We start from the raw sequence: 71,595 nt of genomic DNA on the forward strand, positions 1-71,595 counted from the left end.
CTCCCAGGCTACTTCCCACAAATGTAAACAGCCACTGGAAGCATCTCACATTGAGGACCAGCCTGTGGATATCTGGTCCAGGGAACCAGATAGAGGGATACCTTGGAGGGAGTGGCCTCAGCCAGCAGGACACTGAGATAGGCCTGCTGACATCACTCCTCAGTCTGGAAGAAGCAGCTGCCTTTGTTTGGCAGTAGTCCTCATGGTGACTGACTCCCCAGGCAACCTAGCATATGTCTAACAGAACCCCCGCCCCAACCCACAACAGATCTCATCTGTCACCATCAATACCATGGTCTGGGTGAAGGAGACTTGTCCTTCTGCCTGGAGATCTCCCCACTGGCCTTGCAGGCCCCTGCCAGGATCAGTCAGGATCCAACCAGAAGAGAAACCACTTCTAGCATCTGAAAAGCACACGACTGCAGGGATTTAGATACATACGTGGTGAAAGAGTGGAGGGGAGCCAAAGAGCCGCTGAGAGTAGGAAGTTATGGCTTCCTCACAGCTGGAGGGACAAGGGGGCAGGTGACGTCACTGGAGACCAGGGCCACGGCCACCTGCAGAAGCTGCAACCACAACTGGCCTGTCCCCTGGGGGCTGCGGAAGAGATGTGGCCACAACTTGGAAAAAACCCTGGTGCTGGGGAAGACTGAGGGCAGGAGGAGAAGGGGACAACAGAGGGTGAGATGATTGGATGGCATCCCTGACTCAATGGACACAAGTTTGAGCAAGCTCCGGGAGATAGTGAAGGGCAGGGAAGCCTAGCGTGCTGCAGTCCACGGGGTCACAAAGAGTCAGAAACAACTTAGTGACTGAACAACAAAGGCAGGGGGAGAGGAGAGCTCCATCCTCCCACCTCCACCTCCCACCACTGTGCCCCAAGCTTCTTCCTTTCACCTGTCCACTGGGCTCCAGACAGGGCCCTCCAGCTGCCCTGGGAGCCTAGGAAATGCAGACTGAATGGCTCATTGTCAGCCCCTGCCCCACCCCACCCCCTACATGGAAGATGAAGGGGAAGGAATAGATCTCAGGGCACAAAGGCCAAGACTAGCCCATGGCTTTTCCACCTTGGCATTCCAACAGCTCATCCAGTGCCTGGCACACACCCAGGCTTCATAAACATGTGAACAAATGACTGACCGTTGGGGCAGGAAGGCACAGTGCCCTACGTGAATGTTTTAAAAAGTGAGCGACAGTGAAAGTTGCTCAGTCATGTCTGACTCTTTGCGACGCCATGGACTGTATAGTCCATGGAATTCTCCAGGCCAGAATATTGGAGTGGGTAGCCGTTCCCTTCTCCAAGGGATCTTCCCAACCCAGGGATTGAACCCAGGTCTCCCGCATTGCAGGCGGATTCTTTACCAGCTGAGCCACAAGGGAAGCCCAGAACACCTGGTATAATCACTCGAAAAACTGGCAGTATCAACTAATATTGACTAACGCTGAACCGACTATGACCCAGCAATTGCACTCCTAAGTGTGTACTTCACATAAATGTGTACACACGTTCCCAGAAGACATTTACTAGTGGTAAATGTTCTTAGCGGTGCTTATGACAAAAGCCTTGTACTGGAAACCCCTCCAAAGCTCACAGACAGTGGTATGGACAAACACAATGGAATATCGTGCAGCCGCAGTAATGAGTGATCTATAACTACCCACATCAATACAGTTGGCTCTCATCAACAGGACGGCGAGGGAAAGCAGCCAGACACAGAGGCGTATGTGCTGCACAATTCCATTTGTATAAATAGAAAAACAGGCAACACTAATGTCTGCTTCTGAAGTCAGAGTCCTGGTTGAAGCTTAATCCTTTGGATGGATCTGATCCTATGATTCTGAACTGAAAATGCAGAGGCTACAAAAATGCCAGGCAGGGGGCAGCATCCACATGGAGATGCTGAAGTCTGTAGGAAGAAGTGGTCCCCGGAAAACGAAGGGCGAGGGTGACCTCTGGACTTTGAGCCTCTCTGAGACCTTTTCTGTTTGTACCTACCTAGATTAGCAGACATATTCTCCTTTCTTCCCCAAGAAGAAATGCCTCTCTCTGAGTCAGGTTTCCCAACCTCAACACTATTGATATTTTGATATAAATATTTGTTAGGGGAGCTTGTCCTGTGCCTTGAAGAGTGTTTAACAGAGCTCAGCAAGTCCCCCACATACAAACCTTCAAGTTGCGAACTTTCATGTCCAATCATGTGAGTTCATGTGTCTGACATACATTGTCATGTACATGTGTCCTCTACAAGTGTGGCTGTGCTGTGGCATACTTGACTGTCCTGTGTTTGTCTGTCTTTTACACATTGTTCAGATCAGTCATGTCCGACTCTTTGGCATCCCTACGGACTGTATCCCTCCACTTTATCCCTGAGGTTCTCTTGGCAAGAATCCTGGAGTGGGGTGTTATTTCCTCCTCCAGGGCCTTTTGACTGAGATCACAGACGGTAAAGCGTCTGTCTACAATGTGGGAGACTCGGGTTCTATCCCTGGGTTGGGGAGATTCCTTGGAGAAGGAAATGGCAATCCACTCCAGTACTATTGCCTGGAAAATCCCATGGACAGAGGAGCTTGGTAGGCTACAGTCCATGGGGTTGCAAAGAGTCAGACATGACTGAGCTACTTCACGTTCACGTAGGGGATCTTCCTGACACAGGAATCGAACTCTCATCTATTGCATTGACAGGTAGGTTCTTCACCACTAGCACCACCTGGGAAGCCCCTTTTTATGTATTCAGTTCAGTTCAGTTCAGTTGCTCAGACGTGTCTGACTCTTTGCGACCCCATGAATTGCAGCATGCCAGGCCTCCCTGTCCATCACCAACTCCCAGAGTTCACTCAGATTCATGTCCATCGAGTCGGTGATGCCATCCAGCCATCTCATCCTCTGTCGTCCCCTTCTCCTCCTGCTCCCAATCCCTCCCAGCATCAGAGTCTTTTCCAATGAGTCAACTCTTTGCATGAGGTGGCCAAAGTACTGGAGTTTCAGCTTTAGCATCATTCCTTCCAAAGAAATCCCAGGGCTGATCTCCTTCAGAATGGACTGGTTGGATCTCCTTGCAGTCCAAGGGACTCTCAAGAGTCTATTCTAACACCACAGTTCAAAATCATCAATTCTTTGGCGCTCAGCTTTCTTCACAGTCCAACTCTCACATCCATACATGACCACAGGAAAAACCATAGCCTTGACTAGACGGACCTTAGTCAGCAAAGTAATGTCTCTGCTTTTGAATATGCTATCTAGGTTGGTCATAACTTTTCTTCCAAGGAGTAAGCATCTTTTAATTTCATGGCTGCAGTCACCATCTGCAGTGATTTTGGAGCCCCCCAAAATAAAGTCTGACACTGTTTCCACTGTTTCCCCATCTATTTCATATGAAGTGATGGGACCAGTTGCCTTACTTGTGTATGAAGTATTAATATTATAAATCCATTATAGTACTGTATAGCCGATTGTGTTAGTTGGGTACCTAGGCTAAATTTGTTGGACTTATGAACACCCTCTCAGAATGGAGCTCATTCATATGTAGGGGAATTACTGTGGTGGGTGGAAAAGCATCCCTAAAAATTTATGTCCATCTGGAATCTCAGAATGTGACCTTGTTTGAAATAATGATCCTTGCATGTCCTTATACAAAGAGGAGAGGCCACACAAGACACAAGGAAGAAGGCCATGTGAAGAGGTAGGAAGAAACTGGAGCGACAGAGTTAAAGGGCAAGGAACGCCAGGGATTGCTGGGAAACATCAAAAGCTAGATAGGATTCTTCCCTAGAGCCTTCCAAGGGAGCCTGGCCTTGACAACCCCTTGATTTTGGACTCCTCACCTCCAATATTGTGAGGCAACACATTTCTGTCTGTGGCAATTTGTTATGGCAGCCTTGGGAAACTAATTGCAAGCACTATCTCTGACTTCTAAACTTTGGAAGTCAAAGGTACCCTTTTCAGTTATAACAAACAAAGATTTCTCCAGATACTGCAGAATGTCTCCTAGTGGGAACAGGGGATGCAAAACAGCTGCCCCTTGGCCCTTGTTAAGAACTGTTATGCTAAGGGGGCAGAAATGGTGAGAGGACCAAGCAGAGTGGTCCTGGTGAAAGTAATGGTGAATGGTGGAAGTCACTCAGTCATGTCCGAGTCTTTGTGACCCCATGGACTATACAGTCCATGGAATTCACCAAGCCAGAATACTGGAGTGGGTAGCCTTTCCCTTCTCCAGGAGATCTTCCCAACCCAGGGATGGAACTCAGGTCTCCCACATTGCAGGCGGATTCTTTAATAGCTGAGCCACAAGGGGAGCCCAAGAATATTGCAGTGGGTAAGCCTATCCCTTCTCCAGGGGATCTTCCCCACCCTGGAATTGAACCTGGGTCTCCCGCATTGCAGGTGGATTCTTTACCAACTGAGCTATCAGGAAAGCCCAGCCAACTTGTCTAAGCTACTATATTCCTCAGTTTCCGGATCTGTAAGAGGAAGAGAACAATACCAACTTCATAAGACTGTTCTGAGGATGAAATGAGTTAATGACTATAAAGTGGCGTGAGCCACAACACTGTCACCACCGTCACTTCAGGTTTCAACAGTTAGTTTAGGGGCTGTCTCCTCATTTAACCAGGAGTTCCTTGACGTACTGAATGGTCTGCTCCATACATTCCCCCCAAGATACTCAGGATCATATACTAATATGATCAATGCCTATTTAGAAACGTCTTAAGTTTATACCCATTTAATAATCAGCCAAGTTTTTCCCTTCCAGGAATGCAGATTATTGGTATCTGAGAGAAGCTGCAGTGAGTATGTATGAAGCTCCAGATGGTGAACAGAGTAGAGGCCTCACAGTGAGGTGGAAGAAGGAAGACACTCCTGCCAATTCAATGAACTTTCTGGGTCTCAATTTCTCCATTTGGAAATGGAGAATAGATGCTATTACAGGGTTGTTGCAAGGGTTTTTATAAACTATGCTCAACATGGTGTCAAGGGTATTAGTAACTGCTGAGCAAACAGCTTGTATTATCATCGTTTTAAGTATACTGTTGACAAAAAGTAAACAGCGAATGCACTTAGGTATCTAGTCCAAGGACAGCGATCTCTCTTTGGTCTGCCCTGGGCTGGCCGAAGCGCTGGACTGGGCCTCCGGAAGCCCCGCCCCTCCACTACCGCGTCGGGTTGCCCTGGCAACGCACTGCTTGGTCGCAGCCTGAGTGAAGCGGTCGCTGGTCCCCAGCGCTCTTGGCCACAACTCGGTATTGACCAGAGTAGCTTCGGCAGTGATGACGGACGACGACTCTGAGACTTCTGCCTCGGAGACACCGGGCCAGGAAGAGAGCGATCTGCCTGTTTTCCAGTTGTGTGGGCTGGTGGAAGAGCTCAGGTACCCACCGGCCGGATTCTGAGGGTGGTCCCTACTCAGCGTGTGGGCTCCGAGGTTGGTCCAGCATGGAGATACTCCAGGTCCACGCTGAACGCTGAGGAAACTGAGACCAGCCCCCCCCCCCCCCAAAAAAAAAAGTGATAAAGGCGCCTACCTTTGCTCTTTATTCTCATATCTCCACCTTCAGGGCACTAACAAGCCACTGGTGGAGACAGAGATGCGAAGCATAGAGGGTAATTGGTGAAGCTAGAGCTTCAGCCTAGTGGGTCTGTCTGGTACCATGCTGTGTGCTTAGCCACTTCTCTGTTGTGCAATGACAGCTTGGACCAGGTAACGTCTAAGTCCCTTTCCAATGCTAAGATTCTATAATAAAATTAAGGTGGAAGCAGATAGAAGGGAGGCTATTAAGATACTTTCATTATAAAGCAATATACCTAAACCAGAGTATAAGCATAGAAGCCGACAGCAAAGAAGGACTAGCCCAATTTTCTATATTTTTAGCGGTCTGTTTTAATATCTACTGAGAAACGCTTGGCTGGAAGAAGCACAAGCTGGAATCAAGACTGCCAGGAGAAATATCAATAACCTCAGATATGCAGATGATACCACCCTTATGGCAGAAAGTGAAGAGGAACTAAAAAGCCTCTTGATGAAAATGAAAGAGGAGAGTGAAAGAGGAGTGGCTTAAAGCTCAGCATTCAGAAAACGAAGATCATGGCATCTGGTCCCATCACTTCATGGGAAATAGATGGGAAACAGTGGAAACAGTGTCAGACTTTATTTTGGGGGGCTCCAAAATCACTGCAGATGGTGATTGCAGCCATGAAATTAAAAGATGCTTACTCCTTGGAAGAAAAGTTATGACCAAACTAGATAGCATATTGAAAAGCAGAGACATTACTTTGCCAACAAAGGTCCGTCTAGTCAAGGCTATGGTTTCTCCAGTAGTCATGTCTGGATGTGAGAGTTGGACTGTGAAGAAAGCTGAGCGCCGAAGAATTGATGCTTTTGAACTGTGGTGTTGGAGAAGACTGTTGAGAGTCCCTTGGACTGCAAGGAGATCCAACCAGTCCATTCTGAAGGAGGTCAGTCCTGGGTGTTCTTTGGAAGGAATGATGTTAGTACTTTGGAATGATTCAGTACTTTGGCCACCTCATGTGAAGAGTTGACTCAATGGAAAAGACTCTGATGCTGGGAGGGGTTGGGGACAGGAGGAGAAGGGGACGACAGAGGATGAGATGGCTGGATCGCATCACTGACTCGATGGACGTGAGTCTGAGTGAACTCCGGGAGTTGGTGATGGACAGGGAGGCCTGGCGTGCTGCAATTCATGGGGTTGCAAAGAGTCGGACACGACTGAGTGACTGAACTGAACTGAACTGATAGCAGGTAAATTGGATATCAAGATTCTATGAGATAATTGAGGTTAGTTGTACAACTTACTGGTTTCACATAGAACATCCTGGCCTGGCAGCTGAATAGCTGTTACTGCAAAATGTTTATAAATAGTTTAGGTCAGAATTGAGGTGTTATTACTAAAATAGCTGCAATCTTGAGTGCTTATTATGTGCCAAGTTTTTTGCACATATGAACTAATATAATAACAAAATAACCCTAGTAAGATGGTGTGGAAATAGACACAGAGGTTAAGTCACTTTCTTACAGTCACACAGCTAGTCAGTGGTAAAGCTAAAATTAAGACACAGATCGCACTGTTATATATAAACTACATAACTAATAAGAACCTACTATATAGCACAGAGAAATCTATTCAAGGCTCTGTAATTACCTATATGGGAATAGAATGAAAAAGATTGGATATATGTATATGTATAACTGAGTTTACTGTAAGCAGAAACTAACACAACTTTGTAAATCAACTATATTCCAATAAAAAATTAATTAAAAAAAGACTTTGGTGCAACTCCATAGCCTACACTGGGAACATGACATATGCTGAAAAAGAAAGATGCTTTGATGTATCAGGCTTTTCTGTTGAATCTTTCCCACTAATATTAAAATTCAGCCAAACAGGATTTTCAGCACAGTAAACAGATGTTCAGCTCAATACCATATGAAAATATCAAAGCTGTTCTCTCTCTTATATATACACTTACATACATACGTGTGTATTATACTGTTGCTGTTCAGTCTATAAGTTGTGTCCGGCTTCTTTTGTGACCCCATGGAACAGAAGGAACCTGGCGGGCTATAGCCCATGAGTGCATAGTAAGTCTCTTCAGTCGTGTCCGACCCTTTGCCACCCTACAGTCCATAGGGAATTTCTCAGGCAAGACTACTAGAGGGAGTTGCCATTTCCTTCCCCAGAGGATCCTCCCCACCCAGGAATTGAACTTACATTTCCTGCACTGGCATATGGGTTCTTTACCATTGATGGGTTCTTTACCATCGTGAAAGTGAAAGTTGCTCAGTGTGTCTGACTGTGCGACGCCATGGACTATATAGTCCATGGGATTCTCCAGGCCAGAATACTGGAGTGGGTAGCCTTTTCCTTCTCCAGGGCGTCTTCCCAATCCAGGGATCGAACCCAGGTCTCCCACATTACAGGCAAATTCTTTATCAGCTGAGCCATCAGGGAAGCCCTGTACACTCATGTAACATACAGGTATGTTAGATAAGTTGAAAGGGTCACACACAGTCTTGGGATATACAGGATAAACTAGCTTTGTCATCTCTAATGTTTAAAAACCATCTGTTCAAAGCGTTCCTACCTTTTATAATAGACTTCTAGAGAATAATACTTCATCCACTGGGTGGCTGGAAATAAAAGAACTGAGAAATATAAACCAAAGTAAACCTCTGAAGATTGTGGATGTGTGTAACTTCAAGAATTCTGTAGTGGACTTGCCTGGTGGTCCAGTGGTTAAGAATATGCCTGCCAATGCAGGGGACACAGTTTTGATCCCTGGTCTGGGAAGATTCTGCATGCCACGGAGCAATTAAACCTGTGCGCCACAACTACTGAGCCTGTGCTCAAGAGCCCGAAAGCCACAACTACTGTAGTCTGTGCACCTAGAGCCTGTGGTTTGCAACAAGAGAAGCCATGGTAGTCAGAAGCCCATGCACCGCAACTGGAGGGAAGCCCCTTGCTGCAACTAGGGAGAGCCTGTTTGCAGCAACAAAGACCCAGTGCGGCCAAAAGTAAAATTTAAAAATAAAATATTCAGTATTAATTCAGAAGGAATTTCACAGATAGGTTAGCAGATATTTGAAGATGAAACTTGTACCAATTTTCAGTATATAGGCATATCTCATTTTATTGCGTTTTGCTTTATTGTACCTTACAGACATTGTGTTTTTTACAAAACAAAGGTTTGTGGCAACTCTGCATTGAGCAAGCATATTGATGCTTTTTTTCCCAACAGCATTTGCTCATTTTGTGTCTGTGTCACATTTCCATGATTTTTGAAATATTTCAAGCTTTTTCTTTATATTATTATATTTGTTATGGTGATTTGTGGTCACTGATTTTTTGATGCTACTATTGCAAAGATTATGACCTGCTGAAGGCTCAGATGATGGTTACTGTTTTTATTTTTTATTTTTAGCAAGAAAGCATTGTTAATTAAAGTATGTACTTTTTTAGACATAATGGCATGCACACTTAGTAGACTACAGTATAATATAAACATAATTTTAATGCACCAAAAAACCAAAAAATTATGTGACTCACTTTATTGCACTATTTACTTGATTGCAGTTGTTTGAAACTGGATCCATTATATCCCCAATGTATGCCTGTAATCCTAGTGCTCTGCACTTTATGGCTCATTAGATGTATATTAAAAAAATATAGAGAGTATGTAAATAGCATTCACTGTGTGCCAGGCACTGTCCCAGAGCCTTTGCTTTCCTTATCACAACTCTCAAAGATAGGTGCTATTATTATTCCCATTTTACAGATGAGGAAAGAGAGGCACCGAAAGGTTAAGTATCTTACAAGGTCATACAAAGCTAGTAAGTGTTAAATAGTAGGTACTTGGGATTTAAACTCCAGTTGGTGGAACTTTTTCAAGGGCACTCTCTGTTTTGCAGCTATGGAAACTCTGCTCTCAAAACTGAGACAGAGATGTTTGAAAAATATTACAGTAAACTGGAGTCCAGGGACCAGCGACCTCCACGATTATCAGAAATCAAAATAGCAGGAGCAGAAATTGCACAGGTATGCAAGAGAGATCTAAGAATTCTTTAAAGCTCTTTGCCCCTTTAGAGGCAAGTAACATTTGTTATCTGCCTTTGCTGTGCCCTTCTTGGCCAAGTGGCATATGACTGTCTCCCTGTTCTAATTTTGGTTGTTTTCCCTCCACGGTTTCTCTTTAGATTAGGATTGACATATATATACTACCATGTGTAAACTAGATTGCTAGCAGGAACCTGCTGTATAGCGCAGGGAGCTCAGCTCAGCGCTCTGTGGTGAACTAGAGGGGTGGGGTAGAAAGGGTGAGAGGGAAGCCCAAGAGGGAGGGGATATATGTATACACATAACTGATTCACGTCATTGTACAGCAGAAACTAATACAACATTATAAAGCAAGTTATCCATTTAAAATAAAAAAGGGAAGCTGACTCAAAAAAAATAGTACGGAGTGGGGGTCTATCTTTTGAGGATCAAACAATGCCATCTTCAGGTCCACACACTTCCTGGGTCATCTGCTTTTGACCCTGGGCTTCATTGCCCCGTTGTTGCTGTTCAATCGATTAGTCATGTTCTACTCTTTGCGACCCCATGGACTGCAGCACGCCAGGCTTCCCTGTCCTTCACTATCGCCCAGAGTTTGCTCAAACTCGTCCATTGAGTTGACAATGTCATCCGACCATGTCAGTGCCTAGGAAATCCAACATTTGTGTCTGTTTTTTTTGCTGAAAACCTTGGCCCCCAGTGCATTTTCTCTTTTATATCCAGCTCAGGAAGCACTGAGCTCCAGGCTTTCCCTGACACTGATTTGATTGCTAGTCTGTAGCAATTTACTTTAGTTCAGGGTTTCCCCACACTCAAGACACTTCCCCTTACTTATTTTCAGTTCATTGTCAAGCAGAGACCTTTGAAATATTTTGTGCAGTACCTTAGGTTGACTTGTGAAATGAACATCACCTCGGGCCCAGTGTCCAGCATCATTTACCGTGGAGTTGGTTTGCTCTGGCCATCATTCAGAGTGATTTCTAGCATGTTCGAGGGGTCCTTTTGATACCCACCTTCGGTTGCTTTCTTACCACTTCCTACTTGACAATGGCTTTGTACTGCTTGTGTTACAGTTACGAAACAGGCGTAAATCCAAGTCCCGCATGGGCATGGAACGTGTGATGGGCCTCAGTGTGGACCAAAAACTGGAACTTGTGCAAAAGGAGCTGGAAGACACAAAGGATGAGATCAGGCACATGAGAGCGAATGCTGAGCGCGACCTACAGCATCACGAGGTAGGCCTTCCAGTGGGCCGTCCTCCCTGGGCTCCCCGCTTCTGCCTCAGCAAGAAGCATCTTTATTACGCTCATATGATTGTTGGTGCTTTGAGAGAAACACACTCGGATAAAATAAACTGAGGACCTGCCTTTAAGGAACTTACCACTTGCTTGAGGGGATATCAAATTTTAAACTTTTTGGTCTTCCCTGGTATTCCAGTGTTAAGAATCTGCGTTCCAATGCAAGGGACACAGGTTCGATCCCTAATCTGGGAAGATTCTGTGGGCCATGGGGCAGCTAAGCCCCTGCAACTACGACTACCGAAGCCCCACAACTATGGAAGCCCTAGGGCTCCAGAGCCTGTGCTCCACAACAAGAGAAGCCACCCCGTTAAGAAGCCTGTGTACTGCAACTAGAGAGAAGCCTCTGCTTGCCGCAACTAGGGAGAGCTCTCATGTAGCAACAAAGACCCAGCACAACTAAAAATAAATAAATAAAATTAAAAAAATTTTAAACTCTTTAAATGAAAAATTTCAAAATACACAAATGTAGAGAAGCTAGCGCAGTGAACCCTCATGCATTCAGTGCCCGCACATAGCAGTCACCAACATGTGGCTGCTCTTGTTCCCTCCGTATCCTTACCAACTTCCCCCTAGTAACTGGCCACTGGGCTATTTTAGGAAGGGGATCTTACAGATACAGTTTATCTGTAAATATTTCAATATATGTTTCTAAGATGTGGATTCTTTAAAAAAAAAACCCATAATCAATAACCATCAGTTCAGTTCAGTTCAGTTGCTCAGTCATGTCCGACTCTTTGCGACCCCATGAACCGCAGCACGCCAGGCCTCCTTGTCCATCACCAACTCCCGGAGTTTACCCAAACTCATGTCCATTGAGTCAGTGATGCCATCCAACCATAAATGCTCTTAAAAATTCAGCATAATTCCTTAATGATATATGGGGCTTGAGGTTTAAGTCAGTGAGTCGAGTGAAAAATCCCTCGTCACCCTCCATGGGCTGCATCCATGACGATAGTTCACGTCATATGGGAGACCAAGGTGGTCAGTTTTCCAACAGGAAGAAATATCACTGTTCATTTGATTGCCAATAGGATGAAGTTGCTGGCTTGCATTTCATAGCCATCTTGTATGAAAAAATAGATGTTTCTGTTCTATTTCTAAATTTTTTCCACTTCTAATGGAGGCATCATATTCATTTCCTTGAAAGGGACAGATAGTGAACTCATGTCCCCATTGATAGAACCATCTCTATGGCGTAAACCTCTCCTGCCCTTCCCCCGCTCTCCTCCTTTCTCTTTCCCAACACGCTGCATTGAATTCTAACATGTTAAAGGAGCTCAGGATGTGGTAGCATTGTCCTCACATGCTGAACTGTGTGATTAAACATCATGGTGTGGGTTAGAGTGGTCAGAGAAGACATGTTGGGGCGGTAGGGCTGGACATAGGACTTGACATGTGAAGAATGACAGCTGCTGTTGAAGGAATAGGAAAACAAGGGCCCCCTAAGTAAGGTGAATGACATGAACAAGGAAGTGGAGGTGGGAATGTTCACAGCAAGTTCATAACCCTGAGGAGGTTGGTGAGGTTAGAGGAGAAGGTGCTTTGGGGGCTGTATTAGGAAATCAGATTGAGTAGGCAGAGGGGTTTCTCTCTGATGTCTTAGAAAGCAGGACCCCAGTGAGGATAATTGAGCAGGAGAGTGATATATCAATTCATTTCAGTTGCTCAGTCATGTCTTACTCTGCGAGCCTAACTGCAGCATGCCAGGTTTCCCTGTCCATCACCAACTCCCAGAGCTTACTCAGACTCACGTCCATTGTGTCAGTGATGCCATCCAACCATCTCATCCTCTGTCATCCCCTTCTCCTCTCACCTTCAATCTTTCCCAGCATCAGGGTCTTTTCCATTGAGTCAGTTCTGTGCATCAGGTGGCCAAAGTTTTGGAGTTTCAGCTTCAACATCGGTCCTTCCAATGAGTATTCAGGACTGATTTCCTTTAGGATTGACAGGTTGGATCTCCTTGCTGTCCAAAGAAGTCTCAAAAGTCTTCTCCAACACCACAGTTCAAAAGCATCAATTCTTCAGTGCTCAGCTTTCTTTATAGTCCAACTCTCACATCCATACATGACTACTGGAAAGACCATAGATTTGACTAGATGGACCTTTGTGGGCAAAGTAATATCTCTGCTTTTTATATGCTGTCTAGGTTGGTCATAACTTTTCTTCTAAGGAGTAAGCATCTTTTAATTTCATGGCTGCAATCAGCATGTGCAGTGATTTTGGAGCCCCCCAAAATAAAGTCTGATACTGTTTCCACTGTTTCCCCATCTATTTCCCATAAAGTGATGGGACCAGATGCCATGATCTTTGTTTCCTGAATGTTGAGTTTTAAGCCAACTTTTTCACCCTCCTCTTTTTCACTTTCATCAAGAGACTCTATAGTTCTTCTTTGCTTTGCCCTAAGGAAGGTGTCATCTGCATATCTGAGATTATTGATATTTCTCCTGGCAATCTTGATTTCAGCTTGTGCTTCATCCAGTCTAGCATTTCTCATGATGTACTATGCATATAAGTTAAATAAGCAGGGTGACAATATACAGCCTTGGTATATTCCTTTCCCAATTTGGAACCAGTCTGTTGTTCCATGTCCAGTTCTAACTGTTGCTTCCTCACCTGCATACAGATTTCTCAGGAGGCAGGTCAGGTGGTCCGATATTCCTATCTCTTTCAGAATTTTCCACAGTTTATTGTGATCCACAATAGTCTTTGGCATAGTCAATAAAGCAGAAGTAGATGTTTTTCTGGAACTCTCTTGCTTTTTCAATGATCCAGCAGATGTTGGTGACTTGATCTCTGGCTGCTCTGCCTTTTCTAAATCCAGCTTGAACATCTGGAAGTTCATGGTTCATGTCCCAGTGAAGCCTGGCTTGGAGAATTTTGAGCATTACTTTGCTAGTGTGTGAGACGAATGCAATTATGCAGTAGTTTGAGCATTCTTTGGCATTGCCTTTCTTTGGGATTGGAATGAAAACTGACCTTTTCCAGTCCTCTGGCCACTGCTGAGTTTTCCAAATTTGCTGACATATTGAGTGCAGCCATTTCACACCATCATCTTTCAGGATTTGAAACAGCTCAGCTGGAATTTCATCACCTCCACTAGCTTTGTTTGTAGTGATGCTTCCTAAGGCCCACTTGACTTCACATTCCAGGATGTCTGGCTCTAGGTAAGTGATCACACCATCGTGATTATCCGGGTCGTGAAGATCTTTTTTGTGCAGTTCTTCTGTGTATTCTTGCCACCTCTTCTTAATATCTTCTGCTTCTGTTAGGTCCATACCATTTCTGTCCTTTATTGTGCCCATCTTTGCATGGAATATTCCCTCGGTATCTCTAATTCTTTTGAAGAGATCCCTAGTTTTTCCCATTCTATTGTTTTCCTCTGTTTCTTTGCATTGATCACTGAGGGAGACTTTCTTATTTCTCCTTGCTATTCTTTGGAACTCTGCATTCAAATGGGTTTATCTTTCCTTTTCTCCTTTGCCTTTTGCTTCTGTTCTTTTCTCAGCTATTTGTAATGCCTCTTCAGACAACCATTTTGCCTTTTTGCGTTTCTTTTTCTTGGGGATGGTCTTGCTTCCTGTCTCCTGTACAATGTCACAAACCTCATCCATGGTTCTTCAGGCGCCCTGTCTATCAGATCTAATCCCTTGAATCTAGTCACTTCTACTGTATAGTCGTAAGAGATTTGATTTAGGTCATACCTGAATGGTTTAGTGGTTTTCCCTGCTTTTTTCAATTTCAGTCTGAATTTGGCAATAAGGAGTTCCTAATCTGAGCCACAGTCAGCTCCCGGTCTTATTTTTGCTGACTGTATAGAGCTTCTCCATCTTTGGCTGCAAAGAATATAATCAATCTGATTTCAGTATTGACCATCTGGCGATGTCATGTCTAGAGTCTTCTCTTCTGTTGTTGGAAGAGGGTGTTTGCTATGACCAGTGCATTCTCTTGGCAAAACTCGTTAGCCTTTGCCCTGCTTCATTTAGTACTCCAAGGCCAAATTTGCCTGTTACTCCAGATATCTCTTGACTTCCTACTTTTGCATTCCAGTAATGTATAGAAAGTAGCATTTAAGGTGGATAGATGTTCTGGCCTGTGAAGTTTATGGGGAGGGAGGAGCCTATGGCCAGATGCTGGCCAGCAAAGGAAGATGCTTTTGTTCCTTGGTGCCCAGTGAAACAGCCTGATCAAAGATGATTTGCTCTGTGGCTACTCATTTTATTCTTAAAATAATATATGCATGTTTGCATTTTAAAATTTAAAGATAATCTCTGTTGTAGCAAAATTTAAACATGCAGGTAAGCTAAAAGAGAAATATTTGAAAACATCCACCTAGAGGTAATTACTGTTGGTTCCTGTATTTGTCTCCTAGAGTTTAGATTTCCTATGTATATATGAATGTCTTTATAAAAAGGTATCATATTATTTTGTGAACTGTATTTTTCACTTAATAGTGTCTTTTTGTATCAATACATAGATTCATTATAACTTTTTTTTTCAAATTATAAAAGTATATAGTAAGAGTACTTCTCTGCCTCCTTCCTAGTCCATCTTTCCAGATACAGCTGTGGTTATTGTTTTGGCATATAACCTCCCAGATATTATATATGTGTAATATATATATGATATGGTATATATATGATATATGATATACATATGTATGATATGGTGATATATGATAGATATTAGTGTTATAATTTTAATGATAAATAACATTTCAGATATGGAAATTCATATTTCTGGAGATACTCGAGGGCCTTTTTTGTTCTTCTCCTTATATATATAGATACTGTAACTTTTTTGAGGCATGCTTTTTAATAACAAGGTTCATATGGTCCCATTTGTATCTTCAGGATATCTTTCTAAGACTAAAAAGAAACGTTAGGCATTGGGACCCAAATAGGCCTGAGACCTTAGGTTTCCTTAGATGCATGTCTCCTTGAGAAGTTTTGCAAACTGTCTTCTCTTTGCACTGACTCCCCCAGGCCATCATCGAGGAAGCTGAAATTCGATGGACCGAAGTCGAGAGAGAAGTGCATGAGTTTGAAAAAGATATTCTAAAGACCATATCCAAGAAGAAAGGGAGTATTTTGGCCACTCAGAAAGTGATGAAGTACATTGAGGACATGAATCGTCGGAGAGTGAGTTGACAGGTGGTTAGAGCTTAGAGAGGGGAATACTTTCGTAGAACGATGACACAGAAGTGGTCCACGTGAGGCTGCCCCAGTCCATTTGGTCCACCATAACTGTTGCCCACATATGAACACTTTTTTGTGTCCCTCAAAGCGTGTGTGTCTTAAAATGCAAGTTTATCAAAGCCAAAATCAAACAGGCAGAATGGATATTCATAGTTATCTCAGATCAGCTTCTTCCTTTTAATTTTCTCGTTTGTTTCAAGACCTGCTGTCTTGTTGATAAAAGTGTGAGCCTGTTTAGTCAGGTGACTACATAGTGGAGAACAAGTAAACCTCAATTTCTCTGAGTTCCATTAGTGTAAGAATGAGACAAAATGTTCCTTTACTTTCAAAGATTTTGTAGCCTATCAAGCTTTGGATCCTGCAGGTAGGTAGTGGTACTAACCCTAACATGTTATATGTAATAAAAAATTATGTAAATTACCAAGAGGGTAATAGATCAAGGAATCATAAGATCATTTTGTCAGGAAAGGCCCCTATATCCAACAATATACTCAAGTTATCTTGAATTTAAAAGTAATAGAAAATTTGTATAGAGCAGACCCAGTTTCCTCTGCTGCTTGCTCACGAGCAAGGGTATCATAGCAACACCAGCTTGAGCAGACATCAAAGAGTTAAAAATAAGTGACTGCACATTAGGGCTCAAAGTTTAATTCTGCAGTCGCAGACCTGCTGATAGGGAAGAAGGAGGACAATGGATTAAAATTTGCTTTTATTTTTTAGGATAACATGAAGGATAAATTACGTTTGAAAAATGTTTCGCTCAAAGTCCAGAGGAAGAAGTTGCTTTTACAATTGAGGCAGGTATGTGGATTTGTCTTTCTTTCCTTTTTTTTTTAAGGTTACTGTAGTGGGTAGAACAACATCTTCCCCAAACTGTCCATGTCTCCAAATTCCAAAGATGTCCATGTCCTAAATCCTGGAGTCTGTGACTATGTTACTTTACACGGCATAAAGATTATGCGGGTGTGATGAAATCAAGAATGTTGAGATGGGGAGAATATCTTGGAGTATCTGAGTGGGTCCAACGTAGTCACAAGAGTCCTTAGGAGAGGGAGGCAGGAGGGTGAGACAGAGAAGATGTGGGAATAGAAGCAGAGATCAAAGCGAAGGAAGGGATCATGAATGAAGGATGCAGACTGCCTTAGAAGTTGGTAATGGCAAGGAAACAGATTCACCTCTAGAGCCTCCAGAAGGAATGCCACCCTGCCAACTCCTTGGTTTTAACGCAAAGAACTGTTTCAGACTTCTGACCTCATGAGCTGTAAGAGAATACACTTCTATTGTTTTAAACCTCTGCATTTGTGGTCATTTTTTACGGGAGCAAGAGGAAATTAATACAGTTTCCGTGCTGATAAATCTGTAATGGAGCTGGCTTGAATTTAAAAGACCTTCATGGGGCTTCCCTGGTGGCTCAGTGGTAAAGAATCCACCTGCCAATGCAAGAGACACAGGTTGATCCCCAGTCCAGTGACTAAGATTCCGTATGCTGCAGAACAACTAACTCACAACTACTGAGCCTGTGCTCTAGAGACCGGGAGCCACAACTGCTGAGCCCAGGTGCCACAACCACTGAAGGCTGTGTGGGAGCCCATGCTCCACAATAAGAGAAGCTGCTGCAATGAGAAGCCACCAACTGCAACTAGAGAGTAGCCCCTGCTCGCCTCAACTCGAGAAAAGCCCCCACAACAGCAAAGCCCCAGCACAGCCAAAAATAAAGAAAGAAAACTATATATAAAACACCCCTCGTGACATACTTGTTGACCCTTTTGGGGAATGTGGCCTGGGTGGCACAGTTCGGAGTATGCTTTGCCGAGTCTTTGAGCAGCTGATCCAAAAGGCTCCTGATTAAAGGTAGACATGGCACAAGGCCTCTGGAATGTGGCTACATGGTTCCCTCCTCTCTGAGCTCAGTATTTCTGTCATTAACTCAAATGCAGTCACTAATGGCATGTGAATCAGAGGTGGCCGCTGACAGTGACACAGAGTTGGGCAGGAGAATTAATATCTGGGGCCTGTGGATTGATTGACTTGGGATCCCAAAGGCTCAACAGGTTGGGGGCAACTTTAACACATGAGGTAACTAAGGACAAATGTGAGATCCTTCACTTTGATTCCCCCCAAATACCTGCACAGGTCCTGGGTGGCTTGGTCGTGGAGCAGCTGATACAGTCAGTTCAGTTGGGGGCCATGCTGTGGCCTAGGCTGCACTCCACAATGCCCCCCCACAAAGGGGTGGTCTCTCTGCCCTCTGTTCTGATGTTCTAAGTAACCCCACCTGGAGCACCGTGTCTCACGGAGAGCTCCACGCTTGAAGGAATCTGCAAACTAGAGTCCACGTAGGAGAGGGAACCGAGAACACATCAGGGGACCTGGGACTCATGGTGCCGTGGAGCAGGGGCCCATGAGGGCTGTAGCTGCTGCCTCCAAGTGCTCTGGCTGCTGTGGGAAAGGACCACGCCGCTTGGGAGGGTCCCCAGGCTGGAGCCGGGGTGGAGATGTCAGCGAAGGAGAGTTGAGTTCAGTGGAAGAAAGAATGTGGCCCCAGCACGTTTTCAAGAAGGTGCCTCCTAATACCGAGTTCCTGGTTCTCTGGGCTTCATGCAAGCTCAGGCATCCAGAAGCATGAGAGGGGAAGCAGATGGCTGACCTTGAACCTAAAAGCCATTGCTACCCAGAGATGACACTGACGGGGTCCTGTCCTCACAGCCTCACAGGGAGAGGTGATGGTGAGAAAAGGCGTAGATGCGTAACTGCTAGACGGAGACCACAGAAGCCGCAACCACAAAATCCAGAGACTGAGTGGAGGCACGGGTTGCCTTCTGGTGTGGAAGATGGGAACAGTTTGAGCTGGAGGATGGGTCAAGTTAGGGCTTAGGGAAATTGTTGTGTTATTCAGGGGGAAGGGAAGAAGATGTCTTTTAGGAGATATATAGCTTGAATAGCAAGTGGGTGTGGGGAGCAGTCCCGAGGTTGGTTTTTGTGACCACAGACGTGAGATGCCGTAGAGCTGGTGGGACAGGTAAGTGGGGTGAGGGCTAGGGAGGCAACCTAATGCACTAATACACCCCGAGTGCAGAAACATCATGTGATCAAAGGAAAGGCATTTATGAGCTGCTTATTCTGAGTTTTCCAGGTTAAAAACAACCTTTAATGGCCTCTTCCTTCACAGCCCTGTTTAGGCACCACCTCCTCGGGGAAGCCTCCCCTGACCCCGCCTTCCATACTCTCCTGGCCTGCCTGGAGGGGCTTCTGTTTGCATGCTGCCCCTGTGTGTCCCACAACACCATGCTGTGACCTGCCTGTGAACTGTCATTGAGTATGGGAGTATTGTATTTACTCAGATCTCTATCCCTAGGGCCTAAGGCCATGCCTGGCACCAAGCAGATCCCCAATCCAAGTTTGTAGAATGACTGAATGATGACTGACTTCCAAAAGCTCACCTGAAATTGAATGTATGGCGATACAGGAGTCACAACATCATTTCTTTTTCAGCCATGTTCTATTCTTTATTATTTTTTTTACTGGCATATAATTGCTTTACAAAGTTGAGTTAGTTTCTGCTGTACAATGAAGTGAATCAGCTATACGTGTACATACACCCCTCCAGGCCCTCTCACTGCATCCCACCCCTCTGGGTCATCACGGAGCACTGAGCTGAGCTGCCTTGCTATACTGCAGGTTCCCACTGGCCATCTGTTTTCCATACGGTAGCATATACATGGTGGGCTGCCGTCTCTGGGGTCGCACAGAGTCGGACACGACTGAAGCGACTTAGCAGCAGCAGCAGCAGCATGTACATGTCGTTCCCAGTCTCCCAGTTCATCCCACCTAGCCCTTCCCCCACTGGGTCCACGAGCCCATTCTCTGCATCTGCACCTCTATTCCTGCCCTGCACACAGGTTCCTCTGTATCATTTTTTTTAGATTTCACACTTACGCATTAATGTATGTTTGTTTTTGTCTTTCTGGCTTGCGTTACTCTTCTTTCTGAGCTGTAGAAGGAAGAGGTAGGCGAGGCCCTCCACGACGTTGACTTCCAGCAGCTGAAGATCGAGAATGCTCAGTTTTTAGAGACGATTGAAGCAAGGAATCAAGAGCTGATCCAGATGAAGCTGGCATCTGGAAACACCCTGCAGATCCTTAACTCGTACAAAGTAAGGTCCAAGCTCATGCCCCGGTGCCTGGGGTTTCCCGAATCACAGCAAGGTTCTGGGACATCACTGTGGCTTCACCGAGAGCCTAGGCATCCTACGCTCCCCTGTTGCTCTCTGATTTCTCCCAACAAAGCCATATCTCCTCCTGTTGCTGCTGCTACGTCGCTTCAGTCGTGTCCGACTCTTTGCGACCCCATGGACTGCAGCCTACCAGGCTCCTCCATCCATGGGATTTTCCAGGCAAGAGTACTGGAGTGGGTTGCCATTGCCTTCTCCAGCCATATCTCCTAAAATCCCCCAAATGTCTCTATGACCTTGACTATGTGTTAAAACCAGTTGAGGAGCCTTTTTTTTTTTTTTTTTTAAGATAGACACACTAGCTCAACCCCAACCAATTGAATTAGGGGGTGAGAGCCATACATTTTTTTAACTCCCCAGCTGATTTTTATGCACTGTGAGTTTTAAGAACCAGCCACAATTAGGGCTCTATTTAATTTAGTCTGTAATAAGCACCTCCCTGGGGCTTCCCTGGTGGCTCAGTGGTAAAGAACCCGCCTGCCAATGCAGGAGACTTGGGCTTGATCCCTGTCTTAACGGGGAAGATGCCCTGGAGAAGGAAATGGCAAAACCACTCCAGTATTCTTGCCTGGGAAATCCCATGGACAGAGGAGCCTGGTGGGCTACAATCCCTGGAATCGTAAGAGAGTTGACACGACTGAGCAACTAAACAACAATAAGTACTTCCCTGCTTAAAACTCTGCAAAGGAAATCATCTTAGCTATTAAAAAAAAAAAAAAAAACCTGCTAAATAATTCCTTATCTACACAGAACTGTCTTTGGCGAGAAAGAGGCAATACTGATAATTAAGCAGGGACTATGGGCATGAGCATGGCCTGTTCCTGGCAGACCAGGTGGTCTGGTCATTCTGCTGGCAACTGTCTGATACAGTGGCCCATCTATCCTGCCCACTGGCCTAGGAGACAAGGGTGGTTTTTACAGAAGAACATTTGCAACTGATTTTGATAGAGAACACTCTCTTTGATACCCAATTAAGTAAAATTGATTTCTCCCCTAGAAATTTCATTCCTCTCATTTGTAGACAGATATCCCAAAATATTATACTTAATTATTTCATTTTGAATTTTATCAATAAAACAATTGTGGCAGTTTTTTTCTCTTGTTAATATAATTATACAGTATCAATTTTGCCTCTTGGACTGCAAAGCCTGAAATATTTCCCATCTAACCTTTTACAGAACAAGGTTGCTGACCCTTGGCCTCGTGCCTTGGTGGCAACAGCAGCCACGGACTTGGGCAGGCCACACAGTGTCATTTAAAACCGTGAATTCGAATGTGTTTATATTAGGCTTATGTTTGTTCAATGTTTTCCTTTTACAAATGAAAAACCTGAGGCTGAAAGAGGGAGAGCAATTGCTGGATTCAAGCCACATGCTGTGACGGAGCTGGGGCTCCTAGTCCCGTGTGTGTCCCGCCTTACCCACTGCCTTCTGCTGGCAAAATGTGTGTAGGCAAGGTCATGCTCACATTCTGAAATTCTTGTGTCCAGCTGGAGAGCTGTGAGGTATGTGGTTACATCACACTGGACCTTGATCTGATCCTGAGGAATCAACTAAGTGGCCCAGGGCCAGTCTGGTCTTGCGGGGAAAAGTCAGGGCTTTGGAGTGGAGCTACTGTCTATAAAATATTAATAGGACAGCCAGGCCCGCGTCTTGAGCTCCAGAACGCGTAGTGCAGATTGAAGGTGAAACCCAAGCAGCTGGAACACAGGCCATGGTGGGCAGGATGGGAGCCATTCTGGTCAGAATCCCAGGGGCTAGGGTGCCTGTCAGCCTGCTGAGAATAACAGCAAGCAGATGGTGAAGCTGGGAGGAGACGCCTACAGGAGACCTAAGGCGACATAGCCTGAAGCTGAGAGAGATGCAGTTTGACTTTTCTGTGTCTCAGTTCTCAGGTCTCCTGTGGAAAGCAGGGCCCAGCATGGTGAGTTGTAGAGTCAGGCTTACCTGGGTTTGAATGGGGACTCTTCTGGGAACCATGGGCCGATGCGTCCCCTCTCAGAAGCAGATTTTTGTGACTGCCTACCAGGACAGAGCTTGACTGGTCAGTGATGTGTCCCTAGCACTGAGGACAATGGCAAAGCAGGTGCTCAGTCAGAACTGTCAAAAAACTGCTAAAAATCCAGAAGTATGTTTACGGATGGATGGGCAGCAGGTTGGATCATTTTCATTTTAATGTCAAACACCCAAGTGTGAGATGTCATTAAAAATATGTAGAATGGGACTTCCCTGGTGGTCTAGTAGCTAAGACTCCTTGCTCTCAATACAGGGACCTGGGATCGATCCCTGGTCAGAGAACTAGATCCCACATGCCGCCGCAGCTAAAGATGAAAGATCCTGAGTGCCACATCTAAGACTCAGCACAACCAAATAAATACATATTTCTAAAATAATAAAAAATATGAAGAATAATTTGCCTCTATTACTAAATATATGAGAACCTGTGGCACACTAGGCACAGGGCTAAGTGCTGAGGGTTTAGCCACGAAGGAGACAGACAACAGTGTCTTCTCTTCTGTGAGTTTTATGAGTGAGTCTCAGTCAAGGGAGCCCCTGGGGCATCCCTGGTGGCTCCATGGTAGAGAGTCTGCCTGCCGTTGCAGGAGACATGGGCTTGATTCCTGGTCTGGGAAGACCTCACTTGTGAGATCGCACATGCTCACAGTAGCATCCACCTCTTTGTCTGTCCAGATGACGGTGGTCTTATGCCACGTGCTCTCCATGTGCCAGGCACTGTGCTCAACACTTTACCAGGATCTGTCTCTGTTAAGCCTTTCCTGGTGGCTCAGACAGTAAAGGATCCACCTGCAATGCAGGAGACCCAGGTTTGATCCCTGGGTTGAGAAGATCCCCTGGAGAAGGAAATGGCAACCCGCTCCAGTATTCTTGCCTGGAGAATTCCATGGACAGAGGAGCCTGGAGGGCTATAGTCCATGGGATCTCAAAGAATCAGATACGACTGAGTGACTAAGCACCACAACCCTACAAAGCAGTCAGGCCAAGTCTAGAGAGGTTTTCTTAGTAACAGTGGGGTGGGATTTGGGTCCAGGTGTGTCTGGGCGCTTTGCAGGTGAGAAGTCTCCCGAGGTCCTCCCCTGCCTCTTAGGCACCAGGATTCTGAAAATCTGGAGTCATAAGAAGGACAGACCCAAGTTCCTGGATGGTCCTGCTATTCTGCTGAAGAAAGAGTTGTCTGCCTCTTTTTCCTATAGCGATCATCTTTGCTCAAGACTTCCTGTGTTGTTATATTGCAGAGCAAGCTACACCACGCCATGGAAATGTCCCTCAATCTGACCAAGGAGTTCTTGCTGAGAAAAGAGTTACTTGAAAAAGTTGAAAAAGAAACCCTACAAGCAGAGGAGGTAGGCGAGGGTAAAACATGCTCTTTCTTGTGCTTTTCTCCTCCTGTCAACTAGGAATCTGAGTCAGCCACCTTGGTTTCTGTCTAGAAGAGCCTTAGATCAGAAAAATCAAAATAGTTCTGGGCCATCAGAGGAGAAGGCTCCCAGTCCATGGTGTTGGCATTTTAATTACTGCTGGGTTAGAATCTAGAGTCAGAAATCATCTAGAAACCACAGAGTCCAAATCACCCTTGAGAATTCCTTAAGTGACTCACAAGGTACCAAATTCAAAGTATAATGTATTCAACCTGGCAAAAACATGTACAATGCGTGTAATAATGTAACCAATATAAGAAAAAGAATGCACAGCAAATGATAACATTCTATGCAAAGGAGAGAAAGCTTTTTAAATAAGGAGCTCTCACTTGGTATGATGGCTGCTCAGATGGTAGACTTGTGACCTCCGTCCCAGTGCCCTCCAGGGCCTGCGGTCACCACATGAACATCTGAGCTCCCTCCATCTGCACCAGGGTTGAGTGCTCTCAGTATTTGGCTGAGCACATAAAGTTGAATTCCCGCAACCTAAATGCACCTGGGATCCTCAAAAGGGACTTTGGGGGGAAGATGGGGGACAATGAGCCCTGGACTTGTATTCTGAAGGCCTGGCATCAGGTTTGGTGTTGCCAGTCTTTAGCCTTGAGTAAGCCTTTGAAGGAGACAGAACTCAGGTTCCGTATCCCGGCGAAAGATGTCACAGCCTTTGTCGCGGTGATCAGACAGGGTGCTTTGTTAACCTCTTACAACCATCCATCTGTTCAGTTAATACTGTCATTGTCTCAAATGAGTCTGAAGTGTCCCCTACACTGCCTGCAACAGTCCCGAAGCCACAGGATTACTACATCTGACTCAGTTTTGCCGTGGCGTCCACATCGTATTCTTGGTGGAGAGCCCGAATCCTTTGGAAAAAAAAAAAAAAAAAACCAGTCTCAGTACAGAGTGGCCTATAACAAAATCAAAGCAAAGATCTGTGTATTCTCTCTATGTGGAATTCCTGTGGTCTTTCTTTGTTTGGGTTGATACTTCTTAGATGACAAGTAAAATGTGAGATCAATCTTTAAAAGCCTGGCGTTAACTACTTAGTATATTTTCATTTTCTTAACTTTTAAAAAAACAGCTCAATTGGGATATAATTCATGTATGAAATAATGTATCAATTTAAAGTGTAGATTTGAGTGGCTTATAGTATATTCCCAGAGTTGTATAACCACCAGCTTGAGTATTTTTGAACATTTTCATCACCTCAGAAAGAAACCCTGGATCCATTAGACATCCTTTATTTTACCTCACCTCATTCCCATCCACCAACCATTCACTCACTCACTTTAGTCTCTCAGTCGTGTCTGACTCTTTGTGACTCCATGGACTGCAGCACGCCAGGCCTCCCTGTCCACCACCAACTCCCGGAGTCTACCCAAACTCACGTCCATTGAGTCAGTGATGCCATCCAACCATCTCATCCTCTGTAGTCCCCTTCTCTACCTGCCCTCAATCTTTCCCAGCATCAGGGTCTTTTAAAATGAGTCAGCTCTTTGCATGAGGTGGCCAAAGTATTGGAGTTTCAGCTTCAACATCAGTCCTTTCAATTAACACCCAGAACTGATCTCCTTTAGGATGGAATGGTTGGATCTTCTTGCAATCCAAGGGACTCTCAAGAGTCTTCTCCAACACCACAGTTCAAAAGCATCAGTTCTTTGGTGCTCAGCTTTCTTTATATCTATACAGTTTTCTCACGTCTCTACATGACTACCGGAAAAACCATAGCCTTGACTAGATGGACTTTTGTTGGCAAAGTAATGTCTCTGCTTTTTAATATATTGCCTAGGTTGGTCATCGAAGAAGGCAATGGCACCCTACTCCAGTACTCTTGCCTGGGAAATCCCATGGACGGAGGAGCCTGATAGGCTACCGTCCATGGGGTCGCAAAGAGTCAGACACGACTGAGCGACTTCACTTTCACTTTTCACTTTCATGCATTGGAGAAGGAAATGACAACCCACTCCAGTGTTCTTGCCTGGAGAATCCCAGGGACGGGGAGCCTGGTGGGCTGCCATCTATGGCGTCGCACAGAGTCGGACATGACTGATGTAACTTAGCAGCAGCAGCAGCAGCAGGTTGGTCATAACTTTTCTTCCAATGAGTAAGCATCTTTTAATTTCGTGGCCGCAGTCACCATCTGCAGTGATTTTGGAGCCCCCCAAAATAAAGTCTCCCTCTGTTTGCATTTTTTTCCCATCTGTTTGCCATGAAGTGACGGGACCAGATGCCGTGATCCTAGTTTCCTGAATGTTGAGTTTTAAGCCAACTGTTTCACTCTCCTCTTTCACTTTCATCAAGAGGCTCTTTAGCTTTTCTTCGCTTTCTGCCCTTAGGAAGGTGTCATCTGCATATATGAGGTTATTGATATTTCTCCTGGCAATCTTGATTCCAGCTTGTGTTTCATCCAGTCCAGCATTTCTCATGATGTACTCTGCATACAAGTTAAATAAGCAGGGTGACAATATACAGCCTTGACGTATTCCTTTCCCGATTTGGAACCAGTCTGTTGTTCCATGTCCAGTTCTAACGGTTGCTTCCTGACCTGCATATATATTTCTCAAGACACAGGTCAGGTGGTCTGGTATCCCCATCTCTTTCAGAATTTTCCACAGTTTATTGTGATCCACACAGTCAAAGGTTTTGGCATAGTCCATAAAGCAGAAATAAATGTTTTTCTGGAACTCTCTTACTTTTTCGGTGATCCAACGGATGTTGGCAATTTGATCTCTGGTTCCTCTGCCTTTTCTAAAACCAGCTTGAACATCTGGAAGTTCACGGTTCACATATTGCTGAAGCCTGGCTTGGAGAATTTTGAGCATTACTTTGCTAGGGTGTGCTGCTGCTGCTAAGTTGCTTCAGTTGTGTCCAGGTCTGTGCGACCCCATAGACGGCAGCCCACCAGGCTCCTCTGTCTCCGGGATTCTCCAGGCAAGAATACTGGAGTGGATTGCCATTTCCTTCTCCAGCTAGCATGTGAGATGAGTGCAATTGTGCAGTAGTTTGAGCATTCTTTGGCATTGCTTTTCTTGGGGATTGGGATGAAAACTGACCTTTTCCAATCCCATGGCCACTGCTGAGGCTTTCAAATTTGCTGGCATATTGAGTGCAGCACATTCACAGCATCATCTTTTAGGATTTGAAATAGCTCAACTGGAATTCCATCAGCTCCACTAGCTTTGTTTGTAGTGATGTTTCCTAAGGCCCACTTGACTTCACATTCCAGGATGTCTGGCTCTAGGGGAGTGATCACACCGTCATGATTATCTGGGTCGTGAAGATCTGTTTTGTACAGTTCTGTGTATTCTTGCCACCTCTTCTTTATGTCTTCTGCCTCTATTAGGTAACCACAGGTGACTACTAGTCAGCTTCGTGTCTCTGTGAATTGGCCTTTTCTCATAGGGTATTTCGGAGAAGGCAGTGAATGGCAAGCCACTCCAGTACTCTTGCCTAGAAAATCCCATGGACGGAGGAGCCTGGTAGGCTGCAGGCCATGGGGTCTCGAAGAGTCGGACACGACTGAAGTGACTTAGCAGCAGCAGCAGCATAGGGTCTTCCCAGGTGGCTCTAGTGGTAAACGACCTGCTTGCCAATCAGGAGACGTAAGAGGCTTGGGTTTGGTCCTTGGGTTGGGAAGATCCCCTGGTGGAGGGCATGACAACCGACTCCAGTATTCTTGCCTGGAGAATCCCATGGACAGAGGAGCTTGGTGAGTCCACTGGGTCACAAAGAGTCGGACCCAATTGGAGAGACTTAGCATGCCCACATGCTGCATTGCAGACATATTCTTTACCACTGAGCTACCAGGGAAGCCCTATATATATATATAGTACCTCTATGTTTAACATTTACAGAAACTGCCAAGCTGTTTTGCAAACCGGCTGCTCCATTTTACATTCCCATCGAAAATGTATGTGTGAGGGTTCCAATTTCTGTACATCTTCACCAACACTTGTTATTTTCAGGTGCTTTCTTCAATGCTTTGCAATAGGGGGGAAGTGGTATTGATTTGAATTTCTTTATGACTAACGACATTGAGCATCTTTTCATATGCTTTTTGGCTACATGTCTGTCTTTCCTGGAAAAATATCTATTCAAGACCTTCGCCCAATTTTTTTTTTTAGATTTATTTATTTAATTTATTTTTGGCTGCACTGGATCTTTGTTGCTGCATGGGCTTTCTCTGGTTGTGGCGAGCGTGGGTTACTCTTCAAGGATTTCTAGTTGCAATGGCTTCTCTTGTTACAGAGCACAGGCTCTAGGGGCATGAGCTTCAGTAGCTTCAGCATGTGGGCTCAGTAGTTGCTGAGTACGGACTCTAGAGCGCAGGCTCAGTAGTTGTGGTGCATAAGCGTAGCTGCCCCTCAGCACATGGAATCTTCCCGGACCAAGGATCAACCCCCTGTCCCCTCCACTGGCAGGAGGATTCTTATCCTCTGTACCACCAGGGAAGTTCCCTCCTTGAGTTTCTTTATCATCTTCATGATAGCTGCTTTGAAGACTTTGCCAAGCCCTTCTTCTGGATTCTCTGAAAAGCAGTTTAAGTTGCCTCTTTTTATCCCTGTGTGGATCACACGTCCTTGTTGCTTTCCTATCTCATAATTTTTCTTGCAAACTGGACATTTTAGATAATATCTTTTAGCAACAATATCTTGGTCTTATCGTTTTTGCTTCTTGCTTAGTGATTTGGCTGCACTATTCAGTAAAGTCTCCCTCTCCTGCTGTGAGTAGCCTCTGGTGTGGCTCCTCAGAGGGTACAGCCTTGCTCATGGAGTCTATCTCCCTACAACCAGGGTGATTTCAGCTGAGTTCTCTTTGACTCCTCCATCTTCCAGCTAAACCTCTCGATGGTCTGCCTCTATTGGTACCACACCTAGCTGTTAGCCTCCTTCATTACTAGCTGATGGCTCTACTGCCTTAACAACGTGAGACGTTAATTGCTCCACATTCTTGATCTAATTAACATCAGGCTCGATCACAGGGGCAAAGCATTGCCAGTCATTGAGGCTTGCTCTAACCACATATTTGTTGTTTCAACTCTTTGCGACCCCAAGGGCTGCAGCACGCCAAGCTTCCCTGTCCTTTACTATCTCCTGGAGTTTGCTCAAACTCATGTTCATTGAGTCAGTGATGCCATCCAACCATCTCATCCTCTGTCACCCCCTTCTCCTCCTGCTCTCAATCTTTCTCAGCATCAGGGTCTTTTCCAATGAGTCAGTTCTTCTCATCAGGTGGCCAAATTATTGGAACTTCAGCATCAGTCCTTCCAATGAGTATTCAGGGTTGATTCCTCTAGGAATGACAGACTTGATCTCCTTGAGTCCAAGAGACTCTCAGGAAGGCTCTTCTTAATTTTCTCTTTCTCTGGTTAAGTTAAAGATCTAACTGATCTACTTTTTGCTTGTTGCTACTTCTACTGGAACTATCAGATAGATCTTAACCACTCACCCCAAAGATCTCCACTGTTTTCCACAAAGTCCTTAGGCATGATATCCCCACACTGTTCCAAGTAAAGTTCATTTCTTAGGCCACATTCCGGAGCTCTTTGTTTCACACCCTCTCCCCTGCACCATTGCACCGGAGCTGGGCATGGGAACAATGGCCTGCCTTTCCCGTAGTTTCACCCTGCTCTTCAAGCAGGGTGCTGGATGAGATTGCAGTCCCTGCTCTTCTGAACATATCCCTCGTAGCTAGTGCTTAATGCTCTAGTTCTTACTTCATTATATTCATCTCAGGTATTCTCGAATCATCATCCTCACAAGAGTGTCCGCTGATGATTCTGAATATATCTTTAGGTCTCCCCACAGTTGTGTGTCATGCTAGACAGATAGTAGGTATGCACTGTATACCTCCTGACAAATTTTTACTGCATTCTGAAAACAAGTTAATAAAAAATTAATTTTATTAGGTTGTCTTAAACGGAATTAAAATAGCACTTCTCAAACCAGAAGAAGACAATCAATAACTGGGGAATCTTGTTACAAGCAGCTTCTGATTGGGTAGATGGCCTGAGAGTCTGCATTTTCACCCAGTTCCCAGGTGACGCCAGTGTCACAGGGTGGTGATTCTTTTGTGAAGCAAGGAATCAAAATAACACACTAGGTTAGGAAGAGTCAACATCATAAGAATGTTAGTTCTATTTAAGTTGATCTGTGAAATAACAGTATTCCAATGAAAATAACAAAAGTTTTTGGAAGGTTGAAATAAACTGACTCAAAAATTCTTTTGGAGAATGCATGTAAGAATTAAAGATTTTAAAATTTAAAAATAAAAACTAAAAAAAATTAAAAAAGAAACAAAAAACAAAAAACAAAAATTCTTTTGGAAAAATAGGAAAATTAAAATTCTTAATAAGGAGGAGACTAGCCCTACCAGATACTGAGACATGTCATGAGGTTACAGTATTTAAAACAAGGCCATTAAAAAAAAAAAGACCATGAATAGACTGGAAGATCAAAGAAAAAATATAAGCCAATTGATATAAGTACACATTAATACTGATGCATTTAATTTATGATAAAAGTGACATTGTAATAAAAGACAACAGATTATTCAGTTAGTAACAGTTAACTTGGAACTTATATGTAATGGTGAAATTAATCCAGTCATATCGTAAATTTAAATGTAAATAATAAAACCATTAAAGTCCTAAATTTATATAGTGGGAACATTTTTATTATGATCTTGGAATGGGGAAGACATTTAAAATGTAAAGCCCATAAACCATGAAATCAATAAAGTCAACTATATAAAAATAAAAAACTTTTCTGCATGACAAAAACCATCGTAAGTAAGGCCAAAAGATAAGTTACTGGGAAAATGTTGTATCTAACATCACAAGGAGCTAACTTTCTTAAAACATAAATGCATTTTAGAAATTAATAGGAAAATCTAACAAAAAGTAGGAAAAATAGGCCAAAGACTTAAACAGTTTACAAAAAAGCTAAAAGACCTCAAACATATTAAAAATGTTCCTCTTCACCCATAAGGGTCAGAAAAAGTAAAGCTACAATGAGGTACTATTTTTCCTCCATTAAACTAACAAAGGTGAAATAGTAAGATTGTGTTAAGAGAATAGGGAAAACAGGCAGTCTCAAACATTGCTGCAGAAGTATATTGGCTTGATCATTATAAGAGAAGGCAAGTCAGCACCGTAAATTGTGTACACTCACATGCTTAGGGCAGAGTTTCTCAACCTAGACACTACCGACATTTTGGGTCAGATAATTCTTTGTTGTGGGGTCTGTCCTGTGCATGGTAGGGTATTCAGTAGAATCCCTGACCTCAGCCTGCTAGATGCCAGTAGCACTCCCCTAACTATGACAAGCAAAAATGTCTCCAGGCATTGCCAAATGTCTCCTGCGGGGAAATAGCTTCTGGTTGAGAATCACTGCCTTAGAATAAGCAATTTCACTTTCAGTAGCTTATCCTACTGATATATTTGCATTTTTACAAAATAATGTATACCCCAAAGATTTGTAATCACAGCACTGTTTGTTGTAACAAGAGATGAAGAAGCTAAGTGACTGGGGTGGGGACTTGTTAAATTATGGTACATCCGTACAGTGGAAAATTATGCAGCTGTTGAAAAAGAGTAAATTCTTTATGTGCTGATACAGCAGATCCTTCAAGATTTATTGAGGGGGAGAAAAAAGTTGGATAAATAAAAGTGAATAAAGATCCCCATAAAGCAGCCTGTCAGGAGCGGTGTGCTCTGGAGTGGGTGCTCCTAGATCTCACTTGTTTAATCAAAGAGGAAAACCTTCCTTTGCTTTTGAAGTGAGTGCGTTCTCATTCTATTGGCTCCAACAACCCCAGGCAGGAGGACCCTTCTTGGGGCCCCACTCAAAAAGCTCAGCAAAGTGTCTAGCATAAGGAGCTGTCAGAACTTGAAGATCCAGCCCTCTTTCTTCCTGTCCTACAAAACCACCACTAAGGTTTTGGATTTTGGAATGGGTGATGGTGACTTCACGGCTTCTTCAGCTTCTCAAGTATGACAGGGCCGAAGATTATCTTGTACAGAGATTGTACCTCCCAGCTTCCCTACTTGGAGAGAAACAAGTGTGGAAATGGAGCAGCAGAAGTGCCTCTTCTATGATCTAGGAGAGATCTAAGCTGATGCTTCTGGAGAAATCTCTTAGAGATAAAAGCTGGCAGAGTTGAGACTGTATACTCAGCTAGAGACCAGCTTCATCCTAGATAAACTTCTTCACTGCAGAGTGTCTCCCCTGGAATGTTGCTGTTCATGGGGAGAAGATTTGAATCTATTTACCAACTACCTGGAGATTTGCTTGAGAAGCTTCTGCTGCTGCTGCTGCTAAGTCGCTTCAGTTGTGTCCGACTCTGTGCAACCCCATAGAAGGCAGCCCACCAGGCTCCCCCATCCCTGGGACTCTCCAGGCAAGAATACTGGAGTGGGTTGCCATTTCCTTCTCCAATGCATGAAAGTGAAAGGTGAAAGTGAAGTCGCTCAGTCGTGTCCGACTCTTAGCAACTCCATGGACTGCAGCCTACCAGGCTCCTCCATCCACGGGATTTTCCAGGCAAGAGTACTGGAGTGAGGAGAAGCTTCTGAGTCTCAGTTTTAAGATGGAGGAGAAAAGAAAAGGAGTAATCTTTAAGGAAGACTGATCAACAAGCACTAGTATTGCTGGGCTGTGCTTAGTCATTCAGTTGTGTCTGACTCTTTGTAATGCCATGGACTGTAGCCTGCCAGGCTCCTCTGTCCATGTGATTCTCCGGGCAAGAATACTGGAGTGGGTTGCCATGCCCTCCTCCAGGGGATTTTTCCATCCCAGGGGTCGAACCCAGGTCTCCCACATTGCAGGCGGATTCTTTACTGTCTGAGCCATCAGGGAAGCCTAAGGATACTGGAGTGGGTAGCCTATGCCTTCTTCTGGAGAACTTCCTGACACAGGAATCGAACCAGGATCTCCTGCATTGCGGATGGGTTCTTTTACCAGTTGAGCTACTGAGGAAGCCCAGAATATTATTGAAGCCAATAAATGCCTCCTTGGTGCCTAGGGCAGGTGAAACAGTGCCATCCACTGGCCGGTTCCCCACACCACAAGATGTCTCCAGGTGGCACATTTGCTGAGTTTATTATTTCAAAGTATCCAGTGATCCCAGATTTAATATGAGGCGCCCCCAGAGATGCCAGTTCCTTTTAGGAGAATTTTATATATTCTACTTTTGTTTTTCCCCACATTTCTACTTTATTGTACTAAAACCAAATTAGTTCCAAAAAGGGAACAGATTATTTGGCTCTTGCCTTACTCATCGGCTTGCAGACATGTTTATATTGCTGAAGGGGGGTATTGAATTGATACAACTTTGTATGATAATTATTCTTAAAATTTACTGAGAGCTACTGTGTACCATACCCTGTGCTAAGAGCTGACAGCCACTTAAGAGTTTCATTGGATTCTCATGACCACTATGCAGGTTATCTGATTAGTCTTGTTTTCTAGATGAGGAAACTAAGGCTCAAAGCAGATATTCACAACCATCTACTTTAACATTGAGAAAGTCTGGAATTTGGTAGCAGGTGTTTGAGAGTGATAAAATTTGTGAGATTTCTGTGCAAATCACTTAATATTTCCGAGTCTCAGATAGTGATTCCTTCCTACCTCCTGGGATCATTGAGAACTGAAAGGAGTTGTGTATGTGAAGGTGCTTGATAAACTGTAGACTTTATTATAGTTCTAAACAATGATTTATATCCCTTCATTAATAATCTTCCTGTTATTGTATTTTTAAAAAGGGAATATAATTGGCTACTCTTTGGGTCAAAAAAATAAATACAGAGATTTCTATCCATGCAAACGTATCAAGATTGCCAGGAGAAATATCAACAACCTCAGATATGCAGATAACACCACCCTTAAGGCAGAAAGCGAAGAAAAACTAAAGAGCCTCTTGATGAAAGTGAAAGAGGAGAGTGAAACAGTTGGCTTAAAACTCAACATTCAGAAAACTAAGATCATGGCATCCGGTCCCATCACTTCATGGCAAATAGGTGGGGAAACAGTGGAAACAGTGTCAGACTATTTTTTGTTAGTGGGGGGCTCCAAAATCACTGCAGATGGTGACTGCGGCCATGAAATTAAAAGATGCTTGCTCCTTGGGAGAAAAGCTATGACCAACATAGACAGCATATAAAAAGCAGAGATATTACTTTGCCAACAAAGGTCCATCTAGTCAAAGCTATGGTCTTTCCAGTAGTCATGTACGGATGTGAGAACTGGACCACAAAGAGAGCTGAGCACCGAAGAATCGATGCTTTTGAACTGTGGTGTTGGAGAAGACTCTAAAGAGTCCATTGGACTGCAAGGAGATCCAACCAGTCCATCCTAAAGGAGATCAGTTCTGGGTGTTCAACGGAAGGACTGATGTTGAAGCTGAAACTCCAATAGTTTGGCCACCTGATGTGAAGAACTGACTCATTGGAAAAGACCCTGATGCTGGGCAAGATTGAAGGCGGGAGGAGAAGAGGATGACAAAGGATGAGATGGTTGGATGGCATCACTGACTCAATGGACATGAGTTTGAGCGAGCTCTGGGAGTTGGTGATGGACAGGGAAGCCTGGCGTACTGCAGTCCATGGGGTTGCAAAGATTCGGACACTACTGAGCAACTGAGCTGAACTGAGAGATTTCTTGAAGGATCCAGGAAACCTAAAAGCAGTATATGCTTCTTGGAAGGGGACTTGTGCGGCTGGGGACAGGGGTAGGATGGGAGCTTGTCATTGTGTACTTTTATACCATTTGGATTGAATATGTTGCCTATTCAAAACAATTGCTAAAAGGACAATGCTAATTCAAAATCCACTCAAAAAAGGACTAGTTTTACTGTATAATAATTTAAAAAAATAAAATTTAAAAAGACAGATTCCTCAAAAAAACAGAATAACCATGTGATCCAGCAAGTTGTCTTCGAGGTATATACCCCAAATAATTTGGAAGCAGGAATTTGAACAACAGGTATTTGTATACCCAGGTTTGTAGTAGCATTATTTACAATAGCCGAAATGTAGAAGCAATTCAAATGTCCATTGACAGATGGGTGAATAACCAAAATGAGCTGTACATACATGTAACAGAATTTTATTCATCCTTAGAAAAGAAAAAATTTTGACATGTTACAAAATGGATGAACTCTGAAGACATTTACACTAAGTGAAATTAGACAGTCATGCAGGGGCAACTATTGTATAATTCCACTTATATCTGGAGTAGTCAGATTCATAGAGAATGGGGGAAGGAACCCCCTAGCAGTCCAAGGAACTAAGCTTACTTAAGCCACACAGTGAGACCAAAAAAAATTTTTTTTTAATTCATACAGACATAAAATAGGATGGTAGTTGTCAGGGCCAGTTAGGGAAGGGTATGGGAAGGTTAGTGTTTAATAGATACCGAGATTCAGTTGGGGAAAATGAAAAACTTCTGCAGACAGATTGTGATGAAGGCTGCAAACCAATTCGAGTATACTGAATGCCACAGAGCTGTACATTTTTAAATGGTTAAAACGGGCAATTTTATGTTATATATATTTTGCAAAAAAAAAAAAAAAAGCCCCTAAGCAATCAAAAGTAAAGCACATTCCTTAATAAAGGAAGGAAAGGAAAAAGGAAAAAAGGAAGGGAGGAAGAAAGACTGTGTAGACTGAATTTAGTGTTTCTGAACTGGACAAACATGTCAGGATCTGTAAAAAGTCAGAATCTTGTGATTTCACCCGCTCCTTTGAAAATGTAAACGTTATTTTTAGAACAACATTGAAAGTAGGGGGAGTTGCCAGGGCCAGTAAGTCCCAGGAGGCTGGAACTGCCAAGGGAGCCCCACAGTCTAATTGGTCCCTTCCCCCACCCAGGACCGGGCCAAGGCCCTGGCTCTGAACATGCAGCTCCGGAAGCAGCTGTCTGAGTTCCGAGCTCCACAGGTGATGATGTACATCCGGGAGAAGATCCGCAATGGGGACCTGGAGAAGACCATCAGGATGTGGGAGAGGAAAGTGGAGATCGCAGAGGTGAGCCCCAAGACCCCTCAATGTCTTATGCACTGCCCCCCATCTTTTGTTTAGGATTTTGTTTTCTGAGCTAAGAATGCAGGTGTTTGGATGTGTAATGTCTGAGAAATCTCAGTCATTGCTTCAATGCTTCAATGTTTACACCAAAATAAAAGATGACTTCTTGAAAAAAGTTTTTCCTTAAAGCTCCTTTTTCTTGTTAAAGACAGGGCCTTTTCAGGTTATCAGGAAGACACTCTGTAGCAATAGTGTTTTTACTTGCTTATTTTCTTATTGAATTCTGGAAGCTTCTGAGTCCCTCTCCCCACCGTGGATAATTAAGTGATTGCTATTTAATACATGGATAAGCCAGGTTTTTAAAAAATGAGATAATAATGGATTTTAATATCACTCAGAACCTGATTCCATGCATTTACAGTTGACATGGGTCTTTCCGTTGACTAAGTCCGCAGCCTTTTCATACGGTACAGTGTGCCCGGAAGCCCCTTTGCCCATTGTGAGCTGTGGAGAAGAAAAAGGAAAAGTGCAAATGAAACGCTGCCGTCTAAAAAAAAGACAAAAGGGAAGCACTGAGACTGCCACAGGCCAGGTTGCACACACGGGACACTAGAGACATCCTTAGAGCAGTGCAAAAACCCAGTCTTGGAAGCTCTGGCATGTAAACCCCAGGTGCATTTTCCAGGGTGCTTCTTTCTGCCTTTCCCGGGGTCACTTGGCAGCAGGATAATAAACTAGGGTCCAAACATGGGCCCATCACATCTGGGGCCAAGAAGTAGCAGAGAATCACAGCAGGAGCCTGCAACTTCCCACCTCACGGAACAGAAACAATGAAACTTCCGATGCCCCAAGGTGGCCGGTGGCCACCGCTGGCACGCAGACACTGCGCCCAACACAAGGTCATCCTTGCCACCACAGGGCTAGATGCGGGTACGATTGGTACAATCCGTTTGTCTCAAATGACCGTCTCTCCCCTCCCCCTTTCTCCTTTTGTAGATGTCCTTGAAAGGCTACCGCAAAGCTTGGAATAAGATGAAAAACACCAATGAGCAGTTGCAGGCAATTTCCGGCCCTGGGAAATAGCCAGGAGGAAGCTACCGCTGCCGACCAAAAAGTGATCCATTAAAGTTATTAGCTCCTGTCTAAGTCATGGGGTCCGCTCACTGTTCCCTGCGCTGGCTGGGGTCCCCAACTCTCCAGCCAGGCTGCCAGTCACCTCCCAGGCCACCTCAGCCCCCTAGGGAAGTGTTTTCACAGCCTGGCCCCGGGAACCCGTGAACACTGAAAGAACCACAGGGCACTCTAATGGTTTGACACTTGTTAGCCCACGTTTAGTTCACAAGCACACACGAAAGCGACCGTCCCGCTCGCGGGAGTGGGGCTAGAGGAGAGGGAGCCGGCCCAAGTCTGAGAGCGGGCCTGTCCACGGCCGCCCAGCTGCGCGACTCTCAAAAAGAGACACCGAAACAGCATGGTGAATGCCTGGCACTCAGCGTTCTGAGCTTCCTCTTCGGTTTGGAGGGCTAGCTCCTAGACGAACATCCCATTGCCAAAGAAAACGAGCGCAAAGAAAAAGTAAGGTAATTTCTTGGGGCTGATGTAACCTGGTCTGGCCTGAAGGGGGCGCATGCGCCATGAACTCCCCACCGTAGTAGTCATAGTACATGGGCTGGATGGCCATCTCAGAGCTGCCTGGCTCCCTCCGCCCCTTTTCCCCGAAGTCTAGACTCATTTGAGTGCCATTGTCTGGCAGTGAACGCGTGGAAAGCACGGTGGACCTTTCTTGTCCTTGGAAGGATAGTCGGGGCCACGCAAGCTGGCTCAGCCTAGCCTGTTTCCTCTGTGTCACGAGATCACGTGATGAGTATCTGGGTAAAGGGCTGGGGTTCTCCCAGTGATGGAAGGAAGACAGGGGAGAGCTGGTCTTCCTGGTTTTGGACGTGATCCAGTCGCTGTAGTCTTCCACCCTGATGTACAGGAACAGGCCCGGGCATTTCTCCCCTCCTTGGGACAGGATTCCTCTCAGCACCCACAGGCTCATTTCCTTCAGCTGGCACATCATTGGGTTTCCCGGGTCCCCCTGTGATAGAGGACAGAAGGCTTCAGGTCTTAGGAAACAAACTCGTTCTCTCTCTCTCTCTCTTTGTAAAAAATATGTCCTAGTGCTATTTACTCTCTGTTCTAGAAAAGTTTTACACTATTCTGGCCTGTTCTAGCTGGTTCTCACTAGAAATGAGGTAAATTATAAGATACTGTTTCTCATCTAGGCCACTGTCCCCACAAATTCCAACAAGATGACTTTTCCTTTTATCATACAAATTGAAGGCTCCTGCAGTTTGCCTGTAGCTTCCTGGTTCCCATTTCATTTTCTTGCCCCTTTCTAGGACTTTGAATAAACCCACCCTCTCTGTGGTTTCTCACTCCTCAGATGTTATTTTGTTCCTTTCTGGCCTGGAATGGGCCCATTTTCCCCCTTCTCTTCTCTGTTTTGTTTAGATTTAAGCTGCTCACACCCACCCGCAGTCCAGCCAGGGTCAGAGTCAGACTTGTGGGGGAGCATATGCCACCAGGCGGGACTCAGATTTATCAGCCTGGCAACTGTCAGCCAGGCACCCTGCCCCCGCCATCCCCATCCAAGACTCTAGAGAGCTGTCCTCCTGGCTTCGGGAGCTCTGCCCTGCAGACCTGATCTCCCTTCAGGTGAGTGGGCAGGAGCCTGACACACCTGGCTGGAGATGTAACCCTGGCAGGTTACCTAATTCTCTGAGCTAAACTGGGGACTCAGTCCACCTCTGTAACACCAGCAGAAGTCCTAGCACAGTGTCTGACCTACAGGATGCACTCAGTAAACAGTTAGCTGCTATTACCCTGGTGTCGAGAAAAAGCCATCGTTTTTACATGAAAAACTGAGAAATGTGGAAAAAGAAACAAGGCAGCAACTAGGAATAATTTATCTTAACTGTCCTCTCCCGCCCCCATCCCCCAAGCCTCCTCTTAAAGGAATACCTGCTCCCCAGCCCTGGCCATGGTCCATCTTGGTCCAGGCGGGAGTGGTTTTCTCATCCAAGGCTGGGCGATTACACTTCACTCTCACTATTTGGACTGAGGCATGGGGGAGGGGGCTTACAGTTGACAATGGCAAACAATCTGAACAGATTGAACCATGAGAGTCAGAGAGGCGCAAAAGTGGTCACGTCAGTCCCTGCCCATCCCCAGGCCTCGGTGCCTGAGCCTTCTTGTGTGTCTATACGTTTGCAGCCTCTTTCACCTGAACCCTCCTTTTTCTGAGGAAGCCATGCCAGAACAGAAATGAACAGGAGAAGGCAAGAGCCACTCCGCAAGCAGGACCAGGGGAGGCACGCTCGGCAAGGCTGCCATAATTCCCTGGTTGTCTCACGGCCACACACACGTGAGGATAACATTCTAGATTTCATTCTGTGCCTCTCATCAGATGGAACGGGGTGCTTGAGTGTGGAACTCTTCATTTTTCAGCTTTTCACACTCTACTGTTTTCATCCCTTGCTGCCAAACAGCAGAAGGTAGAAACTTCATCCCAGAGCTCTGGCCAGTCCTCCTGGGACTGGTGAACAGGCTGTTTCATCTGCACCCTGTTGTGTCTGCCTGGGGCACAGAGGGTATCTGGCCAAGCATGGAGTAATCACTGTGTTCACCAGACCCACTTCCAGTTTGTTTTAACTGTGCTTTTACAGCTTGAGGAAGAAAAGGAATGCAATTCAGGACAAATCGTTTGACAAATGATTATGTGGTCGCCATCCCTGGCTCTTGGGTGGTTTTGCAAGCTGCTGTTCCACTCAGGTGTAGAGTACGCTGCTTTTTCTCTTCTCCATAACCTGTAAGGCTGAGACCTCTGCAGCTCACGCAATGGAGACAAAAAGTACCAGCTGCTCCTCTGGAGCAGTCTCACCTCATCTCCTGGGGGAGCGACCCTTTCATTGGGCGATCCTCAACTCAACATTCAGCAAAAGCCCTAACAGTTTGGGAAGAAGGAGGGGTGAATTCAGAGTGATTCTGCTTTTGTTGGATCTCTGGGGACTCATTAGAGCAGACACTGAAAAGTGAAAGTGAAAGTCGCTCAATTGTGTCCCACTCTTTGAGACCCCATGGACTATACAGTCCATGGAGTTCTCCAGGCCAGAATACTGGAGTGGGTAGCCTTTCCCTTCTCCAGCAGATCTTCCCGACCCAGGAATTGAAGCGGGTCTCCTGCATTGCAGCTGGATTCTTTACCAACTGAGCTATCTGAGAAGCCCAGAGCAAACACTGAACCTGGGTGAATTATTCTACATGTGAGAAGTGTGGTTTTGAGGACCCCTCGACACTAGAACACAATTCCTGGGACTCTAGCTAGACAAGGCACTGTTTTTTTGTTTTTTGTTTTTTTTTCTGATGGTCTGAGACAGTTTGTAAGCATAATTCTAAAAAGCAAAGGACTGTCTACAGGTGTGCTTCCGTTAAAAACCAATCTGAATTTTGTGGGTGGTTTAAAGAAGTGATCATTTAAACTGTAAGTAGTTTGTGTGTGCTGTGTACTAAGTCATTTCAGTCGTGTCTGACTCTTTGCAATCCCATGGACTGTAGCCCACCAGGTTTCTCTGTCTGTGGGGATTCTCCAGGCAAGAATGCTGGAGTGGGTTGCCATGTCCTCCTCTAGGGGATCTTCTTGACCCAGGGATCAAACTGGAGTTTCCTGCATTACAGCGGATTGTTTACCGCAGAACCACTGGGGAAGCCTGAAAGAAGTTTACCATATTCCTATGCATCTAAGAGTCTCTTAAAACTCCCTATCTTTGAAATGGAATGTGTCTTTTAATCAGTTGATTCCAGAATTTCCATGCACTTTTCTTCCAGCATTTTTTCCTTCTCAATGTTACATAAAAAATAGTGTGCTCTACAACTGATAGCATCTAGATCTGATGAAGTGTGGCTCTAGATCGATGGAGTGGCTAATGGCAGGATTTTGTTAAGTAGCTACATCTTCTTCTGCATTTTAACACATTCTCTAAGAAGTTGCTACAATCCCGCATCTGACAGAGCTCAGTACAATGTTGGTTCAGTTGCTCAGTCGGGTCCGACTCTTTGTGACCCCATGGACTACATTGCAGTACAATGTAGAACACTCGATAAATGTTAAACCAGCTTTGGAAGGGCAAACTTATTGTCTGATGAAAGGCAGTCATGCTTTTGCAATGCTTTTTCATGCTTTTGCAATGAAATGACTTTGAGAAAGAATTGTCCACATCTAAGTATTTTTTCCCCTTTCTCTTAAAAAAACTTTCCCTTAGCCCTCTGAAAAAATTTTCCCACTGGGGAATCCTGAAGACTATTTTGAGAAAAGTGGTTGATGGAATAGAGGAGGGAAACTTTGTCGGGAAGTCTGGCAGACCTGGGTTCTCGTCTTTAATGTGTATTAACTGTGTGGCCCTGGTAAGCCACGCTTTTCCCAGGTACAGATACGAGGGCCATGGACAGGTGTTTGTGAATTCTGTGCATTTCCCTGAGGCAGTAGAACAGCCCACATCCAGGTAGAGGGCAGGTCTTCTTATCGGAAAAAAGAAACCCCGTGACTGATGAGCAATAGCATCAGTCTAGGTTCCAAAGGAGCCAAATAGAGTGAGCCTGTGCTGTAAGCACACTCAACACATATCCCCATGTGTGGCTGGGTCTCATTCTTTCAAACTTTTAGCTCATGAAAAATCATGTTACTTAGCCATGCTTAGTATTTCACACCGACAATGGTGACTGGTTAGTCCGTTCAGCAGATGGTTATTGAGCTTTTTATTATTATTTTATTTTTAATTCTGTATTTCTTCTTATTATTATGGAGTTATTGAGCTTATTTGCCAAGTGCTGCTCATCCTAGAGATATCTGTGAATCCCAAGTGACAGTCCCTGACCACACGCAGCTCACCATCCAGCCAGGGGGCATCCCCAACCCTCCCCATGAAGTAACCTCTGCTTACTCTCAGCTTCTGTTCCACCATGTTCTTACCAGGCAGACGGCGTCAGTCTCCATCTCTAGGTGGTTGCCACATCCTGTTTTCTGCCCTATGTGTAAGGGACACGAGTCAATGTCTTTCACGGAGATTTTCCTCAGGATACTCATTGTCATGTGATTTCCTGTCTGGACCATGCAACAGAGAGCGCAAGAATTATTAACAGGGAGACACCCCCCAGGCCAGCTCAACTAGAGCTCACATATCCAGATGGGAGTCAGCAAGGAATGTTCTCGTAAACCCCCTTTCCCTCACAGAAATCACAACCTGTGTCTGGCTTCCTACTGAAGACTACCTTTGCGAAAGCAAACGGCCTGAATGTGAAAGCAGGCAGAGAACGTTTACCCTTTCTTTGCTTTTCCTTGTTTGCTTCCCAAGAGTCAGAGAAAACAAGGATGGCTCAGAGAAGAGGACTGAAAGCTCTGGTCCAGGGAATGATGTCCCCTCGCCCCTCAGTAACCCTGCAGTCATTTCAGGCGTTCACTACCCATGTATGTCCAATTTTGGTGTAAGGATAAAAGAAAAAGGACCAAATGTAAAAAGTGACCTCAAAGAGGGCAAGCGCTGGGAATCCTGACTGGTTCAGTGGGGGTTGCAGCCCAACTCCAGAACCTCAGGCCACCTGAATTATAGAGCTAAGCCCTGGAATGGTTCATCCTGGTCACCCACACCGCTGGCACACACACAGCCTCCTCTAGGAGAAGGAAGCCATTAACTGCAGATGTGGGGTTCCATCCTGCCACCCAGCAGTTCAGCAGGAGTGGCGGCCTGTTCAGCTTTCTGCCGAGGAAGCAGATGGGTCGGACCAGGCTGTTGAACTGCATCGCCGTGTCTGTCTTCAGGAGGGCTATGTTGTTTCTCATTGTCTTATTGTCGAAGTCCTCATGGATGATTATGGTGTTGATAGGATACTCTTCATGAGCAATCAGTTTTGCATCCATCTTAGCTATACCAATTATAGCCACAGCATCCTTCCTGGAGAGAGAGAACAAGGAGGTCTTGAGAAGCTGAGGCACTGAGGAAGCTTCACACTTCCCTGTTTTCATGTTTATTGATTTTTTGGCTCCATCCAACTCCTCTTCCTAGGGCTATTTTTTACTCACCTTTTTGAACCATGTCCCCAGGAAATTTGTTTTTCATTTTATTGAAGTGTAGTTGATTTACAATGTTGTATTAGTTTCTGGTATACAGAAAAGTGATTCCATTTATATATATATTGTATATAATATTTTATATATTATATACATGAAATATATTTCATAGATTATATATGAAATACATGAAACATTCATAGATTATATATGAAATATATTTCATACATATAAATGTATTCCATATATTATATACAATATATTACAATAATATATTTTATTTTTCGTATTCTTTTCCATTATGACTTATCACAAGATATTGAATATAGTTCCCTACACTATACAGTAAGACCTTGTCATTTATCAATTTTATAATAGTTTGTCAGGAAATCATTTCTGAACCCCTATGCTTGTGCCATCATCCTTTGAAGATTCTTCTATCTTACAAGCATATAGCCTACCACCTGAAGATAATCTGGTATGTTATGGCTGATTATCTTTCTTCTGCTGCTGCTGCTAAGTCACTTCAGTCGTGTCCGACTCTGTGCGACCCCATAGACAGCAGCCCACCAAGCTCCCCCGTCCCTGGGATTCTCCAGGCAAGACCACTGGAGTGGGTTGCCATTTCCTTCTCCAATGCATGAAAGTGAAAAGTGAAAGTGAAGTCGTGTCCTACTCTTAGCGGCCTCATGGACTGCAGCCTACCAGTTTCCTCCGTCCATGAGATTTTCCAGGCAAGAGTACTGGAGTGGGGTGCCATTGCCTTCTCTGATCTTTCTTCTATGCTTATTTATTTATGGGTCTAAAATTAAAATGAAAGAAAAACTTTTAAAGCCATAGGTTGGAGTAATAATGTAAACCCTGGCAATAATCAAATGGTGTAACAAAAACTGAAAAGAAAGCAGGGGTGGGTTGTATAACCAATTTTCTCACCTTTCATGGGAGTCTAAACTGTTATTTATTTACAGCTAATATATGAAATAACAAAAGTGTGCAGACATTAAAGTACATAAATAACCTATTAACATTGAGTGGTTGTGAGGCGAGAAGGAAAGAGTGAAAAGATAGGAATTCTGGCATCAACCATGGGAGAGTTTTGAGAGGATGATCCAGAGAGAAACAGAAGACTTGGGTATTTTCCATGAAATTGTAACTCTAAGACGAACACATTTGTAAGAAAACAAATTCAAGCTTTCCAAATCTGTTAGAAGAGACCTATGAAACAAAGCCATATAACGAAAACAGAAAGCCAGAAAAACAGAAGACATAATCTAAAAACAAAAAGCAGGAGTCTTATTCTGAATATCAAAGCAGAAGAGCATGCAACAAGACAAAGAAAGGCTTCTCGTGGTGATAAGGAATTCGATCTACAATGAAGAATTTATTGCAACACGCGACACAATATTCGTGAATTAAATTCCAGGAAATAGAAGGAGAAAAAGCCAGGAGTTTGTAATTTGCCTTGGTCAGCCCAGGAAAGATCAAGTAGACTCCATGCTCCAATTTTATATATTAAATTATATTCCAAGGACAGAGGGGAACTTTTAGATTTACTTATGGAAAATAGTCACATGGACCACGTAGTAGACCACGAAGACAACATGAATGAATTCCTTAATAGATCACCTTGCCGTCTAACTCAAAATTAAATCATGCTGGAAAACAAAGCAAAGCATCCTATCGCCTGGATATTTTTAAATGGTCTTTAATAAAACCCAGAGTCAAAAAGGAAATCAACCGAACCAGCAGATCAGATAGAAAATAGCAGTAATGAATACACTACGTAGAAAACAACCTCTCTGGAGGGCAATATGTATAGCACATATAGTGGTTTTTTTTTTTTTAAATCTGGTTTAATAGAATGTCCATTTACCGTAAACCATTTGGAGAATACGGAGAAGTTCAAAGAAGAAAACAGGAATCACGGGTGCTCTGAGCATCCAGAGATGGGCACTCTTCAAGTGTTTGTGTATTTCCTTCAAGCCTTTTCTCTCTGTGCGTATATTTGTGGCAGTCTCATGGTTGGGAAGATTCCCTGGAGAAGGAAATGGCAACCCACTCCAGTACTCTTGCCTTGAAAATCCCATGGACAGAGAAGCTTGGTGCAGGCTACTGTCCTTGCGGTCGCAAAGAGTTGGGCATGACTGAGCGACTTCACTTTCTTTCTTTCACTTTCATGGTTAAGGTCTGAGGTTTAAGTGTTTTAAACTTATCCTAAGCTAGTGGAGGTGATAGAATTCCAGTTGAGCTATTTCAAATCCTGAAAGATGATGCTGTGAAAGTGCTACACTCAATATGCCAGCAAATTTGGAAAACTCAGCAGTGGCCACAGGACTGGAAAAGGTCAGTTTTCATTCCAATCCCCAAGAAAAGCAATGCCAAAGAATGCTCAAACTACTACACAATTGCACTCATCTCACATGTTAATAAAGCAATGCTCAAAATTCTCCAAGCCAGGCTTAAGCAGTACGTGATCTGTGAACTTCCAGATGTTCAAGCTGATTTTAGAAAAGGCAAAAGAACCAGAGATCAAATTGCCAACATCTGCTGGATCATGGAAAAAGCAAGAAAGTTCCAGAAAAAACATGTATTTCTGCTTTATTGACTATGCCAAAGCCTTTGACTGTGTGGATCACAATAAACTGTGGAAAATTCTGAAAGAGATGGGAATACCAGAGCACCTGACCTACCTCTTGAGAAACCTATATGCAGGTCAGGAAGCAACAGTTAGAACTGGACATGGAACAACAGAGTGGTTCCAAATAGGAAAAGGAGTATGTCAAGGATGTATATTGTCACCCTGATTATTTAACTTCTATGCAGAGTACATCATGAGAAACGCTGGGCTGGAAGAAACAGAAGCTGGAATCAAGATTGCCAGGAGAAATATCAATAACCTCAGATATGCAGATGACACCACCCTTATGGCAGAAAGTGAAGAGGAACTAAAAGCCTCTTGATGAAAGTGAAAGAAGAGAGTGAAAAAGTTGGCTTAAAGCTCAACATTCAGAACATGAAGATCATGGCATCTGGTCCCATCACTTTATGGGAAATCGATGGGGAAACAGTGGAAACAGTGTCAGACTTTATTTTTTGGGGCTCCACCACTGTAGATGGTGACTGCAGCCATGAAATTAAAAGACACTTACTCCTTGGAAGGAAAGTTATGACCAACCTAGATGGCGTATTCAAAAGCAGAGATATCACTTTGCCAACAAAGGTCCGTCTAGTCAAGGCTATGGTTTTTCCTGTGGTCATATATGGATGTGAGAGTTGGACTGTGAAGAAAGCTGAGCGCCGAAGAATTGATGCTTTTGAACTGTGGTGTTGGAGAAGACTCTTGAGAGTCCCTTGGACTGCAAGGAGATCCAACCAGTCCATCCTAAAGGAGATCAGTCCTGGGTGTTCTTGGAAGGAATGATGCTAAAGCTGAAACTCCAGTACTTTGGCCACCTCATGTGAAGAGTTGACTCATTGGAAAAGACTCTGATGCTGGGAGGGATTGGGGGCAGGAGGAGAAGGGGACGACAGAAGGTGAGATGGCTGGATGGCATCACTGACTTGATGGACATGAGTTTGAGTGAACTCCGGGAGTTGGTGATGGACAGGGAGGCCTGGCGTGCTGCGATTCATGGGATCGCAAAGAGTCGGACACGACTGAGCGGCTGAACTGAACTATCAGTTCCCTTAACAAGACTCCTTGTTAGGACTCTTATCAGTTCCCTTAACAAGATAAGCAGTAAGGACCTCTAGTGTCAAGAGTCAGTGCCTTTGTGATTGTAGTACATAAAGCGGGAGCCAATATCCTTCCTACAGAGGATGGCGAGTGCATCCTTTCATTCCACAGCGGTGCAGCTGTTAGTCCTTACCACAGAGAAGACACAGACTGCCCCGACCTTGGCAGCTGGTGGTTTTAGGACCCCCAAGCTCACGGCAAGCCCTGAGCTGGTAAAAAAAAAAAAAAGCCGTGTTGCCCTGACACCAGGAATCCACCTTCCAGGCTTCCCCAAGCAGAGTAGGAAGCAGAGTCCCCCGGGGCCCGCCCCGCCTCGGTGGGCTGTGTCAGCTCCAAAGCTGGGGTACTGGCCTGTTCTGAAAGGTGGACGCGATGCTGAGGATCCAGAACTCACTGAGGATGCTGCCGAAAGTCAGGTGGGTGTACTGGGAATCCTGCAGCGACACCACCCACGGGAACTCCTGCTCTTCGACCAAACCCTCCTCGGAAGTGACCGCAATGTTGCTTTTCTGGATGCCGCAACCTGGAGGGGGTGTGCAGGGGCCTGACTGCCGGGCAAGCAGCTGGAGGCCTGTGGCCGCCACTACCACTGCCACATCCGACCTCAGGACCTGCTTGCTCTCCTGCCATTTCCCCCACTTTTTCTGGCTCGCCATAACCATACTACCCTCGTTTATTTTCCTAGGAGTCTTCTTCCCCATCAAAGACCCTTGGTGACATCTTTGAATCTGAAAATGTTAGGCTAGCGATGATCACTCTCATCTATTGCAAGCTTAGCACTCGGCAGATTTGTTGTTTGTTTAGTTGTTAAGTTGGGGCCAACTCTTTGTGACCCCATGGACTGTAGCCCGCTAGGCTCCTCTATCCACGGGACTTTTCCAGGCAAGAATACTAGAATGGGTTGCCATTTCCTTCTCCAGGGGATCTTCCTGACCCAGGGATTGAACCTACATCTGCATTAGCAGGCAGATTCTTTACCACTGGGGGCTTCCAGGTGGCTCAGTGAAAAAGAATTCCCTTCCTTTTCCACCAGGGAAGTCCCACTTAGCTTATCCTAAGCTATTTATCTGAAATCTTTCATATATATCAGCAGTTCTTAAAGTGTAGTCTGGGATCTTTGGGAGTCCTCAAGACCCTTTCTGGGGTCTGCCAGATTAAAACTATTATCTGGACACTGTGTCCCAAGTCCAGTTGGCCCCTATGCATTGGGACTTGGGGAGAGCCACTCACCTCTCTGGGCTTCAGTTTCCTTTTACGAGAGGTGGGGTAACACACACCTCTCACAAGAGGAGAGGTGTGTCCCCATGACTGATAATGCTGAGCTCAATGGATGACGGCATTACCCACCCCCACTGCTCTGGTAGCCACTACGTGAGTACCCAGCGTGTGTTTCTAAGTTGGTGGTCCTGGGCCCTGGCATGTCACGTGGTGGGTAGCACCAGCTAACAAGTTCAGGTCATTGGTGGCTTCCTTTTCATCCATTCATCTAACTACACACGCAGCCCTGCCGAGTTAGGGACTGGGCTGACGGGACAGATTTCAGGGTCCTGTCCCTACCCCAGGGGAGGTCCCAATGCATGAGGGAGACAGACATGCTGAAGAGTGACAGTGTACAGAGAGATCTGTGACACAAGAGACTGTCCCCAGAGTACACAGAAGAGGGGACATGGACTTTGCCCAGACCATGAAGTCTGGGAGGGCTTCCTGCAGGAGGTGACCTTTGAGGTGAGCACCAGTGGCAGAGCCTTTCCAAACCGTGATGCTGGAGTTGACTGAATATTCAGTGCAGTCATTAAAGGACCACTCCATGCCAGGGCACCATGTGATCAGATTCACATTTCTGTGAGCTGACACTTGGAGACTTTGCTGGAACAGTGACAGAGCCGGTCGTTAGCAGGATGATGGCTGCAAGGCCATCAGGTGCTTCAGGGTCACCAGAGATAGGAATTCTGGTTTGTTTGTTTTTCCACAGGATATTGGCCATCTGTGGTGAGGAAGGCATAAACAACCCGTCCTCATGCAGCAAGAAGCTATATGTGTGTGATGACTTTTACCTTTTCAAAGTTCTAGTTGGCTGATTCATTCATTCATGACCTTATAAAATCCTTGAAAGGCCAGGATATAATGAGGAAATCTGTCCCAGAGATGAAATGTTGGCCCCAGGTCACTTGCTTGAGGCTTTTTAAGAGGGGCGGAGAGGTCCTTTCTGTGTTTTGCCTCCTGGCTTCCCTGGTGGCTGAGAGGTTAAAGCGCCTGCCTCCAATGCAGGAGACCTGGGTTCGAACCCTGGGTTGGGAAGATCCCCTGGAGAAGGAAATGGCAACCCACTCCAGTATTCTTGCCTGGAGAATCCCATGGACGGAGGAGCCTTTTAGGCTACAGTCCACGGGGTTGCAAAGAGTCGGACACAACTGAGCGACTTCACCTTCACCTCCTTGGCCTGCAAGGAGGTGGAGGAGGCCAGGAAGGTAAGTTGGTCTGCTTGGTGTGTGTGTACGTGTACACGGGGAGCTCTCTCATGTCTCCTATTTAACTCCAGGAAGACAGGAGAGAGCCAGCTGGGGTGGCAGGAGCTGGCACAGAGACTGCTTTCGTCAGGTGCCCCACCATCTACCCCGTTCCAGGCTGGAATCTATAACCTGGGGATCAGGGAGGTGACTGCAGCTGCCACTTATGCCAGGCAGCCTCTAAGGCACCTCCCTGCCCCTGGGCCCAGCCCTGCAGCTGGGGATCAGTTTAGAGGTAATGTTAAAAGTTTAAGGATAAAGGCCTTCATCTGAAGCTGAAATAGAAACACTTAGAAGGCCTGGTTCCCAAGTGCATAAGACACATCTTGCCCTCCCCTTACTCGCCCCCCAACTCTGGCTCAGGAAGGATGGAGCCTGGAGGATATGTCCTGGGGAGAGCAGGGGCAGGGGCGGTGAGTGGGAAGCCAGGAGCTTATGTCAACCCTCTCTGCCCCCCAGGAGGCCCTCTCTGTAGCCTAAACTTTATTTTCCTGACCAGACTGTCACCAAGGACTAGTCTTGACACCAGGCTGCTCAAGTCCAGTGTCCTACATCCACCCACCATGTTCCATTTCTTCCCCTGGTTCCCTCCACCAACTCATGCTGCCCAGAGCAAGGCGGTGTGACTCACCCGCCCCCGAGTCCCTCTCTGGACTTTAAAAGGACAGTTTCCTTTTCTGGGATGATTCCCCCTGCCACGTCACACGGTCAGCTAAAGTCGTGACGGAAGAGCAAAGAGTGCACACTCACTGGCAGATGCGTGGGAGACATAGAGCAGGAGCAGGAGCGCCCTTCTCATCGCTGCCATCCCCAGAGACGGCCGCGGCAGACACCATGGGCAGCTGTGAACACAGAAGTGCCGAGCGCCTGGCCTTTTCCTCTTCTCCCCAAGGTGGTGACGTCCCCCACTCCCACCCCCATATCGGAGTCCCTGTCCCTTGCCTTTCCACCCACAAAACTTCCGAGACACGGGAATCAGACCTGTCAGGTCCCTGTTCTTTGGTTCCGAGCAGTAAAGAGGCCAGGACCAGCTGCCCAGCCCCGATCTTCAGCCAGTGACTCGTAAGATGGCCCAAGGAGAGGAGGCAGCCACGCTGGTTGGTTTTCTGCACAACCCAGCCAGGGTCCCCTGGTTTTCCCACAGCGTCAGGTCTCAGAAAAAGGTTATTTTTTGACTCGTGGAATTCAACCCTTGCCTTAACTCTGTAGCCATAGGATGCTGCTGAAAAGCAAAAAGTGGGGGTTCCGTAAAAGCCCACCCTGGTTTTGCCCCTCCTATGGGCTTCCCTGGTGGCTCAGATGGTAAAGAATACACCTGCAATGCAGGAGACCTGAGTTCGATCCCTGGGTTGGGAGGATCCCCTGAAGAAGTGGAAAGGCTATCCACTCCAGTATTCCTGCCTGGAGAATTCCATGGACAGAGGAGCCTGGTGGGCTACAGACCACGGGGTCTCAAAGAGTCGGACACAACTGAGCAACTGAGCACATCAAACTCTGCTGGCTTAAGTAATGCTGGGTTTCTTTTCGCTGATGACTGTTCAGACTTTTACATAGTAACCGCCCCAGCAGTTCGCTCAGTTCATTCACACAGTAACCCTGTGAAGTGGACACCGTCGCCATCCCCATTGTGTGTGTGTGTGTGTGTGTGTGTGTGTGTGTGTGTGTGTAAAGTCGCTGAGTCATGTCTGACTCTTTGCAATCCCATGGATTGTGGCCTGCCAGGTTCCTCTGTCTGTGGGATTTTTCCAGGCAAGAATACTTCAGTGGGTTGCCATTTCCTTCTCCGAGGGATCTTCCCGACCCAGGGATTGAAGCCCTCATCCCCATTTTACAGATTCAAAAACTGATACTCAGAGACCATAAGAATCCCACCCAAGGTCAGCCAAGGCTGCCCGGTGGTGGAGCTGGAGCTCAAAGCCCAGGCGTGCTCCTCCGTCCCTGCACCACCAGGCCTACCCTCACCTCAGACAATGCACAAGGGCCCTAGGAACCCACACATGCTGTTCTCAGTCACCATGTTCCGCTCATGATGCCAGATGTTTCTTGCCGTCAGGATGGTTCTCAGAGTTCTTCCGTGAACTGCTCCTGCAAAAGGAGAAGTGAACTCACTCTGACCTTGTACCGCAGAGCTCAACTGAGGGATTCCTTCTAGCACCTTGGGAAGAATATTCCATTGTGGCATCATGGTTACCATGGAGCCACCAAGCAAACGTCTGGACACGGGGACATGGGAGGAGCGGGGATGAAAAGCCGGCCTGTTTCATGAACTTGGCAAGGCTAGTCTGGAAGCCTGCCTCTCCCCAAGTCTGGCTGAGACAACTTCCCTTTCGCCAGGTCAAAGCACCCTGTCCGGTCACGGCCATGCTCTGTCTGCTTCCTCGGCACCCGCCCTGTGTCTACATGAGTCTGTCCGACTGGAGGGAGGAAGCCCACGACTTGGGAGGGTTTGGTTTTTCCAACCCCGACAGCATTCTTATGCTCCTAGTGTGGTTTCCTGGAGGCTCAGCCCAGTTTTCTTTAACCCCCCAGCTTGTGGGTCCACGTGGAGCTACCAGAAGTGCCCTGCCAGACCACAATTGCTAGGTGGATCTGCACTCCAGCCGCTCTAAACAGCCCAGGCTTCAGCACAGGGCCAGGACTTCAGAAAAGTGTTGACAACGTTGTGGTCAGATGTAATTCCACAGACCCAGAGGGCTGCTGGCATTGACTAGACAGATGAAAGACTGATAGGTAAAGGATGGCTGGATAGAAAGCAGAGCCTGATGAGAGAGAAACCACTGCCTCCTTCCCTTCTTGGCTTCCCTGACATCCATCCCGTTTGCCTTGCCAGCCTGCATCACCTCCAACCCCAAGGAGGGAGAATGGAATTGGAAAGATTTTTGGCAGTGGAAGAAACCGGAGTTGCTGATCCTTCAATATGCTCCGCATACTGCAGATCTCAAAGAGTTTTCACAATTTCTCATTCAGGACTCACAATCACCCTTGCCAGGATGAGGGGATTACCCAAGCTTTCCAGATGGAAACACCATGCCTCAAGGTGGGACAGTCACTTCCCTAGAGCCGAACACCTGGGAAACATGGGCAAGATTCCAGCCGGATCCTTCCAACTCCAGGGTGGTCAACCAGCTCCAAGTCGGCATTTCTCAGCCTGGACCACATGCTTGATAGGGGATGGAAGTAGAAACAGTGATCGGGGCAAAGTTGGGGGCTGCTCTTGAAGAATGGGGATGCTGACGTTAGTACCCAAGATGTCAACTCCGTCCAGATTCCTTCTTAAATTTCTGCGTGAAAAGAAGCCATGTGCAAGCTGCCAGAAACACTCTGTCTCCTCGCAGGAGGGAGCTAGCATAACCCACAGTAAGAAAGACTTAGAAACCTACAGGTGTCCAGCAGACCTTACAGACGGGCACATGCGAGCTCAGTCCCTAAGTCATGTCCTACTCTTTTGCAACCCCATGGACTGTAGCCCGCCAAGCTCCTCTGTCCATGGGATTTCTCAGCCAAGAATACTGGAGCAGGTTGCCACTTCCTTCTCCAGGGGATCTTCCCGACTCAGGGATCAAACCCACGTCTCCTGCATTGGCAGGTGGATTCTTTACCACTGAGCCACCCGGGAAGCCCAACCTTATAGACAGTGGGCCTCAAATTTTCACCCTCTCTGGGCCACTTAATATAGACTGTCAACTTTAGGTAAATTTTTAAAAAATTCACCACAACATTTAAAATAGTTATTTGATTCTTTAAGGTTAATAATAATAAAATTTTTATTTTATATTAAGAGGAAATTCATTTGCAATCTTACACCAAGGGCTTCATGCTCAGGAGAGTGGCAGCATGAAACATTCAGTTTTTCAACCTGTCATTTTTTAACTTGTTTTCTTTATTTTCATTAAGTTAGAAAATCTTAACTCTCAGCTAAAGGGCATCTGAAATCACAGTATGTTCTGGAGTTTCCATCAGATATTCAGTTCAGCATATTCAGATTAAACATGGACTTCAAAATTACAGAGAGTTTTTTTTCAGTGGTGGCTGTTCTCACATGCTCAGGGGCCAGCCCATCAAGCTCAAAACCTGGGCTGAAATTTTCTTCTAGGAAACTGAAAGCTTCATCCTGGGAGATAGCAATGGTTGGATTACTAGTCCACTTAGTTGCTGTTCCCTCTGGAAAATATTTCTTCATGTCCCATTGCCGCTATGTTGAAAATGTTTTTTAAACATGCCAATAAGAGCTTTACTATACTTCAAAAATCTCTTGTGGAATTAACAGAATTAAAAAATCAAGCACTTCATTTTGTTGTTGTTTAGTCTCTAAGTCATGTCTGACTCTTTGTGACCCCATCGACTGCAGCAAGCCAGGCTCCTCTGTCCTCCACCATTTCCGGAAGTTTGCTCAAATTCCTGTCCATTGTGTCGGTGATGCCATCTAACCATCTCATCCCCTGTTGTCCCCTTCTCCTTTTGCCCTCATTCTTTCCCAGCATATGTGTCTTCCCCAGTGAGTCAACTCTTCCCATCTGGTGGCCAAAGTATAGGTGCTTCAGCTTCAGCTTCAGTCCTTCTACTGAATATTCAGGGTTGATTTCCTTTAGGATTAACAGCTTTGATCTCTTTGCAGTCTAAGGGACTCTCAAGAGTCTTCTCCAGCCCCACAATTCAAAAGCATCAATTCGGCAGTGTTCAGCCTTCTTTATGGTCCAGCTCTCACATCCTTACATGACTGCTTATTTATGTACCACCGATTTCCCCAGTGTTGCTTCCTACTCATCCCTTGTTCGTTAAATTGTTAAAGCAAAATATCTACTCGCCCAATATGTCATAGTTATTGCTCACTTGCATGGGGAGACTTTTCTACTGTCCTACAACATCTCTTGGACAGGAATTTTGTCGATAGTTCATGCTGCCTTCTCTTTGAGGTATTTTTCATTAATGATCATGTTCACTGAAAACTTCCCAGGCATGATATGATGTGTGCTATGAAGAGCAAAACTTTGAATTGGACTTTTGCCATTTAGATATCTTTTCTGCTTAGGAAAAAAAAAGCAACAGTTTTAAATTAAAGAAAGCATTATAATGACCACATTCTGGAAAAAAAACTCTAACTTATGTATCAAAGAGGTCATCGTGCTTGTTTGAAAATGACAAAAATGTTTCAGTGATGTCATGCCATGATTTGGAAATTTTATTTTCAGATATGTATGTTAGATTTGCAGGTTTTTCATGAAAGAGATTATCCATAGAATGTTTTAAATCTTCCTAGAAGGGTTTAACATAGAATATCAAGTTCATAACATAGACTATTCCCATGTTCTTAACCCTTAAAGAAGGAACTTGTATGCAAGAATTTTTCAATTTTTATCAAAATAAAGAGGATTTTATTAACCACTGGCCAGCTTGCCAGTGGGCTTAGTGGTAAAGAAGCCACCTGCCAGTGCAGGAGACGAGGGTTCAATCCTTGGGTCAAGAAGATCCCCTGGAGAAGGAAATGGCAGCCTGCTCCAGTATACTTGCCTGGAAAATCCCATGGACAGGGGAGCCTGGGGGCTACAGTTCATGAGGTCACCAAGAATCAGACATGACTGAGTGACTGAGAGCACACACACACACTCACACAAACCCGATAGTCAAATTACCCAATCAATCTTTGAGACTGGCTGATAGTGAATATTTGTATCACATGTAGCTGTATCAATGTAAATTTCCCTAATGAAAACTTTCAATTTGAAGTTTTAAGAAAGAACATCTCACAAATATATTTATTTAGTAAAAATAAATTTATAGTATAAAAATATATTTATAAATATATTAAGTCAAACCTACCATACAAGAGCTAGGACATTACCATTATCTTGTATCTGTCTATGTATTCCACCCTCTATCTTTTCTCTTACTCTTTGTTGAATAATAATCAGTTCATCCATTATGCATGCTTAAACTACATATTGAGTATATGGGCAAGAATTTCTCTAGGGTGTATATACTAGAAGCAGGGTTCCTAGGTCAGAGGATCTGTTTAGTTCCGTTCAGTTCAGTTCAGTCGCATCCGACACTTTGCGACCCCATGGACTGCAGCATGCCAGGCTTCCCTGTCCATCACCAACTCTGTGGAAAACCATAGCTTTGACTAGATGGACCTTTGTTGGCAAAGTAGTGTCTCTGCTTTTTAATATGCTGCCTAAGTTGGTCATAGCCTTTCTTCCAAGGAGCAAGCAACTTTTAATTTCATGGCTGCAGTCACCATCTGCAGTGATTTTGGAGCCCAAGAAAATAAAGTCTCTCACTATTTCCATTGTTTCTAAACCATCTATTTGCCATGAAGTGATGAGACTGGATGCCATGATCTTAGTCTTTTGAATGTTGAGTTTTAAGCCAGCTTTTTCACTCTCCTCTTTCACTTTCATCAAGAGGCTTTTGGTTCCTCTATGCTTTGTGCCATAAGGATGGTGTCATCTGCATATCTGAGGTTATTGATATTTCTCCCAGCAGTCTTGATTCCAGCTTGTGCTTCATCCAGCTCAGCATTTTGCATGATGTACTCTGCATATAAGTTAAATAAGCAGGGTGACAATATACAGCCTTGAAGTACTCCTTTCCCAATCTGTTTGGATATATCTATCTTTAGAAAATAAGGCTAAATTATTTTCCAAGGAGGTTGTAACAATTTGCACTCATACCAGCAGCATATATGGGTCCTGCTGATCTATGCCTTTCTAACCTTTGCTACTGTCAGCCTTAATTTTTGGCCAATCCAACAGTTATATGTGATATCTCATTGCTAATTTTCATTTCTCTAATTATTAATAAGGTCAAAGTTATTTCCCCACATGCTTATTCTCTCCAGAGTTAATGCCTGTGTCTTTTGCCCTTTTTTTCTGTTGCGTTCTTAATGGTATGTGATAATTCTTGATACATTCTGAATATTGTTCACTGTACATATTGTGAATATCTTCAACCAGTTGTGGCCTATGTTTTCCCTTTTGATTTCTTTATGGTGTTTTGATTAAACAGAGGATTGAATTTTGTCAAATAATTTTTTTGTATCAGTTGGAAGAAGAAATGGCAACCCACTCCAATATGCTTGTCCGGGAAATCCCATGGACAGAGGAGCCTTGCAGGTTAAAGTCCACAGGGTAGAAAAAGAGTCAGACATGACTGAACAACTACACAAGATAATCGTATGGTTGTTCTTGAAACTGTTAGTGTGGTTAATAAAATGGACAGAATTTCTCAAGCCACTCAAATTCAGGGATTAATATTTTATCTTTTTATACACTACTATTTGCCAATGTTTTATATAGCCTTTTTGGCATCTGTGTTCGTGGGTTAGACTGACTTGTAATTTTCCTCTCTCATTTTATCAGTTTTAAGGCCCTGTGGAATTTTTGGGAGATAGAAATGACATGTTCTCTGAAATTTTGCAGAATTCGATTGAAAACTGTCTACGTCTGCTGTTTGTGGGTGAATTTCTAAAGGCTGTTTAATTTTTTTAGTGCCTCTAAGGTAGCCTGGAAGGCTGCAGTCCATGGGGTCGCTAAGGGTCGGATACAACCGAGCGACTTCAGTTTGACTTTTCACTTTCATGCACTGGAGAAGGAAATGGCAACCCACTCCAGTGTTCTTGCCTGGAGAATCCCAGGGACGGGGGAGCCTGGTGGGCTGCCGTCTCTGGGGTCGCACAGAGTCGGACACGACTGAAGTGACTTAGCAGCAGCAGCAGCAGAACGATGCTGACTATTCATCTCGAGGCACTTCGGTTAGTTATGTTTTTCTAGGAACTTTTCCATTTTGTTTGCTTTTGAATTAAATCACTGACTTGATGGACGTGAGTCTGAGTGAACTCCGTGAGTTGGTGATGGACAGGGAGGCCTGGCGTGCTGCGATTCATGGGGTCGCAGAGTCAGACACGACTGAGCGACTGAACTGAAGAACACTCACTATGATTTAAAATCTGTATTATGAAAGTTAACACCCTTTTTCATTCCTAGTATTGTTTATTCATGCCTCTCGTCTACTCTTACCAGTTTCTCCAGAGTTCCAGTTTACCTGTGCTTTCAGAATAAATTTTTGTCTTTGTTGATCTTTATGTTTTTGGTTTTGAGTTTTATTTTTTAAAGAATTTTTTTGGTATCTTCGTACATTTGTTTTCTTTCTTATTACCAGTATCTGTTTTTAAAAAATACTAGTACTGGCTTATTACTCTGTATCTTGATATTCTGGTTTATTATTCTCTGCATTTAGATGTATTGTCTGTTTTCTTCTACCTTCATTGGGTTTATTTTGTCTTCTTTTTCTAAAATTTTAGGTTGGACATTCAGCTCATGGATATTCTTGCCCTCTTTTCTAAAATAAACATTTAAGACTTTGTATTTCCCTTTATCTTTTAAGTTTGATACATTGTGCTTGCCTTATGGTTCATTTCTAATATTTTAATGTTTTCATTATGATTATTTTTGACTCTTGAACTAGTTAGAAGTGTGTTTTTAAATTTCCAACTGTATAACTAGTTCTATTTAACTTTTTCTAGCTATTTCTAACACAACTGGGTTGAAGAATATCTGTGTGATACTGATTCTTCAAAATCTCTGAGGCTTGCTCTTGGCTTAATACATAATAAGAAACTTTTTAACTGTTCCATGTTTGCTTGAGGAAAATGCAAACTGTCTCTGCGCATCAGTTCACCTTCAGTTTGTCGACTGTCCTCTTCTGTATCTCTGATTTTCTGTCTGTTTGGCCTATCAATAGTTAAGAAAGGTGCTTCCTATCATGGTGACTTAATCAATTTCTTCCTAGCATCATAGCCAGTTTTGTTTTGTGTTTTGAAGCTATTTTACTAGACACACAAATTTTAAATGGTCGTATTTTCCTGGTGAATTGAACTACAGTTCTCTGTCATTATTCTCTGCAGCTGTATTCTATGAAGTTGTGATAAACACTGAATTAATGAATACTGAACCATTGCTCCTTGGGGAAATATTAGGCTAGGTTCACATAAGCCTCTCATTATAAAGTTTTCATCAATTAATCAATATGTAGTCTTGTTTCATGTGCGTTTCTGTCTCAAGGCACCTTATTTAGTACATATCGTTTATTTGTTAACATTGAACATGTGGCCAACAGCACTGTAACTCATGCCTGAATGAAGCTTCTCTAATCCATGCATTTTCTCAATAAGCATTCTTGTGCATAGGGATGCTAGACACCAGCACTATGCTTGGGGACCATTTTAAACAAGCAAAATCACCAACAAAAAGCACAGAAATACAAAAACTACAGCACTAAATAGCCAAACGGATGGTTGTTTCCAGTATGAGCTAAAACAGGAAGCTGTTCAACCTCAGCTGGAAACATGCTTGTTGAGTGACTCAAAATTTCATCACTCTGTGTCTACTTGAGAATGACTGCAAAGCACTGCAAGTGTTTATTTTAGGGTTAAAATAAAGTTCAATGAGTAGGCAAACTTGAAAATACAGAATTCATGATAATGTGTATTGACTATATTTATGATTTCTATCCCTAATAAGACCCTTAATCTTAAAAGCTTACTTTGTCTGACATGAGTATAACTATCGGAGAAGGCAATGGCACCCCACTCCAGTACTCTTGCCTGGAAAATCCCATGGACGGAGGACCCTGGTAGGCTGCAGCCCATGGGGTTGCTAAGAGTCGGATACGACTGAGCAACTTCACTTTCACTTTTCACTTTCATGCATTGGGGAAGGAAATGGCAGCCCACTCCAGGGTTCTTGCCTGGAGAATCCCAGGGACGGTGGAGCCTGGTGGGCTGCTGTCTATGGGGTCGCACAGAGTCGGACACCACTGAAGCGACTTAGCAGCAGCAGCAGCATGCCTACTTTGTATCTGTTGATGTTTCTTTTTCCATGCTTTTACCTTTTTTTTTTTTTTTTAGCTCAGGCAGATGCTGCTTCTTTTAAAATTTATTTATTATGTATTTTTGGCTGCCCTGGGTCTCTGTTGCTGCATGCAGGCTTTCTCTGCTTATGGGAGCAGGGGCTACTATCTGGTGCAGTGTGTGGGCTTCTTGCGGTGGCTTCTCTAGTTGCGGAGCTTGGGCTGTAGGACGCACAGGCTTCAGCAGCTGCAGCGCTCGGGCTCAACAGTTGCAGAGCTCAGGCTCAGTAGTTGCAGTGCTCGGGCTCAACAGTTGCAGCTCGTGGGCTTTAGAGAGGGGCTCAGTATTTGTGGCACACGGACTCTGTTGCCTTGCGGCGTGTGGGACCTTCCTGCACCAGGGATCAAACCTGAGTCCCTTGCATTGGCAGGCAAGTCTTTAACCACTGGACCACCAGGGAAGTCCATCCATGCTTTTACTTTTTCACTTTCAACCTTTCTGTAGTTTTATGCTTCAGATGTATCCCTTATGAATAGTACATTGTTGGATTTTTTTTTAAAAAAGAACTCCAGTCTGGCAATTTCTGTCTTTTTAACTGGCATGTATACTCTGTATTAATTGGGATTATTAGTATATTTGGAATTGTTTTACTATCTTCATTTAAAAAAAATTTTGTTCCGCTTTTTCTGAGCTTTCTCTCCTTCTTTCTTGCCTTTTTGGCTTATGTTTTGTTTTGCCTATTCCACACTTTCTTGCTCCTGGTTAAAAATTTTTACAGTCTATTTCTATTCTTTAGAAGGTACCACTCAAGCTATCTCCCCATGCACATTTAACTACATCACCTCTAATATTAATTTTTATATTAACTCCCCCATGATAATACTACCACCTTAGAAGGCTTCCATCTTAATCTCCCCTCATGATGTATACACTATTCTCATTCTATATTTTAGCTCTTTCTTTAACCCCATACATTATAGTTTTTAAGTTACTGTGATTACAATTGTGATTGTATTGTTTGCATTTAAACAGTATTTACCATGTTTTTTGCTCACTATATTTTGTATCTTAGACTTTATCTCTACATCTGTATCTCTTCTCCAATGAATCTTTTAGTTTTCTTTAGTACAGGTTTCTTTTATTTTTATTTTTTTAGTATAGATTTCTTAACGATAAAAATGTATCAGGATTTGCTAGTCTTTAAATGTCCCTTTGTGCCCTTCTTTTCTTGAGAGACCGTTTTGGTGGTACACAACTCTAGGTTAAGAGATACTTCGTTCAATCCTCAGAAGGCGTTTTTCCCCTTGTTTTCTGGATTCCACTGCTTTGAGAAGGATCCTGTCAACCTAACTGTTGTTTCTTTATAAATTATCTGTCCTTTCTCTCTGGCCGTTTTTAAGATCTTCTTGTTTTGGGTGTACTATGCTTTCATTAAGGTGAGTTGAAGCATGAATTTCTTTTTATTTGTGCTTTTTGGGGTATGCTATACTTTCTGGATTTGTGTTTTTATGTTTTCTTATAGATTCTGGAATGATCTCAGCTCTTTTCAAATATTGCCGCTTCAGGCTTTCTATTCTTCATATACTTTTCATATTTGTATCTTTTGGTCACCTGGACTGCATTCTAGGTGATCACTGTGGATATACATCCTAGTTTACTTAATTCTCTCTCTCTCTAATTTACTATCCAGCCATCCTCTGGAAGTGTTTTCAGCTCAACAAAGAAATGCCTTTATTTCCCGAATACCTATTTTCAAGGTCTCTCTGTGTCTGGTTGTATCTGTTTGGTCCTCACCTTTGTCATTGCATCCTTTATTTCTTTAACCATTTCATATATATCTGTTTTATATTTGGTATCTGACAGTTCAAAGATCTGCTAGTTGAGATGTGGAGGAACTCTAAATATGTTTTCTATATTATCTGTTAACTCTTAGAATGGCTTGCCTTCCCAAGTACCTTCCTAATAATGATGGAAGTGAGTTTCTTCTTCAGCTAGGAAGTCCTCCGGATCTAATCTGGGAACACATTTTTCCAGAGAGTTTGCTTATGCTTCTGGCCACTAGGCTTCCCTAGTAGCTCAGATGGAAAAGCATCTGCCCACAGTGCGGGAGACCCAGGTTCCACCCCTGGGTTGGGACGGTCCCCTGGAGAAGGAAATGGCAACCCATTCCAGTATTCTTGCCTGGAGAATTCCATGGACAGAGGAGCCTGGTGGGCTATAGTCCATGTAGTCGTAACTAGTTGGACACGACTGAATGACTAACACACACACTGGTCACCAGAGAGCATCACTACCAGGGGCTGTGGCTTGGCTTTCCACCCTACCTGCATGTTAAGTATTTTAACATGTGTGCCCCTTAGAGCACTTGCCCCTAAAGCCAGTGTGTTAACAGCTCAGGTCTCAGCTCATTTTTCTTGAAACCTTCTCCTAAAGCTTGTGGGAACAAAGGCCATCCCAGGGTGTGTCCTCTGCACCGTTTTGCAATAAGAGGGCTGCTCAGACCACCCAGTCTGCAGTGATGCTCAAAACCAAAAAGGCTTGAGCTATTCCGCAGACCACACATTAGAAACTGGACTCATGGGCTCCCAGTAGAGCAAAATGTAATTTCCAGGTAGTCACTGCGGTGCTTCCTATTTCACTGTTGGATTTCTTTGTTGCTGTTGTTTGGTTTGCCTCACCTAGATTTTTGGCTGCTTTCTCAAACTCATCATGCTCCCAGATTCATTTATATCAGAAGTGAATCACGCTTGGGTTCCAGCCACTCCTTTTCTGAATTACAGTATTCACGCTTCAATTTTTATCACTATTTTTAAACTTCATGGAAACTCTTTTAGCCATCCCCTCATTTTTGTGAATTGGGGCTATAACACGGCACAGGCCTGATATTCCCACAGGCCCCGGAGTGGACCTGTGACCCGAGGCAGGCTCATCAGATCCTCCCCTCCCTGGAATTCGAGTCTTGAGCCAAAGGGTAGAAAGACCAAAATAGCTGGAGCCACTGGGCCAGACCCATAGCAGGCCGTGCTAGCTCCGCTGCCTCACTGAGGTTCCTCTCTGACACTCGGATCTGCCATAAACAAGCTCAGATCCCACCAGCAAACTTCTATAGAGGACAGAAAAGTCCAAGGCAGGCATGGGTTTGTGTGCACAGAGGCATTAAAGATTTGTAGAGCAGAGGGAACTAGGAGGTTTGAACTTCATCTTTGAGTTTTGGACCTAAGGACCTCCCAGACCAGGGTCTCTGATGCAGCTTTGAGGGTCTAAGAGCAGAGGTACCGACCCAGGTCCCATACAGCGAAGGCATCGGCAGCCACTGAGGACTGGAGGGATGAAAACCAAATGTTCCAGGGCAACCAGCTCTTCTCTCATTGCTTAGGACTGGAGGCGCCTGTGAAATGTACATGTACACGCGTACAGATGTGTGCACATGTGCGTATACAGGCCTGCACATCTGTACACATGTGAAGAGCTCCCATTCCTTCTGTGCCCCCGCATCATGCGCACGGCCCCTTTGTCACTCAGAGATGACCAGCTGGCACTCCGCAGGTTGCAATTGGCTTATCTGAGAATTCAGTTTGGACCTCATGCTGCTGCTGCTAAGTCACTTCAGTCGTGTCCGACTCTGTGCGACCCCATAGATGGCAGCCCATCGGGCTCCCCTGTCCCTGGACCTCATAGTGGTGAATAAAACTGGATTTCCTACAATTAAAAAAAATCCAGGGCTTCCCAGATGGCTCAGTGGTAAAGAATCTGCCTGCCAAAGCAGGAGACACAGGTTCCAGCCCTGATCCAGAAAGATCCCACATGCCGTGGAGGGTCTAAGCCCAGGCGCCACAGCTGCTGAGCCTGTGCTCTGGAGCCTGGAGCCACAGCTATGAAGCCTGAGCACCTGGAGCCTATGCTCCACGACATGAAAAGCCACCGCAATGAGAAGCCCACACATGGTAAATAGAGAGTAACCCCCTCTCACCACAGCTAGAGAGAGGAGAGCCCATGCAGCAGCAAAGACCTGGCACAGTCAAAATAAAGTTATTTTTTAATAATCGAAGTATTTCCCATAAAATAATGGATTTCTGACTTCTCGCAAAAGGAAGAAAGAAAATCAACCCCAAATACCTGAAAACATTGGGCCCACATTCCAGTATGGCAACTTAGAGCTCAGAGGTAGCTGCATACCAGCAGTGTTTTCAGACTGCCACAGACCCCACCATTCCCTATTACCTTGCACCAGCCCACCTGTGGGCGGAGCTTGGAGCTTGGAGTAATCGGAGAACTGGAAGAGACGATGGGGTGGTGGTGGGGAGGGGGAGGCTGGAAGCAGGAGAGGAATAGGAGAGAAGAGTAAAACAGGATGCATGCTTCAGTCTCACAGGAGGATACAAAGTGATTGAAAACGTCTTCCATCTGCCAGCCATCATTGTGACTGATGAAATCATGATCCCCATTTGTTGGACAGCAGGGCTATACATATTTTCTGGGGGTTACGTTTATTATTTTACTTCTTGCAGTACTTCTGCCAGGTGAATTTTATGATCTTCATTTGATACATGAGGCAACAGACTCAGGAGATAAGTATGTTGAGCCCAAACTTTAACCCAGACTTCAAGACTTCCTACCACCTTTTTTCACTTAAAAAATATTGAAAATAAAAGCACAAAGGATAATACAGCAAACACTCATGAGCAAAAGTTCATTTTTTTCATATTTCTTAAAAAAAATTAATATACAATCAACAGAGTGAAAAAGCAACCTATGGAAGGGGAGAAAATGTTAGCAAATCATATACCTTATAAGGAGTTAATGTCCAGGACATACAAAGAGCTCCTACAACTCAACAACAAAAAAAATCAAATAACCTTATTTTTAAATGGACAAAAACTGCATAGACACTTCTGCAGAGATAATATACAAATTGCCAATAAGCACATGAAAAGATGCTCAATATTACTAATAATTAGGGAAAGGAAAATCAAAACCACAATGAAGTATCATGCCATAGTCATCACAAACATAGTAAGGTAACAGAAACTAAATGTTGGCAAAGATGTGGAAAAATTGGAACCCTTGTGCACTATTGTTGGGAAGGTAAAACGGTACAGCTGCTTTGGAAAACAGTACAGATGTTCCTCAAAAAAAAAAAAGAGGAACTATGATCCAGTGATCTCTTTTCTGAGTAAATATCCCAAAGAATTGAAAGCAAAGCTTCAGAGAGATATTTGCATACCCAGGTTCACAGAAGCACGATTCACAATATCCAAGAGGTAGAAGCAACCCAAATGCCCATTAACAGACAAATGGAAAAAGAAAATATGGTGTATATCCAGGATATGTATCCAGAATCCACAATGGAATATTCTTCAAACTTAAAAAGAAATCCTGTCACATGCTACCACATGGATGAAACTTGAGTACATTATGTTAAGTGAAATAAGCCAGTCACACATACACAAATTACTGTGTGATTCTACTCGTATGAGATACCTAGAGTAATCACATTATTCTAAGCAGAAAGTAGAGTAGTGACTGCCAGGAGCTGGATGGGGAGTCTCAGTCATGCAAAAGGAAAAAGTTCTGGAGGCCTGAGTTACAGCATTGGGAATATACGTAACACTACTGAGCTGTATACTTAGATTTGGTGAAGATGGTAAACTTCATTTTTTCCCCTACAATAAAAAAAAAAGACATTGACATTACAGGGACCAGGGATGTGGCCCAACTGGGTATTCTCTTCCCCTCCATCCCAAGGTCAGATGACTCCCTTTCCAAGGTCATCACTGCCATGTTGCTACCAATCCATAAACACGAGGCAGCCTCTGTGTGTTTTTTAAACAATCTCACACCACATACCCTGCCGCTTGCTATTTCACTCCATGTTATTTTAAGATCTACTCCAGCCATGTTAATGTCAGTCAAGTATTCCAACTATAAATATATTTCAGTGTATGTATTCATTCTCATGCTGATGGGCATTTCCAATTTTTAAAATATTAACAATTCTGCAGAAAATTTTTTTGTACAGGTCTCCATATGGAAGCATACAGGAGTTTGTATGTAACCCTGTTACACTAAAGAAATATCATTGCTTGACTATGCTGAGTCAATGTAAAAATTAGTTTTCCTGGAAGGAACTTTTCCTGGACATATAAAATGCATCAGCTTGTCACTGTATTTCTCAATGTCAATGGCCAATGCCCTGAAGGAAATGGAAAATGTGACCTATATATGTTTTGCTGGGGCTCTGGATCCCCTATGGCAACAATCTGATCTAGCAGCAAACCCCACACGTCTTGCCTCCTCCTTCTACTCACTGTAGGGCTGATGATTGCCCGGTTCCATCTGGGACCCTCTTGCTGTCTTGAAGGTTTAGAGTTTCTGAAGCCATGACATCCAGCCACAGGCCACCACTGTTCAAGGGACAAAAGCTGCCCATTTCCCAAGGATCCCCTTGCAGATTGCATCTGAGGCCTTGAGATCTTTTCCTAGTTAAGATGGCCTTGCTTGAGGCTACTACTGCCTTTAAGAACAAAGCCTGCATGGACAGGACTCTTCAGTCCTGTCCATAGAAGGAGGTGCTGCTCCGTACCAGGACCTCCAGAAGGCCTAGGTCATCTGTTATTGAAGGAGAAAAGCAAGCTGTAAAACAGGATATGGACTGTGAGTTCATCTCTGGCTTTTTTTTTTTTTTCAAGTATAACAAAAAGATAAGACATTGAAAACATCTGACAGGCCACATTCATACTCCCGAGGAATCGATTAAGACTGTGGCGGGGGTGGTGGGGGTGGGCGGGGAGAGGTAGGGATCTTTTGCTTTGGCCTTCCTGTCTCTGTGTACTTCCTCTTAAGTACCCACTACTGTTTCATAGGAAAGAACGTTTACCAGACGCAGGCTGAAATCCTAGTACTTCTATGGAGATCAAAGGCACAGAGTTAATTTAGAAAATATTCTGTTATAGGGACTTCCCTGGTGGTCCAGTGGTTAAGACTCCATGCTTCCAAAGCAGTGGGCTTGGGTTCAATCCCTGGTCAAGGAACTACAATCCCACATGCTGTGTGGCTGGGCCAAAAGATTTTTTTTTTTAAAGCATTTTGTTATAAATAATTATTGGGGCTTCCCTGGTCGCTCTGACAGTAAAGGATCTGTCTGCAATGCAGGAGAGCTGGTCAGGAAGATCCCCTGGAGTAGTATTCTTGCCTGGAGAATTCTACGGACAGAGGAGCCTGGTGGGCCACTGTCCATGGGGTCGCAAAGAGTCAGATACAACTGAGTGACTCACACTTTCACTTTCACAAATACTTAACAAAGATTATCGTACTTCAACAAATACATCATATCTCTAACATTTATCGCTCAAGAAACAGTTGCTGAGCAAGGGTTAGAATGAGAAGATCTTTTTTTGGAATAAAATGTGATGTGTCTAAGTTCAGTTTAGTTCAGTCGCTCAGTCGTGTCTGACTCTTTGTGACCCCATGAATCACAGCACGCCAGGCCTCCCTGTCCATTACCAACTCCTAGAGCTTACCCAAACTCATGTGCATCGAGTCGGTGATGCCATCCAGCCATCTCATCCTCTGTCATCCCTTTCTCCTCCTGCCCCCAATCCCTTCCAGCATCAGGGTCTTTTCCAATGAGTCAACTCTTCGCATGAGGTGGCCAAAGTATTGGAGTTTCAGCTTCAGCATCAGTCCTTCCAATGAACACCCAGGACTGATCTCCTATAATGGACTGGTTGGATCTCCTTGCAGTCCAAGGGACTCTCAAGAGTCTTCTCCAACACCACAGTTCAAAAGCATCAATTCTTTGGCGCTCAGCTTTCTTCACAGTCCAACTCTCACATCCATACATGACCACCGGAAAAACCATAGCCTTGACTAGATGGATCTTTGTTGGCAAAGTAATGTCTCTGCTTTTTAATACGCTATCTAGGTTGGTCATTCTTGCCTGGAGAATCCCAGGGACAGGGGAGCCTGGTGGGCTGCCGTCTGTGGGGTCACACAGAGTCAGAAAGGACTGAAGTGACTTAGCAGCAGCAGCAGCGGGTTGGTGATTAACTTTCCTTCCAAGGAGTAAGCGTCTTTTAATTACATGGCTGCAATCACCATCTGCAGTGATTTTGAGCCCCCCAAAATAAAGTCTGACCCTGTTTCCACTGTTTCCTCATCTATTTCCCATGAAGTGATGGGACCAGATGCCATGATCTTCGTTTTCTGAATGTTGAGCTTTAAGCCAACTTTTTCACTCTCCTCTAAACCCGCCAGCTATTTAAGGAAGGACTCGGTGTCCCTCACTATAAAATAGGACACTTGAAGAGACTGGTGACCCATATCTTGCAGTTAAGATACTCAGACTCACTGCAGAAATAGACATCCTAGATTCATCCACATCAGCTTACCGAGACAGAGAAATTTGGGGCAAAAAATACCTCGACTGACCATTGCATGAGATGGGGAAAAAGGAAGAAGAGTGTCATGATGGTGCGTGCCCCAAGTCCTCAGCATGGCTCTTGATGTCCTCCCCAATACAGGCTCTTCCCTGGCGTCCATGTCTGCTTCTCACCTCTGCCCCAGCCCTTCCACTACCTCCTGTGGGTCCTGTCCCCTCACTGTTCTCCCCGCCTCCAACCCACCCTCCACCCTGCTGCCAGTCACCTTCCTCCAGGCAGCTTTATCTAGATCTCTTCTCCCGCAGAAAAGAAGCCCCAGCATAGCCACAGACACACCTGATTCCTGCCAACCCCTGAGCCTCATCCCTTCACCTCTTCTAGAGCACCCAGCTCACCAAATCTCACCACATCAGTTAGCAGTGCCCAGGCATGGTCCCACGTACCCTCTTCTGGAAGTCTCCCGAGTTCCCTGGTGGCCCAGTTGGTAATGAGTCTGCCTGCAATGCAGGAGACCTGAGTTCAATCCCTGGGTCGGGAAGATTCCCTGGAGAAAGTAATGGCAACCCACTCCAGTATTCCCGCCTGGAGAATTCCATGGACAGAGGAGCCTGGTGGGCTACAATCCATGGGGATCATAAAGAGTTGCACACAACTGAGTGACTTTTAACTTTTTACCCTCTTCCTGGAAATCTCCCTACCCCTGCCCCCAGCCTCTCTCCTTGACTCTGATAAACTCTGCACTATATATATATATATATATATATATATATATATATATATATATATGTATATATATATATATAAACAGCTGCTATTAATATGTGAGGTGTGTTTACTATATTATTTGCTTATTTAATGCTCACAACAAACTTGAGGGTAGTAATATTATTGCTGTCTTACAGGGAGGAAACTGAGACTCAGAGAGCTTAAGACTGAGGCTCTGAACCCAGGTCTCTGTCACTCCAAGTCCTGGCTCTTATCCACTGAAGCATGAGAATTGTTTGTGGACACTGTGTGTTGTCTCTGTGGAAACATGAGATCTTCAAAATATGTGTCATTTGCCTCTACAGTCCTAGATATGAGCTTAGACTGGTTTCTCACTATCATACATTCACGGGGGGAAAAACATTTTCACTTAATAACATCTTTGAAGAAGTCATTCAAGTCAGTAATTATATTAAACCATGACTTTAGAGTACATGCTTTTTAAATTCTCTGCATAATGAAGCAGGAAGTAAGCATAAAATGTTTCTTTGGCGAACTGAAGGATGATGGTTACCTCAAGGAGAAGCATTTTGTGATTGAGTTGCCAGTCAAACAAGCCCCCTTCATTATGGAACATTGTTTTTACTCAAAAGTATGGCTTACAAACTATGGTCATTCAAACTTGAGTATTTGACAGACATTTTCTTAAAAATAAATGAAGTGAAACTGTCATTTCAATGAAAATAACTGAAATATTTATTGGGAATGATGAAATTTGAGCTTGCAAGTGAAAATTACCATTTGGAAAAATTGCATTGACCGCTGTGAACTTGGCAGCTTTCCAGCACTTTCCTGGTGGGATTGTTGGTGATATTAAAAAGCATGATTTTAAAATTCTACATAATGAAAACATGGAAAATCTACACAACTCAATGAACCAATTTTTTTTTTTTCTAAATCCATTCATGGGTAAGAGATCCACTCAAAAGCTGGGAACATTTTGTCAAAACTTCCCTCCCTACCCCAAGCCACAGATCAGAAATAGGTACTCAAAGCACCCTCCCAGCACCTGATACCAGAGGGGGGTGTAGTGTGACTTCTGAGAGTATTCACTTTGTCTTCAGTCTTCGCCACCTAAAGTAGCTCCACGAAGCTATTTCCTTGTCGTTTTCATTCACTGCTGGCTCCTCAGTTTCTAGGACATTTGTCCAAAGAAGGAATGAGTGAAGATGTGTGTTCAGCAGTGTGGGACCAGCAGAAGCTGTGGGCTGCGGGCTTTGCAGCCGTGCACGTGGGTCTGTGTCGTGGAAGCATAGATGATACTTTGCATGATTTGTGAGGATACTTTTATTTAAATCAAACCACAGTGAGTTTCATTAGAGAATTTATTTTCCAAAGCATTTACAAAACAAGGTAGTGCTGTGTTGAATGAGAGAGACAGGAGGAAGGGCAGGTGTGCCTTGGATCCTCACAATCTCCACCCCAACCTCTGATTTTGCTCCTGGAGGGTAATCCCACTGATGGAGAGAATGGAGGGACCAGGAGAAGGAATTAGGTCACCATCCTCCCAGGACCTCCTTTTACTCCTTCCTCTCCAGGGAGAAGGCAGGGCACACATAGGATTTTTATCTTAATGTGGATTCAGAAAATGTGTGAGTCAAAGAGGTCCCATGTGGATTCAGTGGCAGACCCAGAAAATCAGTTTTAATGATGAGGAAAGAAGGAAATGATTGTCAAGATATGACTTTGTTAAGGCATATTCCCTAGGGGCCTATTCTGGCAGTAAAGATAACTAAGTTTAAGTTTTAAAGGCCAGTTTTAACCAGCTCATGAGGCAAATGGCAACAGTGACATCATCCTGGTCCTCTGTATCTATGGCAACAGAATTTCTGAGCCGTGATTAAACATCAAACTAGAACTACTGCATTAGTCCCAGCAAGAGTCCCAAATAAATAGGGAAAGTTGGAGAACTTTACACATCCTCCTGTAGCCTATTACGGAGAAAACAAGCACTCGGCCCTGCTGTTAAAACTGTCTGCTAATGTAAAACCAGGGTGTCGAGAGCAAAAGCAGAGTACTACACATGCCCCCTGCATTCAACACCACCAGAGGGGTGGCAACCCACCCAAGCCACCCTTCTGGCCTGATCCCTGGACAGGCCCCTACCATCACCCCACGTAAGAAACAAGCTCACCACTCCTCACCCCAGGGAGCAAGTGAGCAAGGGAACCCGCTGCTTGTTCTCAGTACCTGATGCTGCAGCAGGGACCACGATGAAGACTTGCCTGAAAAAAAAAAACTGCCTTCTAATGAAGCCAGGTCACCAGCCCAGCCTCCTTTGGGGCCTTGTGCAAGAGGAAGATCACCCCCAAATCAATGGCTCTTCATTAGTGTATTGATCTAAAGTTGGAGAGCTAGGTAGCATCAGTTCAGTTCAGTTCAGTTCAGTTCAGTCGCGCAGTCGTGTCCGACTCTTTGCGACCCCATGAATCACAGCACGCCAGGCCTCCCTGTCCATCACCAACTCCAGGAGTTCACTCAAACTCACGTCCATCGAGTCAGTGATGCCATCCAGCCATCTCATCCTCTGTCGTCCCCTTTTCCTCCTGTCCTCAATTCCTCCCAACATCAAAGTCTTTTCCAATGAGTCAACTCTGCATGAGGTAGCCGAAGTATTGGAGTTTCAGCTTTAGCATCATTCCTTCCAAAGAACACCCAGGGTTGATCTCCTGTAGAATGGACTGGTTGGATCTCCTTGCAGTCCAAGGGACTCTCAAGAGTCTTCTCTAACACCACAGTTCAAAAGCATCAGTTCTTCAGCACTCAGCTTTCTTCACAGTCCAACTCTCACATCCAGACATGACCACTGGAAAAACCATAGCCTTGACTAGACAGACCTTTGTTGGCAAAGTAATGTCTCTGCTTTTGAATATGCTATCTAGGTTGGTCATAACTTTTCTTCCAAGGAGTAAGCATCTTTTAATTTCATGGCAGTCATCATCTGCAGTGATTTTGGAGCCCAAAAAAATAAAGTCTGACACTGTTTCCACTGTTTTCCCATCTATTTCCCATGAAGTGATGGGACCAGATGCCATGATCTTTGTTTTCTGAATGTTGAGCTTTAAGCCAACTTTTTCACTCTCCTCTTTCACTTTCATCAAGAGCTTTTGAGTTCCTCTTCACTTTCTGCCATAAGGGTGGTGTCATCTGCATATCTGAGGTGATTGATATTTCTTCCGGAAATCTTGATTCCAGCTTGTGCTTCTTCCAGCCCAGCGTTTCTCATGATGTGCTCTGCATATAATTTAAATAAGCAGGGTGACAATATACAGCCTTGACGTACTCCTTTTCCTATGTGGAACCAGTCTGTTGTTCCATGTCCAGTTCTAACTGTTGCCTCCTGACCTGCATATAGGTTTCTCAAGAGGCAGGTCAGGTGGTCTGGTATTCCCATCTCTCTCAGAATTTTCCACAGTTTATTGTGATCCATACAGTCAAAGGCTTTGGCATAGTCAAGAAAGCAGAAATAGATGTTTTCTGGAACTCTCTTGCTTTTTCCATGATCC

The 71,595-nt window shown here is 44.5% G+C and overlaps 2 protein-coding genes and 1 non-coding gene across 3 annotated transcripts; 2 read left to right on the top strand and 1 right to left on the bottom strand.

The window, feature by feature from the left end:
* Nucleotides 1–5,176: 5,176 nt before the first annotated feature.
* On the top strand, nt 5,177–36,894 carry CCDC113 (coiled-coil domain containing 113). The gene is made up of 9 exons (XM_012189846.4): nt 5,177–5,366; nt 9,423–9,549; nt 10,641–10,802; nt 15,851–16,006; nt 16,784–16,864; nt 20,061–20,216; nt 23,548–23,655; nt 35,596–35,751; nt 36,745–36,894. Exons 1-9 carry the CDS (start codon nt 5,266–5,268, stop codon nt 36,829–36,831), a joined length of 1,134 nt encoding a protein of 377 aa, XP_012045236.3. The 5' UTR covers nt 5,177–5,265; the 3' UTR covers nt 36,832–36,894.
* Nucleotides 30,990–49,996, bottom strand: PRSS54 (serine protease 54). Its single transcript, XM_027977897.3, has 6 exons — nt 49,847–49,996; nt 46,941–47,112; nt 42,479–42,737; nt 41,759–41,890; nt 37,527–37,828; nt 30,990–36,252 (listed from the first exon to the last, which is right to left on the bottom strand). The coding sequence occupies exons 1-6, from the start codon at nt 49,902–49,904 to the stop codon at nt 36,192–36,194; spliced, it is 984 nt and encodes a 327-aa protein (XP_027833698.3). The 5' UTR covers nt 49,905–49,996; the 3' UTR covers nt 30,990–36,191.
* On the top strand, nt 48,816–48,887 carry TRNAW-CCA (transfer RNA tryptophan (anticodon CCA)). Its single transcript has one exon. It is a non-coding gene; the product is annotated as a tRNA-Trp (tRNA).
* Nucleotides 49,997–71,595: the final 21,599 nt, after the last annotated feature.

The sequence above is a fragment of the Ovis aries genome, chromosome 14, assembly GCF_016772045.2.
Source record: "Ovis aries strain OAR_USU_Benz2616 breed Rambouillet chromosome 14, ARS-UI_Ramb_v3.0, whole genome shotgun sequence".
NCBI classification, from domain to species: domain Eukaryota; kingdom Metazoa; phylum Chordata; class Mammalia; order Artiodactyla; family Bovidae; genus Ovis; species Ovis aries.

Bases quoted from the DNA above. Each gene is read 5' to 3' on its own strand.
- PRSS54 (XM_027977897.3), bottom strand. From the start codon at position 49,904: ATGGCAGCGATGAGAAGGGCGCTCCTGCTCCTGCTCTATGTCTCCCAC. The intron at 37,829-41,758 runs GTAAGAACATGG...CCTCTATCACAG, and splicing joins AGACTGACGCCGTCTGCCTG to GGGGACCCGGGAAACCCAAT. The intron at 36,253-37,526 runs GTCCACCGTGCT...TCTTCTCCACAG, and splicing joins TCCTTCCAAGGACAAGAAAG to CTCACAATGGGCAAAGGGGC.
- CCDC113 (XM_012189846.4), top strand. From the start codon at position 5,266: ATGACGGACGACGACTCTGAGACTTCTGCCTCGGAGACACCGGGCCAG. The intron at 9,550-10,640 runs GTATGCAAGAGA...CTTGTGTTACAG, and splicing joins CAGGAGCAGAAATTGCACAG to TTACGAAACAGGCGTAAATC. The intron at 23,656-35,595 runs GTAGGCGAGGGT...TCCCCCACCCAG, and splicing joins AAACCCTACAAGCAGAGGAG to GACCGGGCCAAGGCCCTGGC.